The 70,514-nt window shown below is 42.5% G+C and overlaps 4 protein-coding genes across 8 annotated transcripts in view; 3 read left to right on the top strand and 1 right to left on the bottom strand.

Annotated features, from left to right (window-relative positions):
- Positions 1-10,489: 10,489 nt before the first annotated feature.
- Positions 10,490-22,771, top strand: CCNG1 (cyclin G1). Its single transcript, XM_053298225.1, has 7 exons — positions 10,490-10,774; positions 12,695-12,958; positions 14,820-15,073; positions 17,705-17,783; positions 17,871-17,969; positions 18,669-18,863; positions 19,851-22,771. The coding sequence occupies exons 2-6, from the start codon at positions 12,695-12,697 to the stop codon at positions 18,858-18,860; spliced, it is 888 nt and encodes a 295-aa protein (XP_053154200.1). The 5' UTR covers positions 10,490-10,774; the 3' UTR covers positions 18,861-18,863; positions 19,851-22,771.
- Positions 22,772-24,191: 1,420 nt separating this feature from the next.
- On the bottom strand, positions 24,192-30,689 carry NUDCD2 (NudC domain containing 2). Of its 2 annotated transcripts, none has more exons than XM_053298227.1 (4): positions 30,264-30,689; positions 26,044-26,092; positions 25,101-25,268; positions 24,192-24,578 (listed from the first exon to the last, which is right to left on the bottom strand). In XM_053298227.1, coding segments are annotated over exons 1-4 (408 nt in total). In that variant the 5' UTR covers positions 30,453-30,689; the 3' UTR covers positions 24,192-24,576. The 2 variants fall into 2 exon arrangements, with proteins under 2 accessions (XP_053154202.1, XP_053154201.1); XM_053298226.1 differs by having other exon boundaries at positions 25,117-25,268; positions 30,264-30,635.
- A 1,326-nt stretch (positions 30,690-32,015) lies between these two features.
- Positions 32,016-64,055, top strand: HMMR (hyaluronan mediated motility receptor). 3 transcript variants are annotated; one of them, XM_053297201.1, is made up of 18 exons: positions 32,027-32,139; positions 34,721-35,084; positions 38,208-38,296; positions 39,674-39,751; positions 40,737-40,925; positions 42,906-42,989; positions 43,309-43,406; positions 45,303-45,374; positions 46,471-46,649; positions 46,857-46,975; positions 47,836-48,050; positions 50,376-50,492; positions 55,663-55,821; positions 56,082-56,228; positions 60,293-60,392; positions 60,612-60,788; positions 63,538-63,700; positions 63,822-64,055. In XM_053297201.1, exons 3-18 carry the CDS (start codon positions 38,240-38,242, stop codon positions 63,854-63,856), a joined length of 1,989 nt encoding a protein of 662 aa, XP_053153176.1. In that variant the 5' UTR covers positions 32,027-32,139; positions 34,721-35,084; positions 38,208-38,239; the 3' UTR covers positions 63,857-64,055. The 3 variants fall into 3 exon arrangements, with proteins under 3 accessions (XP_053153175.1, XP_053153176.1, XP_053153174.1); XM_053297199.1 differs by lacking the exon at positions 34,721-35,084 and adding an exon at positions 37,044-37,142 and having other exon boundaries at positions 32,079-32,139; XM_053297200.1 differs by lacking the exon at positions 34,721-35,084 and having other exon boundaries at positions 32,016-32,139.
- A 6,295-nt stretch (positions 64,056-70,350) lies between these two features.
- Positions 70,351-70,514, top strand: part of MAT2B (methionine adenosyltransferase 2B) — a 21,569-nt gene continuing 21,405 nt past the window's right edge. For both annotated transcript variants that reach the window (XM_053297203.1, XM_053297202.1), the window contains exon 1: positions 70,351-70,504. In XM_053297203.1, the coding sequence (XP_053153178.1) occupies positions 70,442-70,504 (63 nt within the window). In that variant the 5' untranslated portion in view covers positions 70,351-70,441. The remainder of the gene's footprint in view (positions 70,505-70,514) is intronic.

The raw sequence follows: 70,514 nt of genomic DNA, 5'->3' as shown, positions 1-70,514 counted from the left end.
GAGAGATTCATGCCTGCAACCTTGGAGAATCCGCTGCCAGTCTGTGAAGACAATACTGAGCTAGATAGACCAATGGTGTGACTCAGTATATGGCAGTTTCTTATGTTCCTATGTTCCTAATAGGGGTGATGTGGTGAGGCCCACACTAGAGGCCCACACTAGAAGGCACTGGCTGCTTTCAGATATAGCGTGAAACCACGAGTTGACAAACCTGAGGTTAATTCTTGAACTGGGGAATCATCCCACATACTATTGCCCAACTGTGATCCGGCACCCTCCAGTTTCTGGGCAGAGGAGCCCCTTCTTCTTTGTGGTCTGCCAAGGCTGAATCCTAGCAAGGCATGGGCTGCTGGCATTACCAGACTGCGGGCAAAGCATCAGCATGCCATTAGGGCTACAACCATTGCCTGCGATCTTCAAGGGTGTGTTCTGAGCACGATTGTGCCTTTTCGGCATCGGTTGGCTGCCCTTGGGAGGTATAGGGCATGGAAACTCCTTCATTAAACCAATTGAGCCACACCCCTTGCAAGGGCCCAGCAGCCAAGCAGTCTCGCACAGTGCTTTGACTCCTGCTGTCCACCAGTCGCTGGGCCTGGGAAAGGAGTTGCAGGGGTGCCGATCCCTGGGGCTTGCAGGGATCTAGCAATCAGGCTGGGTAGCAACAGTCCTCTGTCCCACATGCGTGTCTCCACTCTCACAAAAGAGCAGTCCTTGGTAGAAGGGGACTCAATCCTGTCCCAACTTCATCCCAGTTTAACCCAGGACGGTCCCACTTATGAGGAATGGCCAAGACTACATGCTTGGACCCAAGGGGAAGGGGCTGGGCCTCCCTTCCCCAACAAACATGTACAAAAAAGAGGGCAGCAGCACTCCATAACTCCATGGGCCATCTTTTCACCCAAATTTCAGCTACTGCTCCCCTGGCATGTGTAATCTTTGTTGGGGGACAACATTGCTGCCCGGCTCCTGTGTCACCAGGACTCCATGTGCTTATGCAAATACTTTTCCAGCCCTTGCTTTGTGGAGACCTCTCCCACTGTGCCCATCTTGTCATCCCATCCCTTTTTTAATGCAGATTGGGAAAGGGGGAACACAGGATGCAGTGGAAAGCACCCCACCCCCCATGTGGGGTCTCTCCCTTTACATGCAATGAAGCTTGGGAAAGGGCAATGCAGCATCACTGTTGCAATGGCGGGAGAAATGTGGAGACTCCAGAAGGTGGGGCAACTGATCTGAGAGGTGGCCAGTGAGAAGTGTTGCAGGCATAGAGCTGACATGTTTCTGGGCTGGTCTGAGCTGTCCTCTCTATGGTTTTGGGAGCAGCCACAGCTTGGAACACAGGTTATGATGGTGGCAGAATTTTGATGACACAATGCCACCTTCAAACCTGAGGTTCAAGCAGTGAAACTCACTACAAACAGAAGGTTCAAATTACTGTTTGGGGTCTCATAACAAAATCACGGTTTCATGCATTTGGACAACCATGAAACACAACCTCAGGCTTGTTCACCTCTGGTTTGGTGTTATGTGTGAAGGGGGCCACTGAAATTCTGGCCACTGAAGCACTGTTCAACTGTAGCCAGTCCAAAAGCCCCTCCCATTTTCTCCACCAAATATTCCAAGAAAATGGGCCAAGTTCTGCAATTTGCAGGGGACTTGAGAAATTATGAATACTTTCCCAGCCCATTTGCTTTCCTTAGAAGTCCCCTTGGAATGACAATATGGGCTGGTTCAGACAAACTGTCCTAGCAGTGATACATCACATTTCAAGAAGTTAGAATGTGCCTTTCTGGCCCAACCCACACCCCCACCCCCATGTGCTATCCCCAGTCCTACATAATCACACAGAACCACAATGTTCAAACCAGCTCCTAATTGCATGGTTTGGACTGCAGTTTAAATATTCGAAATTCACCCTCTGTGATGGCTGGTGCTGATCTGATGGGCCCCATTCTGAGCCAGCAAAAATGGAAGTGCCATTTGACATTTTAAGGGAAGTGTGCATGCAAAATTCTTAAAGTTTTATGAGAGAGAGTAAACAACCAGTATGTGGAGGTTCCAGGTGCCCTTTCCCCTTCTTTAATAACCCAATTGTATGCTATACCTGTCTGTACCCCATACACCCACCCAAGGTATGGGATGCTTCTAAAGCAGATGGTAGAAAAAGCACTGGAAATGCAAGACAGATGCCAGGAAGAGGCATACTACTTCCAGCACTATTTCTGCTGGTACCTGCAAAGACATAGCATGAACTCAACATTAACAAGAAAAGTAACACCCTCTGTTGCTACCATCAAAGAGCATCTCCCTCATAGTGTTTGAAGAATTTATCCAATTTCTCACCCAGTCCCAGAAATTAACTTATGAACAAAACAAAACAAACCCAGCTCTGCTGGATCAGGCGTAAGGCCCATCCAGTCCAGTATCCTGTTTTCCACAGTGGCCCACCAGATGTCTCTTGGAAGCCCATGAGCAGAGATGAAGGCATGCCCTCACTCCTGCCATGGCTCTCCTGCAACTGGTATTTGGAGGCATCTTGCCTCTGAGGCTGAAGTTGGTCTATAGCCATCAGACTAGCAGCCATTGATAGACCTGTCCTACATGAATTTGTCTAAGCCCTTTTTAAAGCCACACAAGCTAGTGGCTTTCACCACATCCTGTGGCAGGGAATTCCATAGATTACTTATGTGTGTGTGAAAAAGTACTTACCTTTGTCAGATCTAAATTTCCTGGTCATCTGTTTCATGGGATGACCTCTGGTTCTAAAGTTGTGAGAAAGGGATAATAATTTCTTTCTGTCCACTCTCTCTAATCCATGCACAATCTTATAAACCTCGATCAGGTTTCCCTGTAGTTGCCTCTTTTCCAAGCTAAAAGCCCCAGACCCGGTAGCCTTTGTTAGGATTGCCTACAAACATTGGGGCTATTCTCACAATCGGGGGAAATCGGGCTAGGAAAGCCTAGCCTGATTTTTCCTGATCGTGGGAACCACTGGGCTCAGCTGCGAGCCCGGTGGTTCTTAGGTGGGTAACCCACCTAAGTACCCCTGACTTTAGCCCGGGTTTGCGGAGCGAGCGCTCTGCAAAACCGGGCTCCCTGATCGTGAGTAGCCACGACTACTTGCAAGAAGTCCCCCGGAAAGGAGGCGAAAAGCTGCCTCCTGGCTCCGGGGGGTCTCCCCAGTAGTCTCCCCAGTATACTGGGGGTCTCCCGGGGCTGCGCAGTCCCTGAGCTCCCCAGCCCCTGCCGGCTCCGTCATGGAGCTGGCAATCAAGTGGGTGGCCGATCCAGCTGCCCAGGGCTCCCTGCCCGATCGTTGGCTTAGCCCCCTCTCCCTGCTCAGCTCACTAAACCGGGTCTCACGGATTGTGAGACCCGGCTCATTGTCTTAGTTCTTTGTACAGGGCATGCTTCTCTGTTTGAATGCTGTATGCTGGTGGGTGGAGTCACAGTTTGTTTTTCTGCTCCTCACTTGTCTTGAATTCAAACTGAGAGTGTCTCCCTCTCTCTTTGCATAAGAACTATTTATTGTTATCTTAGCCTATGTTTAGTTAGTAATAAATAGCAAACTCTTGTTTCTCATTTAAAGTTGCTTCCTGTTCAATTACTTATAGAGGATAATAATTACTCCACAACACTGGGTTATGGGCCCTGTTGTAAAGCATTAAGTTGTGAGATAACAAATAGTTTGAAGACAAGAAAGCTGGATAAGATGACTACTTTTGCATCTGTGGGGGAGGCATATCACTGTTGAACTGCTCAATGAAACAAACTATATAAGATGGTTCTTCAGAGTGAAGATATTGCTGAATACTCTTGGACTGCCTTATGTTCTAGAGGAACAAAGACCAACAGAGAATGAAGAGAAACAAACAAGCAAACAAGCAAGCCTTGGGACACACATCTCTGACTAAGTGATCAGTTAAAAACAAAAACAAAAGAGATATGGGAAAGATTGAAGGTTTTTCAACAAAGAGCCATGAATAGTCAATTTTCTCTTATGCTGCAGTTGTGTAATAAAAGATTCAAAGAGGGAGAGAGTTTGCAATAGCGCATATGCTCATTTCTGAAAATACTGAAAGAGTTGGAACTGCAGGAGGAGACCAGAAAAAAATTTGAATGAGCAAAAATTGGACTTTTGCTTTACACCTTGGGTAAAAAAAATGTGAGATTTCCCAGTGATAACTATGTAGTCAATGATGCTCATTCTGGAACCTGATAGGTAAGTGAATTCTCCTGGGTGATCATCCTCAAGTAAGCCATTTAAAATAAAAAGGTTAAGCCTGGTAGCTGATTGGGCTAGATACAGAGACCCATATAGTTTGATCTCTGATCCTTTGAAAGATGGGTGAGGGGGAGATGGTATGCCTCCAGGTTGGGAGGGCAGCACAGATATTTGGTGTATAAAGTATAGTCATTGGGTCCCAGCCTGGCATTGAGGTCACCACCCAGCACCACATACGTGTTGGGGTTGGTGAGAAGGAGGTCGGCTATAGAGTGTTCTAGTTTTTGATGCATTGGAGGGAGGTAAGTGTTCATTATCAGTAGGGAGCTGTGTCTGAAGTGGATTAGAACAGCCATAGTGTACTGTTTGAGTGGGGGAAGTGGTGCTGATGATGTGCACAGAGTGGTGGAGACTATCATCCCCAGGGCGCTCTGGATCTCTGCTGGAGATAGACCATCCAGCTACGTTCCAGGACAGTATGTAGACCTCATGCTGGTTTTTTGGATGTCAGAGAGTCACACTGAGAGTGGGAGTCTGGGTGGGGATTCTCCTTGGGGGCTCCAGAGGATCTCCAGGAGGTGAGCTAGGCAGCTGGGTCTCTTGCTGGAGTGGTGGTGGAGGAGGTGGGGGGCACTTGTATGATCCAGTGCTTCTATCTCAGGGGTCACTAGGCCTGTCTCTGGTCATGGGAGCTCTGCGGGATGGGCCGGAGGGTCCCATGGCTCAGGCAAGTTGGCTGGGGAGATCAGTGTGATGATGTCATTCAAGTGTGGGTCACTGGCATACAGTTTTCCAGGGTCTGTGGATCGTGGGGCAGTGTCCCTGAAAGTTGCGTATGCCAATTGTTGTTTCTGTGGCAAAAGGTGTGATGTGCAGGCTCCATCGAGCAGTGTGTTGGCTCTTTAGATCTGCCAGGTTGTCATGAATGGATTTGTGCAGTTGGGGTCCTTCAGCTAGTAAGGGGTTAATCTGCTGAGGCTTGGCAAGGCTAGAAGATTTATTGCAGTTAGTGTTCAGTGCTTTGGCGGTCTTATCTAGAGGGCTATTGATCATTTGCCTGGTGGTCAGAGATTGAACTAATTGGTCTGCAAAAACCCTCATGGGTCTAATGCCATAAATCTGAAGACTTTCAGCCAATTTCATAAGCCTAGTTGGCATCGTTGTTTATTGGAACGATAGGGAAAGACACCTGGAAACTAATCGGCTGGAGTAAAAGTGATAATATTTTAGATTAACATTCTTTGGATGACAGTTTAATAGCTGGCACAAGGAAAGTGTTATTGCCCTGCAGTTTATCCATTTATGGCCATTTCCAGATATCTCAGGGAGGATCTAGGTTGGCTACAGCACTCAGAGAAAGTTAGTTGGGCTGTTTGTTTCTGGTTGTCCTGTTGGCATCTTACGTGGAGAGATGGTAACAGATACGATGGAGGGGGCTGCCCAAGTGTTGCCAATGATGAGTTCAGCTGGGCTTTTAACCCCTTGGTGACCTTGGAATATAAATTGATCAAAGGCATGCCTGAGATTGTCCACTGTGGCTATTATATCTTTTAGGTATCCTAGAATTGTTATTAGTGCTGAGAGGAGATAGGCTGAGTGAGAGGAGACTTAAATGTTGAGTGATGAGGTGATGGGGTGGGGGTAGTACATGTCTCGAAAATTTAGGTCCCCTATTTCCCTGTTCCGGTGGGTTTCTCAGGCCAGCCCTCTGAGATGGCATGGAAGCAACCTGATTTAATGCCGGCCCATGGCCATAAATCTGTTCTTAGTTGGTAGAGAACTCATGTCTTCATTTGGTATGTGGGTGGAATGTAGGAGTCGATTCTCATCTGTTTCCCTGCCTTAGCTGACTGATGAACTCTGGTATCATTGCTGGGGCTAATCCTATTTGTTTTCTTTTCTTTGGTTGGTATGATTTGACTGAGTAGATAGCATTCACAGGGGATGAGGCCAGTAGTGGGATGGGAGTTCATGAATGAAGCTGCTAGCTGGTTGCCAACTGGGCTCCTCCTCTTGAGGAATACTTAAAGTAACAAGGAATTAAACATGAGAAAACAATACCTTATACTCCAGAGCAAATGGGGTCGTGGAGAGAAAGAACAGAACCTGGATTAAAATGTCTAGAAGTATGCTCCTTGATTCAGGCCTGGAGAATAAATATTGCAGAGAAGCTGTAATGACTGCAACTTATTTTCAGAATAGACTACCTACTAAAACTAAAAGAGTAACACTCTTTGAGCTGTGGAATGGGACAAAACCAAACTTAAAACATATTATTAGGGATGTGCCCAAACAGCGGTTCTAAGTGCAGTTCAAGCACTTTTAAGATAATTGTACCAGGAATTTTAAGAAAAGGAGACCAGCCCTTACCTGCTCTCTGTCACCCCATGCAGCTTCCTGCTGGGGTGGTGTGCATCCCGATAACCGCCCACACAATGCCAGCATGCACATGTGCAGGCACCATTTGTGTGGTCAGCAACACCATGGAGATGGTGGCAGACATTCTCACAAAGCCTCTAGCCAGAGAACAATTTCAGAATCTGCAAGAGGCACTGGACTCATGAATTAAAGAATGAATTAAAGAATGAATTAAAGAATGAGAAGGGGGATGTTGGGATTTTGCCATAACGTTGTCCCAGTTCTTTTAGTGGGGCATGCTTGTCTATGTTTGAATGTGTCTGTACTTTCTTGGAGGTAGAGTCACAGATTATTTGTCTCCTCCTTACATGCTGTCCTGAGTTCAAAGAGGTTCTCTTTCTCTGCATAAGAAACCATTAGTCTGTTATTTGTTTTCTTAACTTATGTTTAGTTAGTAATAAATATCAAACTCTTGTTTCTCAGATAAAGTTGGCTTCCTGGTCAATTATGTATAGAGGAAAAATAATTATTCCACAACAACCTTGCCTCATAAGGAAAGTGCTCTAGGCCCTTGATAATCTTGGTTGCCATTTTTTTGGTTGCCAATTCTACAATGGCAAAAGAAAGGGAGGAATCAGTTAAAAATCAAGCCTACAAAGTTGCCAACTCCAAGATCTCTCTCCTGGTCAGTCACCTACAGTTGATGTATATGTGAAGTTCAGTATGTGTGAAGTTGAGAATTTTTTTGCCCCAATATGCATCACTTTACACTTGCTTACATTGAACTGCATCTGCCATTTTGTTGCCAGTTTGGTTAGATCCTTTTGGAACTCCTCACAGTCTGTTTTGGATTGCACTACCTAAATAGTTCAGTGTCAGCTACAAAGTTGGCCACTTTGCTGCTTACCCCAACTTCTAGATCATTTATAAATAAATTAAAGAGCACTGGTCCCAGTACAGATCCCTGGGAGACCCCACTTCTCACTTCCCTCCACTGTGAAACAATTTCCTGTTTAGTTTCTCAACCCTTGAACCTTTGAATTTTTCAGAAAATGTTTCTGGGTGAATTTATGGTTTAGTTACAGAATACAGCTTCATGTGAAAATGAAGAGCCTTCTGTATCAGTTTCCCCACGGACTTAGCAAGGTTGAAGTGGGCCCTGGGACAAGAAGTGAAGATGGGCCCCTGAGCCTTCTTTTTCTCTCCCCACCCTCATGTCTTTGCTGCAGGAAAAAAAATGACATAATGAAAAATAAAATATTTGGGTTGTGCACTTTCTTTTGCTCATGTTGAAATGATATCACACACTCCCCACACTCTGATTAGGAGCCAGTAGCTTGTCAATGAGTCAGGGAGATGGAGGGGAGAGTGAAGAATAGTTTGTTTCTCAGCCAGCTGGTCCCCATCATCATGGGCTCAGGGCGTTTGCGTGCCCCCCCCCATTTAGTTATAGCTACACCCCTGGATTTCCTTCTCTGGTCTTGCAAACACTGTGGCTCTGGTTATTTTAGCAAAGTTAACGTCAGCGTAACTTCAGAAGTGTAGTGAAGGTGGGGGGCGTGCAGGGATGGCTTGCTGGTACTTCTTGGCCTCTCTGGCTGTTGGGGTGGGCATGGCCATGGGAGCTGTCATGGAGGACGCCTGCACTTCTGAATGTGCAACTACATCACTGTGTAACTTGGGTTTTCAAAGAATGTTGGGCCTTCTTATTCATTGCTGGGGAACAGAAAATATTGTGTTCCTAGAGTTGCTTCCAAGTAAGTACTACTTTAAGGCTAATATAATCCTCTTTTTAAAATAGTCTTTTGAGTCTCGTGCAGCACCAGTCTAAACATACTTATTCAAAAGGAAGTTCTGTGCTCAAGTTACTAGAAGGGCAGAAGAGGCACAGCCTCACCCGCCTTTTGTGATGGTCCTTTTACTAGCTCCTTTTTAAAGAAGGCTATAGGGGAGGCATTTAATTAAAATGTTGCGGCAGGAGGTGATCTGTGGATTTCATTAAGCCACCCCTCTCTTCCCTCATAATTCAAGCATTACGTAAGTCCCACAAATACAATGGGACTTACTACAGGGAGGCTATTCACATGGAGTTGGTGGGGGGAGGTTTTGCCAACATCTTCCCCCCAGATAATCAGCAGACTGCTGCTGCTGGGTGTGTGTCTCATGATCCCAGACAATCTACGCTGCTCCAAGCATTTTCCTGTCCTCCACGTATCCCACAATGCACCATACAACAAGCGCAGTGCATTGGGGATACCCCCATGCAATGGGCATTCTAGGCACCTGTCTCTGTGTCCGCTTGGGCTGCAAAGTTGCACCCTTAACCTTGGTAAGAGGCTGGGGTTAAAAGCTGGGTTTAGCAGGTGCCCCGAGCTGGAATCTGTGCAGATCCTGATGGCTGCTGCACACGAGAAACCTAACCCAGGCTGGGCTGCTCTAGCCTGGGTTAGGCTGCTCATGAGAACAGCCTTAGTAAGTCTGCTGCATGTGTACTTGTTCAAACAAAAGCCTCATTCAGACATTGTTACATGGGCATTCAAGTGTATGTACACATGCACATGTTTGTGTGTGAATTACTGTACATGCATTCATTTTAAAAGTGAATTGGGATGCAGGCCCCATCAAATGCCGGGTACTATTGTACGTATGTTGAACACAACATGTTGAATACAAATATATATCTGTATCCATACACAACTGTGTATGGATACATATATATGCACACACTGTATACAGATTGCACATGTGTTGAGCAGAACTTACTCCCAAGTATGCATGCATAGCCTCATGCAGTGTTAGGTACATCCCTTCCAAGGTCCCTCAGAACAAGGCCTTTGTGCAACCTGCAAATACTCCCCCAAGCCTGAATCCTTCTGCCTTCTTCACTTCTCTCACAGATATAAGAAAGCATTTGGCAAAAAAATGCCTTTGTCTCAGATCAGATTTCCTGGTTGTTTTTGAAATCAGGAAAGAAAACTGAAAAACCTGGAACTCTATCGTTGTGTTGATTGGACAGTAAGGCCTCTGCTAGAAATAGAAGCAACACTGGATGTTCTTGATCTTTCTTATTTATTTATTTATTTATTTGATTTTTATACTGCCCTTCCAAAATTGCTCAGGGCAGTTAATCAGATCTCATTGTAGAAAGAAAATATTTTTTTTTAAAAAAGAGAAAATTAAAACATTTAAATGCACTGCAAATGCAAATATAGCTTTGTAATATTTCTCCCATATTGCAGGTGGGGAGGCTGACTGAGACACAGTGGTTTACAACAATCCTGTAATGAAATACACCGTTGTTATCCCTACATTACAAGTAAAGGTGTGGGGCAAAATTGAACAAAAGTGATTTACAACAACCCTGTAATGTAGTTCAGTGATTATTACTATCAGTACACTGCACTGGTAACTTATAACCACTCTGTCATGATCTCCATAAATTGAATGGATGCTGGATGCTGAAACTGATCAGTGTAGTCGCCTATTTGTACAAGCCATCTGGCTCGCTTGTTAACATTAATGCTTGTACCACGGAATTTGCGTCTCTTTGCTTGCAATGACTGATCATTCTTTTAGCGGTTTGTCCGCAAAAGCTATAAAAACACACTTCAGGTTGGAGCAAAGATTAACCAGAATAATTGCAATTATCTCTGTGACGCCCCAAAATCCATTCACCACGATCTCAATTAAAGGCAGACGCGTTGAGCTCCAACCAGTTTAACAGAAACAGAAGCGAGCCATCAAATCAATCCACTAGGCAGCGATCGAGCTTGGCTCCAGTTTTCTCTCTCTGTGGTTTCCTTCTCCCTGTCAGGGACTGATGCAGAACCGCCCGTTTTGATTGGCTACTAGTCCAGCGTATTAACCAATGGGAGAGAGCAGCACTTCCTCCATTAAAAACTTGGGGCGGAGTCAACAGCCGGAGTAGCCGAGATGGAAAGGAAGTTTGCTTTGTTCAGCGCTTCGCTTAGCATTTGAAGGCAGCTGTGCTGCCTCTTCTCTTAATAAAACACATACACGTTTTGTTTTATGCAAAGCAGGCAGCCTGTAGCACGATTTATTTATTTAATTTAAATTATCTATTTGGAGCATAGCCCTTAATTTATTTTTAACTTAACGTCAGCTCAGAGAATCACCAGCCTTGACCAAGAGCCTGCAATTCTTTTTTTTTTCTTTCGCCGCCTGTTCAAGGTAAGTGTTGGCTGGTCTGAAACGTGGTAAGTGTGTTGGGATGAGTGCTTATGGGTGAATAAGCGGGCCCTGAAGTGGGGCGATGGTCAATCCCCTATGCTCATATCTGACGTGCGGAGCCTCTCGAATCGCGAGAGAAAGGCAAGTCTAGGCATGTGCGTCGGGAACCGACTGACAGTAGAGAGGGTCTTCGATTCAGTTCGTGATGCAGCTAAGCTGGCACGCCCCCTTCTTCATCACTGGGACTGTTTTCTCCTCGGCCCCGTTCTGCACGCAGCCCAAACGAAATGTTGCCTGTGCAATCTTGGTTGGCGCACGGCCCCTGTAGAGTAGACCCTGGCTGGCAGAAAGAGAAGGCCACACCTCCTTCAAAGGGATGAAGTGATCTTAAAGGAGTTTGGCTACAGGGCTCTACAACAAACGAGCCTGTCAACTAGCAACTAAGGCATACAGTGGTGTTAAAAGGCTTCCCACTGGAATCCCACATACTGGAATGATGCAAAATATGCCTTTGCGGCAAGGTATGCCGTTTCTGATCATTAAGAGCCCCTGCCTCCCCCCCCTCCTTTTTCATATTGGCAAACATGACTTATTATGCTAATGTGCAGCTGGGCACATTTTATGCAGTGTCAAAAAATGTGCATTGCGAAATGTTTGTGTAGTTGGGCTTAAGGGGTTTAATAAGTTGAGAAAAATGAAATTGGTAAAAAGAAATAAAAATGAAAAATTACTGTTTCAGTTTTCACAACCTTGTATAAACTGTTTATCACAGGACTAATTGCTTGATTAGTCAAACGCACTTTTTGACTCTTATTGAGTCCAACTTAGAATAAACTTTGGTATCAAACCTTCATGGGATAATGAAGCCCTGGGTCTTCATCCACTAACCTGAGCATGTACCTGGAAGATCCAGGGCTTCATTTTCCCATGAGTGCTCTCTTTTAGATGTAATGGTGTCTGAAACTGTAAGCCATAGACCTAGCAGAATGGTTGTCTTATATGTAGTATTATAAATGCAGACTCAATATGTTTAAAGAGGAGGCAACTTCTGTTTCGGCACAGGCCCCAAAGTTCTTTGAGCCCTGTACCTGTAGAATGCCTAGCCATGGCTGATATCTCTTGCCCTTGCCTATCACTTGTAAAGTCTTGTCACTGCTTATAAATGATGAAGTGCTTGTCAGGTGTTCACAAATGTGAGTTGGCCTTGTTAGCAAGCCAAAACTTGAGGGGGGTGGTGCTTGGCCTCATGCACATTAGACTTCTTACTGTATTGACAGGCCCAGCAGCTGCAGCTTTCTCTTACCCACTCCTTGTGCTGCCCTGCTCAGTTGCTTTTGTTTACTGTGCCACTGCATTCTCTTTAGACAATCTTACTCTAACCTTTCAAGAAGAGTGATTTTTCAAGAAGTATAACTTTCTGATCCCCTTGTTTTCCTCACATGGCAAACTGGGAGCTGAGAAATAGCTGGAAGGGAGATGCTTAATCCTCATCTCCTGATTCTCGCCTGCGGAGGATACCTCACCAGGTTGTGTTTAATATTCTCCTGCGCCACGCTCCCCCAGTTGGGCTCCAAAAGTAGAAATAAGCCTAGCTGAAGGAAAAATTGCCTGTGAGGAGACACACTCACAGAAGAGTATCAATTTTTCTGCCTGCCTGCATATTCTCAGCTACCAACCCCCGCACTTCTTGCATTTGCATTGCATCAGCAAATGTGGATTTAAGAACGGTATTTGGTGGAAATGTATTTTGCTAAGATAACACATTAGATCTTACAGCCTTTGATGTTGTACTAGTGGATGTTGCTAATAGTCTGCAACTAATGAAAGATCAAATGTGATCTTCCCACAACTTGACATTTTAAAAACAAAAACAAAACTTTTGCTGTAAGCAGTTGTTCTGAACCAAGTCTTGTATTTCAGATGATTGAAATGCTTGTGACAAGTGGAACTCTGGAATTGCTGCATCAGCTGAATGTGCTGCTGGAACAGGAGTTAAGATGTCAGCCAAGGTTTTCTGGCCTGAGAATAATTGAATCTGCTCATGATAACGGGCTCCGAATGACTGCAAGGTTGCGAGACTTTGAAGTGAAAGACCTACTTAGTTTAAGTCAGTTCTTTGGCTTTGATACAGAGACATTTTCTCTTGCTGTGAACTACTTGGACAGGTTTTTATCAAAAATGAAGGTAAGCTTTGAAGAGTGTCAAGCTATGCCACCTTAAGTTGTAGGGCTGTGCAATATATGGATTTCTAAGTATTCAGCTGCACTTGAACTTGAACGCGACATTAGTCTGTAGTCTTGCATGTAGTTATGGTTTGAAAACCCATTTGACTGAAATCAGACTTAGCATGACTAACTATATATAGAATGGGTCTTTGTTTCTTCTGTTCAAACACTAGAAAAGCACAGTGTTGAAGAGGTGTTGCTTGCTCCTAAGCCCCTTGGAAGATAGGTGCAGAGGCTGAACTTGGTTTTGAATATGAAATATGTAATTGTAACTGGACTGTCATCTCGATGACTATCATTGCACTTGCATTGTGTTATACATCTTTTCTGACCCCCTTGAAAAAGCAGTGTGGGGGCTGAGCCAAAGTTTGTACTTGAAACACAGAACATTTTTGTAAATATGCATACTAATTTTCATTCTGATGTGTGCAGTATTTGAAGCAGACAGTGTGTAACTGACTGACAAACAATTGGTTTAAAACAAAGGCAATAAATCAGCTGCTTGTCCAAATGCCAAGACTTCTGAATGGTTTAGCAACAAGTAGATGAAGTAACATGAAGAGCGCTTATGTGTGAATAACTTTGTCTGAAATGAGAACAGATGTCACTGCTAGCATCCGTGCAAATACTAGACCTGGGCTCTTCATGCAAGTGTTGTGCTAAAACCAATATAGGAACCCTAATGCCCCATGCTGATCCATCCTGTTCACTGGTTGCTCTGGCACAGAGATTAATGGGATCAGGTAGCTACAGTATAATGCTTTATCCACAAACTGCATAGAGACAGATGGCTGCTTAAAACACAATGGGGCCTAGATGCTGCTGCATTATAAAAGCCCATTACCTACCTAACCAGGCACAGGCTGGAGTCAGTGTTCCCTCTAGCAGGGATTCTCAGAAATTGTTGACTACAACTCCCAGAATCCCCAAGCAAAAGCCATTGCACTGGATTCTGGGAGCTGTAGTCAGCAATATCTGGGAATCCCTGTTAGAGGGAACACTGGCTGGTGCGGTAGGCTCCTGCTGGATATCCTGCAGGAAACCTAACTGTCCATGGACAATTTATCTGATAGTTAATTTTCTACTGTAGTGGGTATGAACTAGTAGCATCTTAAGATGGGCTGTGCAAGGAACAATCTGAGCTTCTGCCAGGAGTTCTTAAGCAAAGGCCTGTTACGTTCAAAGTCGCCTCTTCTAGTCTCGCTATAGGGATCTGATCTGTGTTGGATTGCTGAGAGTATATGGAAAGCTGCTGGTAGTAGCTCTGTATAGCAGAGAGTAGTGGGTTCTAAACAAATGTTGTGTCCCTGTAAGACTGCTCTAGCAACAAACTATTGCTAGATATGCACAGAGATCGTCTCTGTTGCCATTTCTGCAAAGGAATTGGTCTACACTGAACTGAAACACGGAACGCATAAGGGAAATCTTTGGTGTCGGGTGCGTGATCAGAACTGGGCACTAAAACTCTGCATTGGGACTGCATTGGTGTTCAGTTCAAAGGGTTGGTAGTTCAGTCTGGCATTGTTTTTAACAAACTATCTGGATTGTTTTTAAAAGGTACTTCAAATAAACTAGCACTGCTCAAATCCAGCAGTTGCCGTGAAAAACAGAAAAGCCTTGTTTGGCTGCCTTCTAGTCTGTGCGAAGTCAAACCCAAGAAACCTTTGTTGAATCAAAAGCAAATATGAATGAGCTGAAAGGTACATACTTCTGTGCAAGTGTGCATAGAGTTGCCGCCTAAATATAAAACACATTTTTGATGTTGTAGATAATCTTCAGTGGAAACCACCTTGTCTTAAAGCTTAAACCTTCTCTTCTAGGTACAGCCAAAACACTTGGGCTGTGTTGGGCTAAGCTGCTTCTACCTGGCTGTGAAAGCAACGGAAGAAGAGAGAAATATTCCATTAGCCACTGACTTAATCCGACTAAGTCAGTACCGGTTCACGGTTTCTGACCTGATGAGAATGGAGGAGATTCTTCTAGACAAACTTTGTGGGAAAGTGAGAGCAACAACTGCTTTTCAGTTCCTGCAGCTCTTTCACTCAGTCCTGCATGACAACCTAAGCTGCGACAGGTAAAGCCTCCCTTTCACACTGAAGCTGGAATATTAAGACAAGGTGATGAGTGGTGGTTGCATGTCTACATTTAGAGAGAAATGGAGACTGAAGATACAGTGAGGGAAATAAGTATTTGATACCCTGCTGATTTTGTCCATTTGCCCTCTGACACAGAAATGACTAGGCTATAATTGGAATGGTAGGTTTATTGTAGCTGTGAGAGACAGAATAACAACAAACAAACCCTCAAAAGCCCAGTGCCCAAAAGTCAGCGATGGATTTACATTGTAGTGAGGGAAATAAGTATTCGATCCCTTCACAAAAGATGTCTTAGTACTTGGTGGCAAAACCCTTGTTGGCAATCACAGAGGTCAGACGTTTCTTGTAGTTGGCCACCAGGTTTGCACACAACCCAGGAGGGATGTTGTCCCACTCCTCTTTGCAGATCCTCTCCAAGTCAGAAAGGTTTCGAGGCTGATGTTTGGCAACCCAAACCTTCAGCTCCCTCCACAGATTTTCTATGGGATTAAGGTCTGGAGACTGGCTGGGCCACTCCAGGACCTTCATGTGCTTCTTCTTGAGCCACTCCTTTGTTGCCTTGGCTGTGTGTTTTGGGTCATTGTCATGCTGGAATACCCATCCACGACCCATTCTCAATGCCCTGGCTGAGGGAAGGAGGTGCTCACCCAAGATCTGACGGTACATGGTCCCGTCCATCGTCCCTTCGATGCGGTGAAGGTGTCCTGTCCCCTTATCAGAAAAACACCCCCAAAGTATAATGTGTCCACCTCCATGTTTGACGGTGGGGATGGTGTTCTTGGGCTCATAGGCAGCATTCCTCCTCCTCCACACACGGCGAGTTGAGTTGATGCCAAAGAGCTCGATTTTGGTCTCATCTGACCACAACACTTTCGCCCAGTTCTCCTCTGGATCATTCAGATGTGCATTGGCAAACTGCAGACGGGCCTGTACATGTGCTGCCTTGAGCAGGGGGACCTTGCGGGCACTACAAGATTTCAGTCCTTCACGGCGTAGTGTGTTACCAATTGTTTTCTTGGTGACTATGGTTCCAGCTGCCCTGAGATCATTGACAAGTTCCCCCCGTGTAGTTCTGGGCTGCTTTGTCACCGTTCTCATGTTCATTGCAACTCCACGAGGTGAGATCTTGCATGGAGCCCCAGACCGAGGGAGATTGACAGTTATTTTGTGTTTCTTCCATTTGCGAGTTATCGTGCCAACTGTAGTCACCTTCTCACCAAGCTGCTTGGCGATAGTCTTGTAGCCCAGTCCAGCCTTGTGCAGGTCTACAACCTTGCCCCTGACATCCTTCGACAGCTCTTTGGTCTTGGGCATGGTGGTGAGTTTGGAAGCTGAGTGATTGCTTGCTTCTATGGACAGGTGTCTTTTATACAGGTACTGTAACAAGCTGGAATTAGGAGCACTCCCTTACAGAGGGTGTTCCTCATCTCAGCTCGTTACCTGCATATAGTGAAAAGACACCTGGGAGCCTGAAATCTTGCTGGTTGATAGGGGATCGAATACTTATTTCCCTCACTACAATGCAAATCCATCGCTGACTTTTGGGCACTGGGCTTTTGAGGGTTTGTTTGTTGTTGTTCTGTCTCTCACAGCTACAATAAACCTACCATTCCAATTATAGCCTGGACATTTCTGTGTCAGAGGGCAAACGGACAAAATCAGCAGGGGATCAAATACTTATTTCCCTCACTGTACCTTTGCCTATTGATTGTCAACAGGCATGCATTGCAACAGGATTGCAAGTTTGTTATGCGTTAGATAGCCAACCGCTAGTTGTCTGGTTTATATAAAATAACTGCATTGTATAGGGGGGGTTGTGTTCCCTATCTTCCCCCCCCCCCGCTAAAATGGTGTCTAAGGGGGCAGGAGAGGGAACATGAGGAAGTATCATTAGTTTTGGAGGTGAAATGCTTCTGATTGCTGGGTTTCCATGCAAGCTGCATCTAAATCAAAACTTGATATTCCAAACTAAGTTCACTTCTACTTATGAATAAGGATGAACAAGTGTTTCTGTAGTCCTGCAGTTGACAGAGTGGATTGATTCACATGATCAGTAAATGGTTTGGATCAAGAGCCCAACCCAAAGCTGCTGAGTCACATGCTCTCCCCCAACCACCACCACCACCAACCTGACTATGTAATCTCTGGTGTGCAACTGTATTTACATCCTAGGTCTCTGAACCAGAGTTAAATCACATTCTGCTCAGAGATGAGCCATGGGAGCTTTTTCAAAATAGGATGTAAAAATAGAATTTAATCTCTATTTTGCATTCTGAGTTGTGACACTTCCTAGCATCACATCATTTAAACACAAAGGGATCTCAACGACAGAGGAAGGAAAAGAGCATGTGGTCTTGGTAGATTTCAGGCGGCATTCCCAATCCAAACTAACCATAACTTGTTGCTTGTGTGAACTGGTCCAATATCATGTTGATTGTGTGAACTGGTCCAGAGTTGCAATGTGTTGCAACTCTGGGTAACCACTCATAAGAGTTAACATTGGCAATTATTCCGGATCATTTTAATCTAATTGCTACTCAAGGCTAGAAAAAGGTTGTTCTTGCCATTGACTGTTTATAATTGACAAAACTTGACTTCTTTCTTTGCAGGAAAAAACAGCTTAATTTTGAGAGACTTGAAGTTCAGCTTAAGGCATGTCACTGCAGAATTGTCTTTTCTAAAGCAAAGGTAAGGATCTCCAGTACATACCTGCCAGTATTTTGCAGAAGCGTAATGTAATTAGTTGCCAGTCTGATTGATTTCTGTTTGCTTCAGCCATCTGTGTTGGCTCTTTCAATAATGGCTCTGGAATCTGAAGAAGAGAAGCTGCTGGAGCTGATGGAGATGATAGAATGTCTCAGAATACATTCCAAGGTAAGCTGTAGCTAATACTAAATACTAAACTAAAAAGTGAAACTGAGATATTGGGGGGAAATCTGTAGTGCCTGAACCTTATAGAACAGGGCTCTATTCGTTTTGGAAGAAAATATGGATGAGATGATTGTCTGAAAGGACATTCTCTACTGAATATCTGTGCTGATCTGGTTGTCTGCATTTCCAAACTCAAAATGTCTTGTAGCATTGATATAATGGAGTACCAAGCTAATGGCACAGTAGGTTCTGTAGTTCAGCCACAGGAGCAATCTTGATTTATGATACTGTTAGCTTGAAACAGTTTACAATGGAATTGGCTAGCTGCTCTCTACTGGAGTGCTGGTTCCCTTCTCCTATGAGCATTGTGCTTTGGAATACAGGGTATAGTAGTACCTATGCAGTAGGGAATTAGTTGCTTTGGACAAATTGTGCTTGTAATAAACTGGACATCAAGGGCAAGTAATAGTTATTATCAGAGGGTAAACTTACATGAATAAACTTTAGAGTTGTGGTAAATGCAGGCTGGCCACCAAGAGTAAAGTTTTACAGTTTATACTAGAGTCAGTTTAATTGGCCTTAACATCACATGCCAAGAACCAAGTGTGTATCTGGCTGCCTGTCTTTCTCCCTGGATGTCACCTGCTCACCTTAATTTTGCTTAATACTGGGTGATATAGTTTCCAAACTTGCCTTCTGCAGATAAATGGCAGAGAGCTGTTCTTTTGGAAAGAACTTGTGTCAAAGTGCCTCACAGAATATTCCTCAAGCAAGTGCTCCAAACCAAATGTTCAGAAGCTAAAATGGATTGTGTCTGGTCGCACAGCACAGCAACTAAAGCACAGCTACTACAGGATAGCCCATCTTCCCACTATCCCAGAAACTGGTTCCTAGAAGGTGAGTACTTCTGGATGGCTTGACTTGTAATGTCTAAGTCCAGCGTGATGCCTAAATTAGGCTCTGAAAGCCTGCTGTTAATGATTTTGTAGAACTTTGTGAGCCTGTGGGGTGAAGTGAGCTAGAAAAGTATAAGTATGCAAAAGCCCTAGCAGTTCTTATGAGAAGATGAAGAATCCCTTATTTCTTTACCTATTTGGACAGTTCTGGAAATACAGGCTCAACTCACTTCAAGCTCTGCTAGTACTATGAATATTTATATACTGCTTTTCAGCAAAACACCCTGCTGCATTCTGGATCCTGCATGCTTGTTTGTCAGGATAAGAGGTGTTGGCAAATATCAAAGCTGCTAACTTCACTTTTCTGATCCTTGAAAGGCTGAAGAGAAGTACATATGAAGAGAAATGCACCCCTGCAAACTAAGCAAAGAGGCACCTTTTGAAAAGAGATTCTCTTTATTTAGCAGGGGGCAAGCAACTGGCCCTATCCATCCCTAGCACAGCATCCCTCCAGTGGCTGTGGCTGGTGTCTCTTGTGGTTCTTTTTTAGACTGAGCCCTTTGGGGACAGGGAGCCTATTTATTATTTATAGATAGATATGTAAACCACTTTGGGAACTTGTGTTGCTAAGCGGTATATAAATATTTGTCATATGCGTATATGTTTAGATGCTGACAGCAGTCATGACTGATACAAAAGAGCTCCCATTATGGGAGAGCAGCTGGTGGTCAAGCAGCAAATGTCTGTCTTGAAGCAATATAGAGTGTCTATTGTCCTGGCTTCTCCTAGTTGTGAATATGCTTGTCAACTTTACATGAGAAATGCCTTTATTGTATAGGCTAGAGACAAAAGCCAATTCTGATGTTTGAACAACGAAAAATAGTGATACAAATCTTGCACCATATAATTTGATGGTCTAGAAATAACTGCTGTTGTTAAAAGCGTTGCTTACACCTTGCAGTAAAAAAAGGATATTTCTTTTGGCTAGAGACAATCCTGAAGAGAGAAGATGGAGCATGACCTGGCAAACTTAAGGGCAAGGATCTATTTTATGCTGAAGCAGAGAACCTTTTGGAACTCTGACCCTGCTGAAAGCCTAATTCCAGGATTGAGAACACGGTGGCCTTTTGGTGCCTGCCTCTGTGCTAGGGGGCCATACAGCATGTTGCAAGAGGACTGCTTTTTTTACTCCTTTCAGGATTCCTAATAAGAAAACTGTGAAGACATATTTTTAAAACGCCTGAGCCTAAAACACCAAAACATGGCAGCTATTCTAGTGTTTAATCCAGACTCCCTGGGACACTGAAGTATACAACACCAGTAGCATGTGATCTCAAACATTTCTGTTAATATAGTACTTCCTGGACCAGATACTAGCTTGTAAAAAAGCACACTGAACAGGACAAACGGCTAATACATAGTTGAAACATTAAATTTTGTGCAATGCATCACTGCAGACTAGAGCACTATGAAGTACTATCTACTTAAAGCAGATGCTAACTTGGCTGTGGCTCATTGTGATAGTCTTTAAGACAAGGCAGCATAGCTTTCTTTTTTAAAGCCTCTCAATTTAATCCAGCATTCTAAAGTGCATCATGGTTTCAAGCAATCAGAGGAATATGAAATGGAAGCAAATGTTTACAGCAGAACTAGATAATATGGGGATTTTAAGTGCCTCAGCTACATGGCTGGGCTTGCCCTCTTCCCAAGTTTTTGCCTAAATAACAAAACATGTTAAAACAATAGAGTATTCTATGTTATGGGAGAAGCACCAGTCAATACAAGGTCCATCAAGTGTAAATGCTGCTTTATCGAGCACTCCCCACTGCCCTCGAAGAATAACTACTTGTCTAGTTTCAAACCTTAAAAATGTTCACTAAAAACATAGTTTAGGTTAAAGGACAACTGAGGATGCTGACAATCAGGCCTGTGGAATACTTAGCTCTGAATATCCAGTTGAACAATTTGCATAGCCTCTGGTGCTGTGTGAAAGCAATCATTCCTCCACGCAACCCTCAAGGTGACCACTCCCCTCTCTGCACTGTTGTGCTTTTTCTTTGCACCTGTGGAGCCCATTAAAGAAAAATGCAACCTAGCAACATCTGGGAAGGTGCATGGAGAGTACTCGGAAGTGGAGTTCTTTCCAGCACTTTCCCTATAGAGCTCAATGGGGAATCCACATCATTCCCTGTGCTCCTTCCCAGATGTTGCTGGGTCTTGGTTTCTCTTTTAAGAGGCTCCACCAGGACTGAGAAAAGCACAGCAGTGCACAGTGGAAACAGTGGCCTTCACATAGTGCCAGGTAGGCTGTGTGTATTATCCAGAGTCAAATATTTACAGAGCCTTACTGATTGTCTAAAACCTAGAACTACAAACTGAGAGGAGACACTTCATGCATGGTATGAGGGTAAACATTTCCCCAGTTTGGCAAGTAGAAAATGGGTGCATCTTGGTGTGCCTTTCGTGTCTGATGCAGCAAAATGCTGGATTAAGTTGACTTCCTAAAATAGAGCTTGGTGCTGTACTTGGTTAAAATAGCCGTCTTAACTAGCTTGTAGACTCACAGTAATCAGCTTCTACTATTTTCTACTGGAAATGTGACTTACTAGCTGAAGTAATTGTATTTTGCACTCGTGAATATGGGCTGACATGATAAAGATAAGTAGTCTCATTAAAGCTAGGTACTACTAACATGTCCTTTTTAATTTCAAGGGATTCATTCTAGGTAATTTTTTCCTTATGTCAGCCATGGAATGGGCTCAGTGTGGTCGTCTTAATGTCAATATAAGCCAGGCTGTAATTGCTGCCTTGGCAGAAGCCCACATATGACTATAGGTAGGCTTGGCTGTTCAGATGTGGTGGAGAGCTAACTCAGGGTAACATTTGGCATCATAACCACATAAGAGCTGTAGGATGAAGATGAGAGCACAGCTCTTGACTCCTGGAAAGTCCTTGTAAGGTAAGCTAAAGATGCCAAACTGCCATGTTTCCATATGGCTGTGATGTGTTGAAACTTTTAAATCAGGGATTCTCAGACTTGGGTCTCCAGATGTTATTGGACTTCAACTCCCATAATCCCCAGCCCCAGTGGCCTTTGGCTGGGGATTATGGGAGCTGAAGTCCAATATCATCTGGGGACCCAAGTTTGAGAAACACTGATTTAAATTAACTTGTCAAAGTGATACTTGGTATTATAGCATCTTGCCCATCTTGACTGACTAGCTGAGTAGGACTAGTGGCAAAGCTATTTTGGGTGGAATCTGCTCAGTCCTGACTTGCTACTATGTTGACTGGAATGGTGTCGTGGACTAGCAGGCTTGCCAGGAACCATTAACTTGAGTCTGCAGACACTCGTACCTGCTAAACTGTCATCTAAAAGGTGTATAGAAAAATGTGTGATCAGTGTTAAAATCCCAGAGGCAATCAGTTCCTCATTTGTACTCTTGTATAATAATATTCTATCTTTGAGGGATTACTTAAGTGTTTGGCTACTGCTTAATGGCTCTTAGGGTTTTGATGTATCAGGGCTACATTGTTTCCTGATCTGGCTTGGTATGATGCCAATTACAAAAATCTAAGGATTCCTATTGTTCCTGGGTCTAATCCAGCCTTGACTTCTACCTCATTACAAGCTACTTTTCAATAGAATGAATGGTAACTCTGGTAAGATTGAATTACTTAAACCATTTGGTTTGCAAATGATCATCATAGTATTAAACTTTTTAATGTGTGGATTTTCCCTAACTTCTGCCTTTGCCATCTTGATGAAGAATGGTGGGGAACAGACGATAAAAATGAAAAATTGTATTTTAGTGTGAGGGAGGAAATACTGTAACTAGTTATCAAAAGTGCCATTATGTCTTAAGCAGCAAGCATACTTTTCAATAAAACACACTGAGACTGTCTAAAGGGCACTGTTGTGATTTTTCATGAGTCTTGAATTCTCTAGAACCGGTTTCCTTGGGCTTCATGCAGCTAGCGGAGACACAGATGCAGGTGTCTGGAATCCCCCAAGGCACCATGTTCATTGCACGGTGCCTTGTGGGGTATCCAGAGGTTAGGAAAATGAGTTGTGTGAACAGGGAACCAAAGATAGTGATAATCTGAAGGTAGGTTGAACCCTGCCTGCCCATGTGGTTGTATGAATAGCCCCTATCAGTTTCTTCCTTCACTAATATGACTTAAAAATTGCAAGTTGAACATGTTTGGATATTTATGCATATCACACCATCAAAACTGAAGTTTCTAGAATCAGATTCAACTAACACTTGCATAAAATGGAGGTCTGTCTTGGGGCAACCTAGAGCATGAATCAACTCTCTTCTGAGAGCCAGTATGGTGTAGTGGCTGGAGTGCTGGACTAGGACAGGGGAGACCCAAGCTCAAATCCCCATTCAGCCATGAGACTAGCTGGGTGACTCTGGGCCAGTCACTTCTCTCTCAGCCTAACCTACTTCACAGGGTTGTTGTGAGGAGAAACCTAAGTGTGCAGTACACCACTCTGGGCTCCTTGAAGTAAGAGCAGGATATAAAATGAATAAATATAGCTAACTTGAAGTTAGCTATATAGCTAACACTTCAGTTATAGATACTAAGTATACACTGTTGGAGGTAAATCAGCTCAACTCAAACTAAAATTTATTCAGTTCATTACACAAACACCCCCACCCCCACCACTAAAATATGAGCCACAAACAGGCCATAAACCAAGCTTGTGCTTACCCTTCTTTAGAAGGTGGTGCAACTAAGTTGTGACTATTCACTAATTAAGAATGTTTTATTGTGAACTTGGGGGAAAACTCATTTAGTGACAAAACCCAAGATGTATAGTTCTGATACTGGAACAAAATGATGTCATATGCTAGAGGGAGACTTTGGACCTGTGTCTTGAAAACCAGCTTCCTTATGCTGCATTCTGTTAAAAGTTCAGAAGCAGTTTGATCTAGTGCAGAGGTTTTCTGGTCATAGGTCAAAAATCCCACTGAGCACATAGAAACCTCTCTGTGTGCCCAACACAGCCCTCCGAATCCTACCCAGAACACCTCATTAGGAGGAAAGTACTGCATGAGCATTAGAATTCCTGTACCTGCAAAGGACTACTGGCATTGGCTGCAGGCACAAAGTGTTAATATACTGAGTCTTAAGCTACTTTACCTACAACTGCAGCTTGACTTTTTCACTTCTGTGGTTCAAAGTTTGTACCAGAGAAGAATTTGGCACAGAAGTATGGAAGATCTTCATTAGCATTACTGAATCTATTGTGCTTGGGTCCACTGAGCTGGTTTTATATTGAACCTTAAGAGCATATCAGATCTGCTTTTAAGTGACCTAGATCAAAATAATATGCCTTTATTATATAGGAACTCTTTGAAAACTGTTCAAACATTATAGCACAGGGGAAAGGCTGTTCATTGTCAAACACCCAACTGGTATGTACAAGTAAGGTGTTTAGCTTTCATTACTATGTAAGTACAACTTAAATAAGAACGTTTTATCATTTTGTGATCAAAGGATAAGCAGCTGTACAGAAAAAGCAGTAAACCATTCTGGAAATGTCAAGAGATTCCTTGAACACATAGTCCTTCATAACTGGGGTTTCCTAGTCCAAGGAAACACAGCTGAAAGCATATGGCTATCTTTCAAGACTAGAGAAGTCTGGCCCTCCTTTGCTGTAATTTCCAGAGATTTCTGCTCCACTGAAGTCAAATCCAGGATTCTGCAAAGAGATCATAAAATGTTTAAATGATTGATGAGCATGTTCTTCAGGTTTACTTGCAGTATTGGTAAAGCTTTACAACTTAATTGCATAGCACTCTGTTCTATGCCCTTTCCAACAAGACATACTGGGCAATAAAGAAGTCTTGTTGCTTATTTATTTATAAAAATAAATTTTCTTCCCTATCCAATGCTGCCTTATACCAAAGTCAGACTATGGTCCATCCAGCTCACTATGTTCTACACTGACTTGTATTTGAGACAGCCCCTTCCCAGCCCTATCTGAAGGTGCCAGGGACCTTCTGAATGCAGAGCATATCTGCTGCTACTGAGCAATTAAAACTATTGAGAAGTGCTCATGTCTTGAACTTTGAGATACTTAACAAATCCTAGAGAACTATTACAAAGCTTAAGTTTGAAGTCAGAATAAGATCAGAAAAACATGAGCTGTGGTTGTATTTTGATGACATTCTGCTTCCTTAACATATCAATGCTCAAGGATGAAGAAGCCACAAATACTAACATGCCAGTAAACTTGCCTCTCTCTGAAACCTTTCCAGTGTAAGCTTCCTCTGCATTTGGTCCTGGACCCAAGGATCAGCAACATACTCATTCTCTAACAGAGAACTCCAACAGTTTCCAGCATCTCGATTGGTTTTTGTCAAGATGATTCGTATCAGTTTTTGATCCTCTTTAGAAAAAAGGGGGGAAACACATAAAAATGACTTGTCAAACAGGACACTTGTTTTGACCAGCAAACAAAATCACTATTTCTCTGTAAATAGTGTGACAGGCACTATTTGAGTGTACAGCACTGAATGTTAAATTGTCTATTTGTGACTAGGGTTTTCTTCTTCCTGCATTCAGGCTTAGAGAGAATTTTCCTAGAGCAGGCACTGTTGATTAATACAGGGCAATAAATCAGGTTAGATAACCAATTCTAACGCTGAAGAATATGGTTAGGAGTAATGCGACAGCTTATTTATGAGATGGCTGTCACCTCCACCTCATGGAAATTCAGATATATATTATACAAACAATTCCCATTGGCAGAAATATGTAAAGTGATATGCTTGTGTGATAATTACAAGCTCCAGGTGTTGTTTTTTTAAGCGTGCCTGTGGATTCAGGTGGGTATGGAGAACAGGAAATCTGTGAACACCTCCCATATCTCTATCCAACTCTCCATTTTTGCTTGACCATGTTTGGTGAAATCAGAAAGAGTAGAGTTGGATGGGAAAGCATGCTTTCATTTCCTTGGGGTGCCCAGATGGCAGGGACAAGCCAGAGAAACAGTGCTCTATAAAGCACCATGGCAATCAATCTATCTGCATATGAGTGATGAACCCATGTGGGAAAGAATAAACAAGAGAGTGATTTTCATTAATAGAACAAAAAAACTTGCTGAGGAAACAATGAAACTAAACTGACTATCAAAAGTTCAGGGTAAAAAGTAGTCACATTACCTAATGTCCATGTTGCTTCATCAGCTATTGTAGAATCAAAGAGTTTACCCTGAAATAAATATTTGCAGTTAGAAGAAGAAGAGAGAGGGCACATTCTGTATTTTAAATAAGCAAAGCTTTTTTGTTAATCTCCAACATTCCCAAACTAGTCACAAGAACTATTGGGTTGTATCCTAAGTGGCATGAGTTCGACAGCAAAAATACAAGCAGTCTTCCCTAGGATAGCTCCTGATGCCCATTAAAAACTGCTTTTGGGGGTCAGGAGACCCTTGGGAATGTGATTCTGTGTGGTTTCTGGGGGATTCTCCCCTCACACTGCAGGATAGGGAAGATCGCTTGTATGAATAACACTGCAGTGCGATGAACTAGTGCTACTAGTTGCACTGCTACTTAGTAAGCACTAAGCAGTACGGCTACTTAGGATACACCCATTTTTTAATTTGCATCTGAAGACACACATGACAATCTAGCAGAATACATTAGAAAAGATTCAGCTGGTTCAATGAAAACAGCTTGCTTTTTTTTGATAATTACCATTTTAATTCTAAAGACTCCAAGAGCTTCATTAAGTTTTGTAATTCTGCAATAGCTAAATTACAATTATTTTTGCCTATTTATTTTTCATGGGTTTGCACTCCATTAAGTTTAAATGGCAGGATTTAATTCCAAACCATCTGACCTTTTTGAGCAACATTGGATGAAGTAGGAAATTGCCTACAAATCCAACTCATACAATATGACTACTGACAGCTAAATGATGGAACTGGGCTTTGCAGGACTAAAGCTGAAAAGGTTAGAGGTGAGCCAGAGGAAACGTCACACCAGCATTAGACACAAACAGCACATACAGTTGGCAGCGGAGGAATGGATCCTGCCATGTGAAGTCAAGACAAAAATAGAACCTCCAAGATCTGTTCTGATTACAGAACTAACATGTAATGCAACCATGCAACCCTTGAATCAGCTTGACAAGCTAAGCATCCCAGAACAACCAACGTTTAAGGACCACTGCAGACAGTTCTGCAGCTAAAAATATGTGGAAGCTATTACTTCCTTAGGCTGTTCTTGCCAGCTGTACTATGGATGATGGTTTCTAAAAGATTATACCTTCATGATTTCCTGCTACTCAAGTCTGCTACATCTTAGGAAATTAATATATGTGTTTGGAAAAGTATGTAAAACATTATATATGAATGGTGGCGTGTCCTTTTTGTTCCCGTTATTCACCTCCAACACAGGTAATAATTTTAACTAAAAATTTGTCAGAAAAAACATATTTGAAATAGCCATATTATCAACAATGAGAATATTTCTGCTTCTCAAGTAGAGAATCTATCTCAACAATCATTATAGTAATTTTGTTTACTGAGCTTTCTTTCATGTAAGTTAGACAGTAGTTAAGTATGCACAAATGAAAAGTAGTAAAAAGAAAAAGGGGAAAAAGCAATTTAGTACACTGATAAATGCCTTTTTGTGGCAATCACAATCCAGTTTGGATGTCTGCTGGACCATCCTAACCACTTGGGGAGGAGCACCCATCCAACTCCCCAACTGGCATGGACCTCTTGGTTGATCAGATCAAGGGGCCATACATTCAAGTAAGTATTTAATTCATACATTTTGGAGTGATTTGGATTAATTATCCAACACATGATTAGGAGCCCATGTCAGAGAGACAAAACTGGCCACCATCTTGCTCCACATGTTTGTGTGTGACTGGAAGTATCATCTGAACCAGCCCAGTGGCTATCTCCAATTGCCATTTTCACCTAAAAGATTCTCTTGCAAGCTAAGTAGGAAGACAGTATCAAAAGAGTAAAAAAGTAAAATGAAACAAAATATATTTATAGACTCAAAACTGAAAGCAGCTTTTGGTATAGGCTATTTTCCCACAATTTGCTTCCAAAGAATCCTGCTGGATATAAAATCTAAAGAAAATGAGGGAGAAAGAGAGACAACTTAGGGGCATAACTATAATAGGGCAAGGGGAGACAGTTGTCTGGGGGCCCATTGCCTTGCCCCCCACCGAGGCAAGTCACATGACTGACTCCCCCAGCCACACACCTGCCCAGGCTTCCTTCGGTTGTATTCATCCTCCAAAACGGATGTGAGTGTTAAGACCTGGAGCTACCAGAACAGCATGGCCTTCTCTAGTACCATTAAATGACTTGCATCATCCACAATTTACAAAACCTTTACTCTGGGAGAATACCATTCACAAGAAGTATCATATTTTTGGAAATGTTATTCTTGATTTTAAAGTAGTAAATTTTTTCTGTTTACTATGAACCAACCATTTCTGAACCAGTCTGTGATTCAAGGAGTCACATCTGTTAACACAGGAAGCTTACCAAAAATTAGATTCTTCTGTCCCACTAATTGACCCGCCCTCAACCATTCAGTTCCTTGATTCTGAGGCTAGATCATAGCATGTACACGATGCCCACCCCCAACCAGTGTTCTCTCTAATTTTTTTCATCTGTGTGCGGAATGAGTTTTGATGACAGCAGTATAAAGGCAGTGTGTGTGCACGTACATTCAGAGTGGGGCCTTCTGGATTCAAACTGAGCGGGACCTAAAATTAACTGAGCAGAATTAAAAAGTGTGTGTGCGTGCGCGCACACACACATGCCTTAGAAGGAACACTAACCTCAACAGTTTCCCCAAAATCCAAAACTCACTTTCAAACAGATGATCAGGAATTCATCCAGGAGGTTGTAAACCTAAGGCAAACTCTGTCAGTAGCATGTTTGGGTTTTCCCTTGTACTGGCATTTTAGTTTTGTTATAGCTTTTTGGCTAAACAAATACAACTTGCTTAAAAGTACAACAAATTGAACTCATTCTCTATTAGGCTGGGTAATAATTAATTAATTAAATTAATTATTATCCATTCCATAACAAATTGTTCTCCAGGCAGCTCACAAAACAGCATTAAAGCTTTGGGTAAAACACACATAAAACACATGAATTCATAACACATTAAAAAAAATAGAGTACAAAACAATTTTGTATAAGTCAGTTTTAAAAATAAAATTTAAAAATAAAATTGATTTATGCTATGTGTAGAGCACAATATGTTATAATTCCAGTGCCTATCTACTATCTTGGACTCTACTCCATTTGACTTAATCCTGCCCAACAGTAATAGATAATCCACACTCCTTATATTAATCCTCAGAACAATTTTTGAAGCAGAGCCTGCAAATATGTGGAAATAAGAAGTGACCAATAAAACAATTTTGGGAGAGGCTAGCTGCAACTTGGAACTGAATCTGACCATTTTTTCCCATCCTTTAGAAGAGGAACCAGGTCAATAACGTTGACGTTTAGGACACATAAGCAGAGCCTGTTGAAGAACCAAAAGGGAATTGGCAACCACAAGATTAGGATAGCTAATGGCCAAGAGAATGTAGTGATCAGCCAGATGTGGGGTGGGTTGAAATATACCAACTTTCCACACTTACCTCCTCTTGGACAGTCAGAAACTCTTCTCTAATGGACTGTTCACACATGCAGCTTCCACACTAATATCTTGATGGCTATTTCATCAAGGGATGGCTTGCACATATGAATAGGCCTGATCAGACACAACGCCACTAATCAACCATAGGGTCACATTACTGTGACAAGGACAACAAATATTTATCTATCGCTCTTCAACCAAAGTTCTCAAAGTGGTTTACAGAGAAAAATAAAAACATAAATAAGATGGTCCACTGTCCCCAAAGGGCTCACAATCTGAAAAGAAACATAAGGTGGATACCAGCCACAGCCACTGGAGGGATGCTGTGCTGGGGTTGGATAAGGCCAGTTGCTCTCCACCTGATAAATATACGAGAATAACTACTTTAAAAAGGGGTCTCTTTGCTCAGTTAGTAAAGGGTACCTCAAATGCAGTGGAGATGTTTTTTTTTAACCGAGTCAGTTCACGAGGCCGTCATGGAACGTACCATAACCAAGCGTACCGCACTCACATACTGTACACTTCAGCAGGTAATATATTTACTCTCTGCTTCTTGACATGCTCAGGAGCACTTCTGGTGGCCAATCTAATCGCAAATACTACATATGAGCCAGGGGGCGTACTAAATTAATCTGGACTATTTATTCCACAGCAAGAGTGGCAGGGGGAGCCCACTTTTCCCTCGATGGCGGGCTTCCCTGCAGTCATAGGAAACTAAGCAAGGAGCCTGCCTTGCCTCTGCTTCCTTTCCATACCTTGAGCACCTCCGTCCCTCGCACGGCCAGCGCCAGGTGCCGGCTTTTCAGGCTGCACTCCACCTCCCGCGCACGGGTCCCCTGCGGCACGTTCACCTCGATGAAGACCTCTTCCATGGTCTGGTACCAGCGGCCCCAGGGGGTGGCGCACGGCACCAGCCCGCTCCGCTCTTCGAACGGCGCCGACATCCCCCGCGGCTCACACGCCACCGAGAAGGCGCACTTAGTCTTTCACAAAGAGACTAGAGCAGTCCTTGGGAGAGAAGATCGCATTCCGGGCCTACATGTGACACTTCCGGGCAAACATTTGGAACTTCCCCCCTCGCTTCCGGGCAAAGGAAAAAGCCGCCCGTAGAAATCAATGGTGAAATTCCGGAATAAACCAATTACTGTGACTGGGCAACAGCATGTCCACCCAGAAACAGAGGGAGGCAGTAAATACAGGTGCTTATGTTTTTTTCTAACCCAGGTTTTATTTAAGATGAAAAATGTCATTTTTATTGTCTATGTGCTCATAGGGAATCATGGCCAATAACAGTTGAATTTTTTTTACCAAAGGTAAAGATTATGTGACTCTAGTCTTATTTCTATCTCTATGATGACTTACAACATCATTATTTTCCTCCTGCAGAACTACTGCTGGCGGTAGTCGCGCAAAGAAACTGCATCAGCAGCCCCACCTCCACCAGCTCGTCACTAAGCAACCCATAGGGCTAGGGAAAAGAGTTGCCCTAAGTCTAAGCGGTTAGAGTTGCAAGTCGATTTAAAATGAACCTAAGGAACGCCAGCCCATCTTGAGGAGATTCTAAAAGCTGTCCACTTCAGTTGCTCAGTGTTATAAGCTGTTTGTTGTTACGGTGAAATATTCTTTATCGTTGCAGTTTGCCACCGGACAAAGTGTAGCTGCCCACTGCAACGCAACATAGTGAACGCTTTACACCAAGATGTGGGATGCACATGGAAAAATCACGTGGAACATGACCGGATTTGCTAGGAAGCCCCCGTACATTAAAAAGAGAAAAGAAAGAACAGAAAAGAGAAGCCCATGGTGGGGCACTTCTTTTGGCCGCTATCATTATTTATATAGAGAAGAGGGTTATTTCTTTCCAGGGAGACAGTGATTCATGCACCATATGTAGTTAATTGTCGTTTGTGCGTCCGGAGAAAAAAATGTATGGGGGGCGGGGTGGGAACCAAAACAAAACTGCAGATCGTGTTAAACTATAGCCAGTTTATAGACTGTGCAAGTACTTCTGTTTTTCTGCTCTCGCTCTTAAAGGAGTAGACAATTTAAGCTTCGAAACTGAGAACGGTTCAGAACTACTTGAATTTAGCCTCGGGATTTCTTAGTTATACTAACCTTAACCTGTAGAGTGTTGGACTAGGACCGGGAAGACTCGAATTCGAATCCCCATTCAACCATGACACTCACCTGGATGACTCTGGACCAGTCATGTATCTCTCAGACTAACCTACCTCACAGGGTTGTTGGGAGAATAAACATAACCATGTATACCACTCTGAGCTCCTTGTAGAAAAAAACAGGATATAAATGTAATAAAATAAATAAATAATAATAAGTATACTTGTCACTTTGAAACAAGGGCAGGTTTGATTGTCTCTGAGTCTACTCCTCCCTCTTTTCCCCATACCGCTCTGCCCTACGTTATTCTAGTACGCAGGCTCAAGGCGAAGGCTCTGATTTGTGGAGCTTCTAGCCGGTCAAGTATTCTGATTGGCTGACTTGGGCTTTTTTTTAAGAAGGCGGCTTCAGCTGGCTTTTTTGAATTTGTGTTGCTGCTATTTCAGGGGGTGGCGCGGTGGGTTATCATGTCGTTTCCGAAGGCCCCGCTGAAGCGTTTCAATGAAACCGCAAGTAAGTGAGCGGGGGATGGGGTCCTTGTTCCCTCCTGCTGTATAGTCTGTGCCTCTTAATGAAAAAAGTGCGAGAAAAGGAGGATACTGCCTCTTGCAAGGCTAATTGCCCACGAGACAAAAAGGCATTTTCTAACGTGGCTATTTGAGCAACTGCTTCAGCCCAGTTTGATGCCTTTCTCCCGACGGCTGTTGTGGGTCCTTCCTTGTGTTTCTCTTTAGATTGTGAGCTCCTTTGGGACAGGGAACCGCCTTCTAATTCCCTTTCCTATGTAAACCTATTTGAGGCACTATCTAAAATGCCTCTATAATAGTGGAGGCCTAGCATGACACCTCACCTGGGAGGTGTTTGGGGCCTGACCTTGTTCCCTTGAGAACTTCTCTGTCGTTGTTTCTCTCTTTCTTTCTCCTATTTTCTCTGTTACATAAATAGGCTTCTTCAGTTAAACCACTGCTGTACTGGACCAAAAATCCACCTAATCTGATATTTAGTTTTCAGCAGTGGATATAGTAGCCTGATTCCACTGGATAGCTCACAAGCAGGGTATGAAGGCAGTGGTCCGCTTCAATTGATTGTATGTAGTTTTTGGTACCCAGAAGTACTGTTTTTGAACATAGAGGTTCCATTTAGTGTGTTGTGACCACAGATATGGGTTTTCTGGAAAACTTCCAATTTTTTCATACTTGTTTGCATAAAATTGCATTGACTTCTCAAAGTTGAAAACTTTCCTGATGCCCTAAATACATATGGGTATCAGAAACACTTGTGTATATATAATTTTTGGGAACTTTTGTGCAAATCTTGTACAAATAAATTATCTTCTGATTAGGCATATTTCACCTATTTATGCAGGGGGGAGAAAGCCCTTCTTCGCCATACTAATTTTCTGTACTATATCTTGAAAGTTGTGATTTAGAAAGTAACCAGGTAGCTGAACTAAAATATGTGATTGGTGAAGAGGATTCAATAGACACTTTACATGCTTTTTTAATACTGAAGCAAATTCAAAGCTTCATGTGGAAAGAATGTTTATTGCAGTACTCAATAATTTCAACACATGAACCTACTTATTAGGTGTAATCACCTGAAAAACATTGGCAACTTTGAAATGGCTGAATTTGCCTAATATTGCATTGGCATCCATTAATGGTTACAATGAATTTATGAAATAATTTTGGACACCCAGACTGTCATTGTGTATGTGCAGCAGTGAGAGTTCCATACTACCATGGCTTTGTCACTTGAGTGGGGGAAGAGTGGTTTTTGTCAGGCTTCCGTTCCGCTCCCTAGTCATCTGTGTGTCGCCAAAGTCTATCCCTGAGGATATCCTATAACTCTCGGGGAAATATTTTGGTGATAAGATGACTTAGGAGGGAAGGGAAGACTGGCAAAAACCACCCCTTTCCCCAATCAAGTGACCAAGCAGTGGTAGTTTGGAACTCCCACGACTGCCCATACACAATGCTAGTCTTAAGTGTTGGCCAATAAAATTTTAGAAATTGAAATTTTCCCATCCCACATCTGCCAGTAATAGATTCTGCTGGATTCATGATCCATGCAAAGAGTTACAGCTATTGCATTGTATCCATTGTGATCTGTGACTTAGAAAGCAACAACCTGGGATCTGTTCCTGATAAAGCACTTCTCTACTATGCCTTTTTGCTTAAAGCCTAGCCTGTTCCAGTTCCCAAGCAAGGAGTTGCCTCCTTGCAGGTTGAGCACTGGTGTTAGGCTAACAACATAGTGTAGGTGCATATGAAGCTGTTTTGGGTAGAGTTGAATGTTGGCCCATCCAGGTCAGTATGGTCTACTCTGGCTGGTTGCAGCTCTTTGGGATTCCAACCCTGCCTGGAGAGATCTAGAATCTGGGACCTTCTCCAAGCAAAGCATGTGCTTTGCTACTGAGTGATGACCCATCCCTACATACTTGTGTATCTTTTTAACTCTGGCGTTGTGGATCCTATTAGTAGATAGCATGGCAGTTGCATAACTATGTTCCAAATAGATGCGCCATGGCTAGCTTGAGTACCAACTCTGGAAATAACTGTATTTCCATGGGAATAATATTGCTTCTGAATGAGGAAGTGTTTAGCTCCAGAGCCTGAAAAAAGGCTCTGCTTTGAAACAAAATATCTGGATCCTCTACAACTTGGGGTGCTATAAAATAACTGTCCGGGAAGGCCATAGCTCAGGGGCAGAGGAGGTCTCTAGTTTCCTGGCATCTCCAGTGACAAGGCTTCCTACTAGCAGGGCTGGGAAACTTTACCGGAGTCATTGAAGGGCCACTGCTAGCCAGATTACAGTACCTGGACAGAAGGACCAGCTATCTGATGTGACATAAGGCAGCTTTATACATTATACTGGAGGAATCTGCTTTCCTTTGGGCCTTCTCAGAGTACTTCTATAAACATTTATTGAAACATCTTGTTTAAACAACTGCCACTTCTGAACCAAAACCTGCTTGAATGCACGCCCCCACTCATTCATATATGTGCGCACATGCACACACTCAACTATATTAATAAAATGGAAAGAAGCAATGCTAGCTTATCTTCACTTTTCTTTGTATCCCCCACTTCAGTGCAGAACAAGAAGCATAGCCTCAGGTGTTGCCTTGAGTATATGGGAGCACGCAGTCCAGGCTGGAAAACCAACACTGAATTGCACCAGGAAAACAGAGCCAGTGCAGATATTTCTGCACATTTGAATATGTAAAACAGGTGCCAGTTAAATCAGCCTAGCTACCACATTGTGGACCAGCTGTGGCTTCTGAATTTTCTTTCAGTTTCTTTCCTCTTTCTTTGAAGTCATACTTAGAGCAAGACAACTGGGGTGGTGAAAGGTCTACCTTCTGCAGTGCATTAGCACTTGAGTCTTTTCAAAAATGATGATCAAGCTGCTACACTTCTGAACCTAACTAGAGTTAAAGTACTGTTAAGAGTTAAGTAAGTACTGTCACTGCACTTGACTAGTTAATCACACTTTTTATTAACTTTAAGTTACCTTTTAAAGAGATCCAAGTGGTAGCCCTATTGGTCTGTAACAGCAAAAATAACAAAAAAATCTTGTGACAATCAAATTTATTGTAGCATAGGCTTTCACGACTAGAACTCGCTTCATCAGATGCCTGAAAGGTTATTTATCCTCACTTGGCAGGAGTTGAATATACACAAGCACGACCCTCCCAGATGTATACAGAGAAGGTTAAATGACAAATTCAAGAGGCCTAATGACGATCTTAGAAGTGCAGTATACCCAGTGAACTCTGTGAAGCTTGAATTTGAGATTATTGAGAATGTCTATCATAATTTGAGCTTCCTAGGGTACTCGTTGCATGCTTTTATCACAAAATGCAGTCATCTTGTTTTTCTGTCGTCTTGCTAATCCACAGTAGTAATAGTAATGTAACACATCTATGTTCCTTGTTTGGTCTGAGTTCATTTTGGGTGGGGTGTGTGTGCTGTGTATGTACAAAAAGTGTGTGCACACATCCAATCACTTGGGTGATTCCTTTATACATCTGACAAAGTAAAATCTGACCTATGCAAGTTCATGCCTCAGTGTGTTAGATTTTTAGGTGCTGCAGTAGTGGTCTTTCTACCTATCAGTTAAGTTCCAGAAGTATTGTTGAACCCAAGCCAAGTCTGAATGTGCCAGACCAGTTACTAGTATAATCTAGCATACTCTTGCTTTCTCCGCTTGGTGCAAAGATTTGTGAAAAGTAGCAGGAAGCAACTAGAATATCTTCAAAATGTGCCTAGTAAAGTGAGTGTGTGTGTGTGCGTGCGCGCTTTTGAACAACTTGAATTGGTTTTTTTACATAACTGCTGAATAACTCAAAACTTGAATCAATCTTTTAAAATTAAATCAGTGCTGATAAGTGGAATGCATCTCTTTGTGTGGGAGGAAGCCTCTATATGCCTTGCAGAAATACTCAAATTCAAAGGATATATTGTGTGTGTGTGTGTGTGCGCATGTGCATGCACACGTGCCTTCTCATGGAACTGAGCTCCTACTCAGTGGGCGCACAGTCAGAAATAAAAGAATCAACAGGTCATCCGGTGTGCCATAGAGAACATGGTACAGGTGGCCAGTGTGTGTTCTCTCTCTTCATCTGTGCGTGGAATGAATTTTGTTTTGGGCAGCAGTATCAAGGCAGTGTGTGCGCACATGCATTCAGAGTGGTGCCTTCTGGATTCAACCTGAGCAGGATCTGAAATTAACTGAGCGGAATTAAAAAGTGTGTGAGTGCACACATGCCATAGAAGTAACACTGCAGGTAGTCTTCATTATTTGTAGGGGTTCTGTTCTCACTTATAGGCATGAATACGGAAACCATGTATAATGAAACCTTGAGTCAATAGAAATGGGGCAGGGTGGGGTTTAGGTTCCTTTAGCTTAACACACATCCAGAAAAAGCAAAAATAAGGGAAATAAAGCATAGTACCTTGATCTTCAGGCCTACAGCTCTGCAGAAAGGCTCCACAAACTCTCCAAATTGGAGAACCCTTTTCAAAAAGTCTTGTGGGTGTTTTTTTAAGAGCTACAAAATGGCTCCATGCTGCAAAATGGTGGCTGGAAAACCACCCAAGAACTGCAGATAGGCAAAAAAAATTACCTATTTTTAAAACTGTGGATAAAGAAACTGGATCCAGATTGTTGTACCCCAACAAAGGAAGGTTCTTTTCTGGGTCAGTAGCCAAACACGTCACTAGTCGAGAAGGATTTAAAAGGCTTTATTCGCTTCGGTCTGGTTCAGGCCTACACCACTATGACACTATGGGAGCCAGGACTCTGATTAGGGCCACCTGTATAATACTGTTGAAACATTTGCAATCATACTTGCTTATCAGATTCTTGGAGGTAGCGTTCTGACTGGTGAATGCTCCCTCCCTCGCTTTTAGCTTGTGCTCCACCACCAGGTTCTTATGATGTCAAATCTTCAGACCCCTCTAAAGGACCTGTGTCTTTTGACAAGTCCCAACGGTTCAGCAAGCAGATGGGTAAGTAACAGCAAAGACTCAGCAGAGCTGAATCAGCAGTTGCTTGCTTTCATGATTGATATTAATCTGCCTCCAGATCCGTGCTTTTGCTTTGTGCACCCAGAGCCTCTGTTTTTGTCCTTCATTGTATTCTTGAGCATTTGCAATGCATGTTGAATGTTGATCATTTCTGAGATTGCTTTCTGACCCGGCTGCAATCTAAGCATACTTGTGGGAGGAAGAGCTATTGAAAACAGTGAGCTTTACTTCCAAGTAAGCATGTACCAAACATTTATTGAATTGAGACTTTTCATTGATGCTTACTGCTGTGTCCAATTCTGTTAATTACTAACACATGCATTCTTTGGAATCTGCTCAAATATCCCTTTTCAGAGTGTCTCATTGTCAAGAATGAACTATTGCTAAGTTATATTCAATGTTCTATAAATTCCAGCGTTTATCCTCTTAAGTTATATCTGCGCCAGAACCTCTGTTTGCATCTTGTTTCTTTGTTGCAATTTGTTACTTACTTCTGCAAAGCTCAGCAGAAGTATAATGACACCATGAGGGCTGACTGGGTTTGCTTGCAAGTTGCCTTGCAGGTGGATATCTGAGTGTGCTCTTCTTAAGGACAGACTCTTACACTTACCCAGTTCCAGAAATACCAGTAGTTGTACTTCTGTTAAAGTATTTATACCCCACTGTTTCAGTACGCTATTGCTCAGGGAGCAGTAAATCAATAAAACCAATACACTATAAAACTAATTAAATAGAAACAAACTAAAAACATTTCAGTTAAAACCAAAATCTAGAATTACAGATTGAAATACTAAAAATTAACAAGCTAAGCTCTGTGCTATATATAGGCCTCTGTCCATGAGAAGCAAGATAGTTTTCTGTACTTCTGTATAAAGTGTGATAACTTGGTTGTGAAGATAAATCTAGTGCACCAGTTCCTCTACTTGTATACAAACCAGAACTTCTATATATTTTCACCAAGAAGAATGTAGTGGGTGTAACTTGGGAAAATAATCTTATATAAACACTTTCTCAAGGATAGGTAACTAAAGCTTATGTTCTTTACAGAAGAAGCAGGAACTCAGCAGAACCCCTGCAGTATGAAACCTGTACCTTCCCCAGCAACTGCAAGAAAACTAAAATCCCTTGGTTCAAAAGTAAGGTTTGCACATGGGCCTTGTCTCTTTAGCAATTAGAAAAAATGATCCCATTAATTTTGTTTTGACAGAAGCACAATTTAAGCAATCCTACAAACCATAGTTTGTATGAACAAGCTGTGTTCCTGCATGCTCATCCATCCTACCTCCTCCCCTTAATATGTATCACTGAATTCAAAGCTTCCTGGTTTAAGCCACAGTTTCCCTGTGATATCTGAACAAGGCTTAAACAAGTGCTGTATACAAACTACCAGCCAAGGTTAAACCATAACCTGTAATCCTGGTAGAAGGGGATTGCTTGAACCACAGTCTTGTGCTTTGGACCTTATGAGCAAACTGAAGCTTAACAAGCCAGGAAGCTTTGAATTCAGTCCGGTGTGTGCAATGGTGAGAATGGGAGAGGAGAGAATAAAAGCACCCAAGCTGGTTCATGGTCCATTAAGCCAGTGGTTTCCGACAGAGGGTACCTGAAGGTCTCCCAGGGGTACTTGGAGCCCTCCTGTTTCCCATCTGAGGATCACTGGCCTGAAGCCGACATGTACATTACAGAAGAGGAGGGAGGAGGTTGAAGACTCTGCTCCTGATTGTCTGGCTACTTGCAGAAGCTTCCTGACAGGCTTCAGAAAGTCATAGCTGAGTACTCCCACTGAAATTAATCTGACAAATTGTCTGATTAATTTCAATAAGACTGCTTGTGAGTAACTTAGTATAGATGTGAGCCAGTGACTGGAGTAGCCTCTTTGATTACAAACTTCTCTTTATCTCATGTGACTGGAGTAGCTTCTCTCATAACATTTGTGTATGTTCTCTCTCTCTCTCTCAAAATCTCTTGAGTATCTGAGCTGAAGGCTTGCAACACTTGTTTAATGCAGAGTTTTCTAATCTTTTTAACAATGGTTTGTTGGATTGTCTAGATGGTGTGTAAAACTGGTAAAGAAGCTAGACACAGGTCTTCTGCTCTTAAAGAGCAGTTTCTGACCCATGGTAGAAGATACATAATGCCTAAACACAAGCAGTCTTTCAGGACCAGCTGGGAAGACATTATTAGTTTACCTTTAGTTGTGGGGGTTGGGAGGAATCCCAAATCCAGGGTTCGATCAGAGTAAACAACTTGCATAAGCTTGGTAATGTCTTTCTTCAGAGGGATTTTCTACAAAAACGTTATTGGGGTGAGTGTCAGATCCATGAATATATCTGGAAGATGATTTTCTGACAAGTGGTGTGTGTCTGTTTCCAGAACTTGCTCTCAGATTACCTGCATTTATACTTGTAAAAGCTGCTGCCATAAAATATATTTAGAGAGAAGCCTTCAGTTTATTAATTTCAGCAAACTTCAAATGCCTTAATCTTGGTTCTGCACCTCTTTAAATTTTAAAGCCAAACAGTGGAGTGAAGTCTGAAAAGGATTCAAAACTCATGAAAGATCTGAAACGACAAAAAGAGCTGGAAAAAGAGGTATGAACATCTGTTTTAAATTGTTTGTTTATAATTATCTTCACATTTAATCTAATTAGTAACATTGTGAGGCATCTAAGATTGGGCTCTATTAAAACATTTGTGGAAAATGACCTGCTATTTTTTTTAAAAAATATTTTTTTGCTTTGAACTATTCTGTCCTGTTGGAGCTTAATCTATGTAGGCATCAAACCTGATTTTTCATTAGATATTTGATGCAAGGCAATGTAATTATTGGAGTGGAGTATGCTTTACTAATCTCTCTTTGCTAGCCTTGGTTAAGGTGAAGGGAGTAGCCAAACTAATCTTTGTGACTTTTACTTTCAAGTAAGTAGAGCATGGGAGCTTTAAAAAGAAAAGCAAGGTGATCTAACAGCTATCATTAAACTTCCCGCTTCATAAATCATGCCAATTTGGTGCCACCGTTGTTTGGGAGACTCAGTGGTTACTCCATTCAGCAAGTGGCTGAGAAATGGGCTGACATGATGGGGCAACCATGCATTAATCTTAGGGACCTGTTGGAGCTGGTGTACGACTTGAAAGGCAGCCCTGATGGTGTATAGTATCTGCTATGGAATGACTTAAAACCACTTCTGGGCAGTAGCTCCTTCTAATGGAAGGAGTGTTATGCAGCTGCTAGAAGCAGTATTAAGACACTTTGCAGCAGCCCCATTGCGCTATACCAAGGGCTGCACAAAGACTCTCCAGCTGTTGGGCTATTATTTATATCTCTTTCTAGTGGCTTTCAAGTTGTGCTGCAGCTCCAACAGGTCCCTAAGGTCAACACAGGGCTGCCTGTCTCATCGACAATCACATATAATTCTGTTTGTGTAGGAACAAGTAGTTGCACATGCATTCCTCATAATGGAATTATGTGGGACGCTTGCCGCCTTCTCAGTGAACCATTTATTTATTTAACATATTTGTATACTGCCTGCTACTGAAGTCTCTAAGGCGGCTTACAGCGTTTCATGCTAACTTATAGATTCGTGTGCTAGTTGGAGAACGTGGCCAGCAAGATAAAAGGCTGCAAGCTCTAGAAGATGATCTAACAAAATCTGAATCAAAGCTGTCTGCTGCAATAAGGGAGAAAACCTCCCTTTTGGCAAATGTTGCATCTCTGGAAAAGCAGCTACTGGAGCTAACCAGAACCAATGAATTGCTCAAAACAAAGGTATGTACAGCTAACCTTGGTTACTTTCTGTGGCATTTTGCCTTCCCATACCCCACGCCTGCCCTACTAAAGATTGCATGAGTTTTCCCTCGGCTGGCAATCTCTGGAATCAAAGCTACCTGCCTGAAGAGCTCTAGCCCTTGGAAGCAAGTCAAGACTGCACAGATAAGTAGTGATCAGCCCTCTGCAAGCCTAATGCTGTGATGTTCAGTTAAAAGAATAAAGGTGGGTTTGGCTGATCCCTGCTGCTTTTCCTAGTGGCATGATTATACTCTTTCTCTAGTCAATAGCTACTGTGATATAACCTGTGCACAATAAAGACAGTTCAGAGATTGGGGAGTTATAGTCCAGTGTCGGGCACAATATGGTCTCACTGTCTTGCCTTGATTTCAGGCAATAGGTTTAAGGAAAATCATGTTTCTTTTTGATGCTGTTGAATTTTAAAGGTGAGGGTTTTGTATCTTCCATGAAGCAACTGCACCAAACAATTATCTGATCATTTGTTGCTGCATACCTTATGAACACTTCTAAGTCTTATTTATTTATCATACTTGTATACTCCCTGATATATATGTGGTATATACGTATAATCCAAGTAACAATATAAAATAAAACTACTTTCACAGAATACAACTTCGCAGAGTAAAACCAAAGAGTTTAAAGGGTTTTTGACACTGATTTTGACTTGATAATTTTACTATATTTATATACTGCCTAATAAAAACCTGTAGGTGGTTTACAACTGATTAAAATACACCAGCTACAAACAATTAAAAGTTAAAATTAAAACATCTGGTTAAAAAGATGTCTTTAAAGCTCGAGAAAGCAAGGCAAACTCTGTATTTTTGGCTGGAGTGCATTCCAAAGCTGGGTGGCAGCTGCAGGGAAAGTCACCACCAGAGGACGTGGTGGCAACTGCAGGCAGACTTCTCCCAAGGTCCTTAACAAGCAGTGAGGATGATGTAGAAGGTGCTGCTATCTTAAATACCCAGGGCCCACTCCACTAAGGACTTTATAGATAACTACCAGCACTTTGTATTTCTCTGAGAAGCAATCTGGCAGCCAGTGCAATGCTCTTGGAACAAGAAACATGTTGCTCCAAGTTGTCCCAGATACCAACCTGGCTGCTGCATTTTTGCACTAACTGAAGCTTCTGAACTATGTACAAAGGCAGCCCTACGTAGTCCACGTTGCAGTAGTCAAGCCTGGACTATGTTACGCATAGGATTAATCTCACTGAAATCAGTGCAATACCAAAGTATGCCCCCTTATATAACCTCCCCTCAAACCACTTGTCATATCCCAGATCCAAGACAGTCATATCAAATCTTAAGTGTTGCTATTCTAAAGTAAACATTTTTGGTCTCCCACCCTTCACTCTAGTGGGGTCCGGCTAACATGCTTACTGAATTTAGATGGCAACATCCCTGCTTATGTCCAGTTTGACAGCCTGTGGTCAATTCTCGAGCTTTATTTATGCCTCCAATTCCAAGAAATGTTATTAGGATATAGCATGCAAAGAATTGTTATTAGCAAATAACATATAAGAAATGTTATCAGGAGATAACCTGTAAAAGCAATTCAGCAGTTACTGTGTGAAAGTATGTACTCCAAATGCATACATGTACTGATATCTAAAATATGGTTTTCTAAGACCTTCTAAATATGATTAACATAGCAAGTTTCAAGCTGGTCCTCATGATTGACGTTAGCATAGCACAATGCAAATACAACTCCAAGGCAGGACAGGGTAAATTTGCCTTCTCCTCAGGCCTTGACTACAGAATAAACAATTCCATTCGGTTACTCTAGTTCAGCAAAATCAAAAGCTCACATCCTAGTTTCCTGCAAACCAGCATTTTTAGACACAGGCCTGAGTTCTGCCTTTTGGGCCTGCAGAGCTGCTGGTGGTCTCAATCCCAGGGTGCTCACCACAATATCAGTTTGAAAGCAACATTTTCTTATCTCCATTAACTTAAGTTTTCTGAAGATGGAACACAGAAGAAAATGAGCAGTCTTTGCCTAGAGTTAATGAAGCTCAGGAATCTGATGAATTCCAAAAAGGTGAGTTGCAGAGCTAATACTGTGACTTGAGCTGGTGTCTCCCACAGAATAACTGGCTTCCATTTTAAATTGCTTAAAATTAATCATGCTTGTTTTGACATGCTAGAACTAGACTTTTCCTTGTAAATTTGTTGGGGAGGTAGATTTATAACTTGCTAAAATAGATACTTATTTGAAAATGGGGATGGGTGGATGTCCAAATAAAGGTCATGTTCATTTATGTCGTTATACTAATTGACTAAGCTAAGTTTGAGTAAGAGAAGAATCTGTGATCTGCATATGCTGATCTTCTGTATCATTCCTGTGTATGGGTTTTTAGATGACCCATGTTAGGCGGGAAGACACAGAACCTAAATTGCAGACAACTCAAAGAACTGTGGAGCATTCAAAGGAAAAAGCAGCACAGTTGGAAGAACTGTAAGTCTATACACAATGTCAAATACTGGTAGCAAATTTACATCACTGTAATGTAATGACTTGTAAATATGAGGGGGTCTAAAAAAGCAACTGAGCATCCATTTTGCTATGTAGCAAAATACCTTTACGTATTTAGTAACCTATGAGGTCATTCACACAACCAAAAACTGGGTAGGACAAGTGTCCTATCCAGGTTTGAGACTTGTATGCACCCCTAATTTTTGATTAAGGGAGCAAACAGCTAGGTAAGAGGAGGAAGAAGTGATTGTGTGGAATCAAGCAAGCAGGAAAAGCTGGGTAGGACAGCTTTCCTCTTAACTTGGTTAAATGTTGGGTAGGGCAGCCCTGTCCATTCCAGATTTCCTTACTACCTTGATTCCACACAATCACTTCTCCCTCCTCCTAACTGTTTGCTCCCATACAACCAAAAACTGGGAGCACACACAGCTACCAAACTTGGGTAGGATACCTGTCCTACCCAGTTTTCGATTGTGTAAATGACCTTAATATGTTACGTGCCTAGCCACATTAACATTACTTGGAATAATGAATGCTATCGTTCTGGATGAGGTGGGGGAGCGTGCAAGGAAGCTGAGTTGGAGGGGACAGTAGTAATGCTGGTTGGTGCTCATGGTTGCAGACATATTACACTGTGTCCTAACGTTTCCCTTCTATCAGTCCCATGTCTAAGCATAGAACTGGAGCAAATGGGCTCCTGATCAGGTAATACAGGCTACCATTACTACTGCTTTGTAGTTGGCAGTTCTAGTAGAATCTCTTGGGTAAGCCATTACTTGAAGAAATGTTTCCTGCTATCTCCATAATGTATGTTAAAACCAGCATGTGTTAGCTGAACATCTTAAAAGGGGAGGGGGGCAGTGTTTCCTCTAACAGGGATTCCCAGATGTTGTTGACTAAAACTCCCAAAATCCCCAAGCAAAAGCCATTGCAGCTGGGGATTCTGGGAGTTGTAGTCAACATCTGGGAATCCCTGTTAGAGGGAACACTTGATGGGATATACTCTCAAGACTTTTGATGTCATTTCTGTCGCCATTTTGAAGCACGAAGCCATCTTGTGGCTTGTTTGTCTCTAAAAAAATTAATTAATTAAACACGATTTGGAGGCATCCCTGGAGAACTTTTCTACCCTTATTTCTGCCCCTCCCTGCTTTTTTAGTGTTTGTTTAAGCTCAAGGAACGTAACCCCCAGTCCCCATAGGGTTAAGGTCTCTATTCACTTTCATTATCCTCATAGATTGGTGGGAAGGGAACCCTGCAAATAATGAGGGCCACCTGTAGCATTTTAAACATGGTACATTTAAAGGACAGTGCCTGGACTGATGGAAATGGCAACTTCCATTGATGGCTTTTTAAATGCATAAACCTGGTGAAAACTATCATATGGGCAACATCCTGTAATGTGTTTGGACATTAGTCTGTTCACTGACAAACACTTAGGGACATGTTTGACTAGATTCTCAAGTATGAGATAGCAAAAGGAAGCTAAACAGATAAGCTTCTTTGCTTTCCAGTACCTTAGTGAAGCACTGAGAAGGCTAAGCAAGTCTGTATTTTCTGTGATGGGTATAAAAATGAAACCCTTAAATGTAAGGGCTGTAGTTGTGTTTTATTTTCAATTAAGTCAAGCTTTCCAATGGTTACCTAATGCAATTGACATGTGCTAATGCTTGTTTTAAAAACCTGGTTTTCCTTTCAAAAAGGAAATCTTAACTTGCTGATCAAAAGTACTCTTAAGAAGTATTCACTTCTTAAACTGTACTTGTTTACATGTGTCTTCTGATTGCACATTCACTGGATATCGCAGGCTGTTAGAAGGCCAAATCTAACTTGGTAAGCCAAATACTAATGCTGTGCTATCTCTTGAAACTGTATTAGAACAGCAACTGAGATACTGTCAGAGGAGAAATGTGACTCTGAGAAACTCTTAGAATATATTGCAGAACTTGGGTAAGTCAAGTGTCTATAAAATGTTAATAACTTAGGAGATCATTGTGCAATACAGATACTTGAGAGTGTTTCCCTATATCTTGTTAGTCGATATAACTGTGTATATCTGCACTTCATAAACTGGAGAGTTAAGTTGGTAGCCAAAAAGGCGCAAACTATTTGGACTGCAATTTGGGTGCCAGCCAGTTCAAAGGGTGGGTGCATAGACTTACTAAGGGTTGGATTACTGCCTAGGGTGTCTGTCTACTGGCATTGCCTAACGTTTCCTTTTAATTTCAGTGGGACTATTCTGGGTAACTTTTCCTCATGTTTGCCACTGTCAGTGGGGCAAGGTGCAGGGAGAATGTGCATGGGGACTCTGCTCCATTCTTGAACTAATGGGGAAGAGGTGTGAGAAGTCTCCCTAACTGCTCAATCTTAAACTTGTATTGGTAGTACAGTGTTGAAAGACCAAAGCAGAAACCAGCAGGTGGCAGTTATAGTTTCCAGGTTGGGGGCACACTGGGATGAGCCAGAAGGTGCTCATGTCACTCCCTTTCCAAGCTGCTAGTATGCCTGCTTGTCCTTTTGAAAAGCTCATACTTTGCACAAACTGTAGTAAAATGGCAAGGTGTGGAATCCTGTATCTGGATACTTGTGGAACAAATCTAAACTGTATGTGAGATTGGAAAGACATTTAGAAGATATTGGCGCTTTTATGCTGTAGATATTCATTAGCCCTCTTCTACAGCAGTCTTGGGTAACGGTATGGTAAGTAGACTAGAATAGTTTGAGGGTCAGAGACGGTATAATCTGCTGTGTGATTATTATTTTTCCCCAGAAGATTGCTTGGAAAAAGAGTTATTTGTCTCAAAGATGAAGAAATGCATCTTAGATTGCAAGACTAATACTACTAAATGTAGGGTCTTGTGTAGAACTGAGGGGTGCTGAAGAGGAGTTCTCTTCAACTGAAAGAAGCAGTGCTGTCTGCACAAATCAATGAGTTCCATGAAAAGTCTTGTGTGCATATCTTTGTTTGGGGAAAGGAAAGGTACTGCTATCCTAAACTACAATGACACCACTGGTATTTTCAATGACACCATTTCCCCCTCAACAGCAATGCTGCAGAACAAGTAGATAAATACAAGCTGGAAATATCCCAACTGGAGGGAATAATAGCAGCGAAGGATAAGGAAATTGAAACACTGAGGAGTTCTCTTCAGCTGAAAGAAGCAATGCTGTCTGCACAAATCAATGAGTTCCGTGAAAAGTGCAAGGTGATTGAACAGCAAAGAGGTAACTGAGAAGTATATAACAACTTGTGGGTGGAAATACAAGCAGATAAAACTTATTTCAGCACGTTGTGTATTGGATGCAGAAATAATCCAAGTATCAGGAAAAAAAATCTGAACATGTATTGGAGCAGAATGATCAGCACTTGGAATGTACTTTGGCAAGTAGAATGTCTGTATATCAGCAATGTTTGTGGTATTACTTTCTTAGAGGCACTTCTAATTGAACATGGAGAAAGGGAGCAAAGCATGAAAGCTGAGATAGGATCCTTGAAAGAAAAATTTCATCTAGAAGAACAAGAACACCAAAAGCAGAAGCAAGTCTGTCAGGTAAAGACAACTGAGTGAGAGTAGAACAAGCTAGATAATGGCAAGGACTAGAGTTGCTCTGCACATCAAGAAGCTTTTGGTCCTTTCTCCAGCTATTCATGTAGAGCTATGCTTGAGTTTAAAAAACACCCTCCTTAAAGAATTGTCCCAGCTTCCTACCTTAGATCACTTTTGGCCATCTTTGGAGCCTGATGAATATGGTTAGATCAGTGCAATGCTTCTGTTTGTTGAACCAACCACCACAACTTTAGTTACATCATCATCAGCCTAACCTACTTCACAGGGTTGTTGAGAAGAGAATCCTAAGTATGTAGTACACCACTCTGGGCTCCTTGGAGGAAGAGCAGGATATAAAATGTAAATAAATCATCATCATTATTAGATTTCTATACCACCCTTCCAAAAATGGTTCAGGGCAGTTTACACAGAGAAATAATAAATAAGATGGATCCCTGTCCCCAAAGGGCTCACAATCTAAAAGAAGCATAAAGGTAGACACCAGCAACAGTCACTGGAGGTAATGTGCTGGGGGTGAATAGGGCCAGTTACTCTCCCCTTGTTAAATAAAGAGAATCGCCACGTTAAGGTGCCTCTTTGCCAAGTTAGCCGGGGTACATATCATCATGTGGTAAAATGTGAAAGGACAGAGGGTAAATATTTTTAGGAGCTTTTCAAAAATGGATCTGTGCGTCTACTATAAGTTTGAATGTGACTGACCTTTCTGTCCATTTTTCTTCTGAGAAATATTTGGCTTAGGGCCTTGTTATGTTTTCTGTTGAACAGAAAGCAGGTTCTTCAGGGGCAGAGGATAACTCTATTATTGCTAATGGGTATGCTCTACATTGCTGACTCCACTCCAGGAACTCTCTGCTACTATGCATCAGAAGCTGCTCAAATTCCAAGAGGAGGTAGCTAAGGAGAAAGAGCTTCTGGAGAGAGAACTAAGAGCAACCATGGCAGAGTTGGAGGAACTGCACACCAATGAAGAGAAAGTGGAGAAGCTGTTGAAGCATCTGGAACAAGAGAACAAGCTGCAAGCTGAGGAGCTGGTACAGCTGGAAGCAAAACTGAAAGGGTTTGTGGAAAAACACCTTGTACAGAGCTTGAGTTTAGTTCTTGGACCAAGTGGCAAACCCATATTCAGCTGTGTCACTTCAAATTAAAAGTGAAGACTTGTGAGGTGAAAGACTTCCCCACCCAAAAAGATAGTGGAGACTAAGCAAGAACGTACCCTGATGTCTAGTTATATGCATTCAGAGAATGTTGTTGAAGGGAAGAACATTCAGTTACATGAATTGCTACCTATTGGTGGTGCAGCCCAGAATAGGTTTGCCACTTCATCTGTTTGTGAGAACCATAAATCAGGAAGAGAATGCAAAAAAATAAAATAAAAATGAAGTACTGTGCAGAAACGGTCTTGCTGATGCTTATGCAATAAATAGTGAAGGAGAACAGCATACAAATACATTCAAAGTATTATGAAGCCTGGGTGTAAAGTTCACTATGTACACCAAATTAGATCTCTAAAAGTTGTAGCTTTGTTCCAGAGTTGTATAAACTGTGGACACTTATGGATCCTACAGGGCTCCTGCAAGGCTCTTCGTATGTCTCAGTGAAGCAGGATGGCGGGAGATATTGCAAGAGCAGGGAGGTTTTGAAGTGTTCCGAATCCTTGTCTCTGACTTTGTAGGCACTTGTACCAAGAGTGAATCTACCATCCGCTGGCTTGCCTGCCTTCCACATCCTACTCCCTCACACCCCGGGCTGTTTGTTATGTCTGATCCCTAAACACCTTCTAGTAACTGTCACAAACCTCAAAAGAGGAGAGGCTCCCATTGTACACAAGTTTGCCCAATGACAAACTCCTAGACTGCCTCCTTCTGTATCCTATCCTGGATTTGCTTTCCAGTCCTGCCATGGATCCTGCTGCCCTGACCAGTTCCTTCCTGGTTTTGTGGGTGAAGTCACAGGATGCTGACTTCCCTACAGCTTATCTGTATACAGTGCCCTTAGCAATATGCTTGGAAAATCTATTCCCTGCTCCCCATGGCTTTATCTGCAGAAACAAAATATTGTAATCATGGAAATTGGGGTTTGGGGCCAGAGATGGGACTGAACAGTGTTTGTCTCTTATTGATATTGCATACATGGCATGGCAGTGCTGTATAAGTAACTAGCCAGGAAAACTTGGTCCTTTTAAAATTGCATTTCATATGGCCATGAAGGCAGTGACTTCTGTTAGTGAATCCTAAGTAGTTATATTTATCCTATGGTGATGGATCAACACTGCTGTTTCAGCTATTGTGTACAGAGCAAGACATCTTATTCATACTATCCATATATACTACATTTTCTGCAAGAGGCATCAGCATTATTTTTAATGGATTGACAGTCATCTGTTTTGTGTGTTCACTTGTTTTTGCTACCTCCCAGGATGTACCTTTCTCCTTGTACTGAAGGATATATTTGCTGATATGCAAAAGTCCTATTTGGTATTTCTAACCATAAGTGTCTCGTTGGGTACAGGGTCTTGTCTCTTCAGGCAAATACTAAACTTGGGGGGGAAATGGGTTATGTAGTACAGTGGGACTTGTTGGATAATGCTGTAACATCCAGACTTAAAGTAAGGTCTGAATAGGACTAAAGACTAAAATGAGGATGAACTGGCTCACCAGTTTGCAGAGGAGTAGCTTGTTGGTGCTTTTTGCTGGAGCCCACTTGGTAATCCATTTCATAGCTACAGCCCCCAAAAGGTTACACTGAAATGTTTTAATAATGGTTTTATGTTTTTACATTTTTCGATTTTAACAGTTAATTGATTTTAGTATTAATGTAAACTGCCCTGAGCCATTTTTGGAAGGGTGGTATAGAAATCAAATAAAAAGAATAAAGGGTAGCATCTGCTTCTAATGCACATTATGCTCAAGTAGGCACTTTGCCCATTACCTTCTCCCTACTGAGCACTCTGAAAAACTATAGATGGCTTCTAGGATCTCCCACCCCACAAAAGTGTCCCATGCATTGCTGAAAGTTTTCAGTCTTCAGCCACAGTTGTACAGGGGGGTGAAGGTTGTCTTCCTTCCTCATAGGCAGGAAGAGGTAGAGAATGTGCCTTCCACTAGCATGTCATATCTGCATTCTTGTGGCTGATATGCAAGATGCCACAAGTCTTGTGCTTGGCTTACCCATGAGATACATCTTAAATATGAGATGCATATATAATACTTTTTTGCTTTTACAATTAAAAAAGACCATTGTACTTAAATATCTGAGAGATGCATTGAACCTACAGGGCAACTCTTTAAAGCACTGGTTTACAAAAATAATATTGGTTTCTATTGGTTACTTTGGAAGACTCTTTAAGTGAATTAATGAGTCATAATACCTTTTTCTCCTTCAGGAAAACCAAAGAGTTAGATGAAATGGCTGAATCTCACAGCAATGCCATTGTTCAGATGCAGGAAGAGTACAGCCATACCCTACGTAAACTTGGGGAGACTGTTGCTGAATTTGAAACGTACGTAAGACTTTGAATAGTAAATAATAGATTCCAGTTCTGTGTGTAAGTAGTGTCCATAGCAATAATTCCTCTCCATCTTCCCTGCCCTCATTTATAATTGACTATTTCAGAAACCTTGCATATAGATAACCTTGATACCTATAGCATTTCCTGAGGACAGACAGCAAGCATACTCATCTTGTGCAGAAGTTTGCTTGCTTTAAGTAAACAAGGATTCTATTTGCTTCAAGTGTGTATTTTTAGCATACCTTCTATAAAATAGACTCTAAGTCAGCCTGTAACAATTAAAACACATAGCTGGCAAATAAGTGAAGAACAATGTAAAAACAGAACACAGCAGTAGTGTAGAACCAGTACCTCTTCAGTATCTAGAAAATGTCTGAAGCACTAGCTGCTGCTGTTCTGCAGAGCCTGCATGTGTGCATACCTTCTCTTCAGTCCCCTTGGATTGAGAGGTGTGAGGACGCATGAATGGAAGTAGGAGCAGCTGTCTCTTTCATTATCGTTGAGGTGTTAGGAAGGGGGCAGGATGTACGGTAGCTCTTCTGCTCCCAGCATTGATTTGGGAAGGAAAGGCAAAGTGCATAGGTCACTTAGCTCACATCCATGCTTCTCCTCCTACCCAAGTCACAGGTGGGCTTGAAGGCCAGCTTCTATCCACCTATGAACACAATGCAAGTAGACCATTCAGTGGCATCTGGTAAGTTTTAGGCTTCAGTGGCATTTAGAGGACATGGAAACATTTAACTTTCCATTAGAAAACTCTTATCAGATTCTCATCCTGCAGCAAAAGTTAATAGCACCTCATTGCTTCAAAAGTGTTGTGTTGCAGAAATGAGTGAGAACCAAATGGATAGCAACACCAACATTCCTACATAGCCTTTAGTATTGGGGCTAGGATCTGGGGGGTGGAGGACATCACTGAAGAGTGCCTGGATTGGGTTCTACCTGAATAGAGGTGGCACAGTAAGGAGATTGTGCCACCTGAAGTCAATCTTCTAACTTGATTTTAGCAAAGTCCAAATGGTGTTCCTGAATCCGCACACATGCATACGATGACTAACTCTAATGCATAGCAGTATATAAATATTGTAAAGTCAGCTCTGCACAGCAGGAGCTGACATGGCCCTTGTCAATGGAATTTTCCAATTTTAAGATGAGACGCAGGTGAAAAGATATAATATGGTTGAGAGAGCTAGCTTGTACCTTTTCCTGTCGGAGCAAGGAGGGAGAAATGGATTAATTGCATAGAAAGGGAAAGGCTGCTCAGGAAGAGGGGATAGCATAGTGTAAGGCATATTGAAGGAAGGAAGTGAGAAGCAGCTGGAAATGGATGAAACTCTGTATTGGTTAGGGATGTACACGAACTGAGGTTTCGTGGAAGGTCTTCAGGGGAAGTCGGTCCATTTGCAGGTAGCTTGCATGCAGTTCATCAGTGCCCTTGATACAACTTCTGATGATTTGGATTTCAGACTTCACATTAGAAATGAATGAACTGAGGTTTATGCACTAGTTTGCTGCCACAGGAAGGTGAGCGGCAAGTGGGATCTTTAAAGAAGAGATGTTAAGGACCTGCTTTCCACCACAGTATGCACTGCCTCCAGAACCAATGCACAGCACGGACATGGCATCAGCACAAGTGCCATTTGCATGGTCAGCATGGTGTTGCTGACCTTGCAAATGGTGCCTGTGCATGCTCTGACACCATGGTGGCCGAAAGATGCTGCTCACCACCTCCAACTCTGTGGCACCGAACTGGTGCATGAACCACTGTTTGTGTACATCCCTAGTGTTGATATAAAAAAGCAAAACACACAGGATCCAACAGTTGCCAGAAGCCTTACAGGGAGGAGGAACATCTGCTTCCCAGAGACAGCTGCTGCCCATTGGTTAGAGCCTGTGTGGCTGCTGTCTGCTGTTGTCAGCTTGCCAGCCTATGTGTCCCTTAACGTGTGGGGCTGTGGCTGCTGCCCTGTGGGTGAGTGGGATCGAGGCCAGAGGCAGTGATTCAGCAGTTCTTGAGGATCAGCTGCCCAGATTAACCATTTTTCTGGGCTTATAAAAGGGCTGCTGCCCTTTGGCAGCAGGCCCGCCACCGAAGTCAGGCAGGTCAGCATGTCGTTACAGGGGAAGGGAAGTCAGAAACCTATTGGCTGTTTCCCCTTCTGGCTGCCCTGCCAGCTCTTTGACCTTGGGGAGCAGTGCCAACCTCCCACAGACTCTCACCTTGCTCCTCTGTAATGCCAGGTCTGTCCAGAATAGGTTGGAAAACATCCATGATTTGATTCTGGATGAAGGGGCAGACCTGGTATGTATTACAGAGACTTGGTTTAGGGAGGCTGGTGGCCCAGTCTGGTCCCAGCTTCTCCCTCTAGGGAGGAGCAGGTGTGGGTAGGTGGACTGGCTATGGTCTATAAGAATAACATCTCACTGAGCAGGATCCCTGTGGAAGTGTCTGACCTGAAGTGTGTACCTTCATTTGGGGACCAGGTATAGACTGGGACTTCTCTTGGTTTACCGATTACCCCGCTGCCTGATGGAGTCCCTAACCGAGCTGATGGACTTGGTCTCGGGTTTAGTGTTGGAGTCTCCCAGGCTTGTGGTGCTGGGGAAATTCAATGTCCACTTTGGGACCGATTTGTCTGGGACAGCTCAGGAGTTCATAGCGGCCATGACAACTATGGGTCTATCCCAAAGGGTCTCGAGACCAAAGCACACTGCAGGTCACACGCTTGATCTGGTCTTTCACTCTGATCAGGGTGGTGTTCTGTGGGTGGGGACTCCTATGATTTTCTGTTTGTCATGGACGGACCACCATCTGGTTAAGGTTTGGCCCACAGTTGCACCCCACCTTTGCAGGGGCAAGGGACCCATTAGAATGGTCCACCTGAGAAGGGTATAGGATCCAGTAGGGTTCCAAGAAGCCTTGGAGGGATTTAGTGTTGGCTCTGCCACTGATCCTGTTGATGCCCTAGTGGAGAACTGGAATAGCAAGCTCACCAGGGCAGTAGACATGATTGCACCTAAGTGTCCTCTCTGACCCGCTTCAAAATTGGCGCCTTGGTATATGGAAGTACTACGGTGGCTGAAGCGGTGAGGTAGATGACTGGAACGCAAGTGGAGGGAGATTCAACTCAAAACCGACAGATTAAAACATAGAGCACATTTGAAGATCTATGCTCTGGCAATACGGTTGGCAAAGAAGCGATTCTTTTCAGCCTGTATTGTGTCTGCAAGTTCATGTCCAGCAGAGCTGTTCAGGATTGTGAGAGGGCTAGTGAATGCCTCTCCTCCCTTGAATCAGAATTTGGAACCATCTATTACCCGCTGTGACGTGTTGAATGATTTTTTTGTGGATAAAATCTCTCGTATTCGGGCCAACTTGGATTTAGACCCCACAATTACTGCAGTGTCTGAATCTGAGGTGTTTAGCGACTCCTCTGATGTGGTTAGGCTGGATCAGTTTCAGTTTGCGACTCGTGGGGATGTGGACAAGATGCTTGGAGCGATGTGGCCTACCACCTGTTCTCTTGATCCTTGCCCAACATGGCTAATACTATATGGCAGGTCGGTTGTAGAAGGCCTAGTAGAGATGATAAATGCTTCTCTGAGGGAGGGCAGGATGCCTTAAGGAGGCAATTATTAGAACACTTCTGAAGAATCCTGCCTTGGATTCCTCAGACTTGAGCAACTATAGGCTAGTCTCTAACTTTCCGTGGCTAGGCAAGGTAATTGAGAGGGTGGTGGCCTCCCAACTACACGCAGTCTTGGATGAAACTAATTAGCAAGTCCCATTTCAGACCAGCTTTCGGGTGGGCTATGGGGTGGAGACTGCCTTGATCGGCCTGATGGATGTTCTCCAATTGGGAATTGACAGAGGAAGTGTGACTCTGTCGGTCCTTTTGGACTGCTCAGCGGCTTTCGATACGATCAGCCATAGTATCCTCCTGGAGTGTCTGAGGGGGTGGGAGGCACTGCTTTGCAGTGCTCCCACTCTTATCTTTCAGGCAGATTCCAGATGGTGTCCCTCGGGGACTGTTGTTCTTCAAAATCTGAACTTCGGTATGGTGTCCCTCAGGGCCCCATATTGTCCCAGATGTTGTTTAACATCTAAGTGAAGCTGCTGGGAGAGATCAGGAAACTTGGTACAGGGTGTTATCAGTATGCTGATGACACCCAGATCTATTTCTCCATGTAACCAACATCAGGAGAAGGCATAACCTCCCTAAATGCCTGCCTGGAGGCAGTGATGGGCGGGATGAGAGGTAACTGGCTGAGTTTGAATCCAGATAAGATGGAGGTACTCATTGTGTGGGGTCAAAACTTGGGAGATGATTTTGATCTGCCAGTTCTGGATGGGGGTCACACTTTGCCAGAAGGAACAGTTATGCAGTCTGGGGTTGCTTCTGGACACAAAACTCTCCCTGGTGTCCCAGGTTGAGGCAGTGGCCAGAGGTGCCTTTTATCAGCTTCTGCTGATACTCCAGCTGCGTCCATTTCTTGAGATAAATGACCTCAGAACAGTAGTACATTTGCTGGGCACCTCCAGACTTGACTACTGCAATGTGCTCTATGTGGGGCTGCCTTTGGACGTAGTCCGGAAACTGCAGTTAGTCCAGAATGCGGCGGCTAGGTTGGTCTCCAGTCATCTTGGAAAGACGATATCACTCCCATCTCAAAAGATCTACACTGGCTGTCAATAGGTTTCCAGGCAAACTACAAGGTTTTGGTTATAACCTATAAAGCCCTAAACAGCTTGGGCCCTGGATATTTAAGAGAACATCTTCTTTGAGATTATCTGGAGAGGCAAGTATGCAGTTGCCAACGGCTTATCTGGTGGCTACTTTGATACGGGCCTTTTCCATTGCTGCCTCAAGGCTTTGGAACACACCTCCTGCTGAAATAAGAGCCTCCCCATCTCTTAAAACTTTTAAAAAGGCAGTCAAGACACACTTGTTCACTCAGGCTTTTAATTAGATATTTAAAATTTTAATCGTGTGTTTAATAGTTTTAATGTTTTAAACTTTAATTGTGATGTCTTTTATCTTTCTATCGGTTGTTTTTATTTTATTGTTGTAAACCGCCCAGAGACTTGCCTTTTGGGCGGCATACAAATGTGTTAAATAAATAAATAAAACTCAAACAACATAAATGTTCTCATCCTCAGTTACAAAGCTTGTGTGGCTGAAGACATTGCATGCCACAGAGAGGAAAATACTACCCTGAAGGACAAACTTCTTGAGATGAATAAGGCAGTCCAGCACACAACTCAATTGATGCAAGAAGTACAGCATGCTAAAGATAAGGCAAAGGAAGAATATGCAAGGTATGCCTAAATGTACATACTGATGGAATTGAGCAAAGGCTGATACCTCCCTTAGAGCTACTTTGAATTGAGAGTTGTCAACTGGAGATGATCCCATTAGACTGAGAAGTTCCTTTAAATGATTTAATATTTGATTATTGCAATACAAGTGCACACAGCTACCTTCCTCTGTTTTGGACAACAGTGTGCAAATTTTGCACACCGCACTGGCAATTTTATACTAGAAAAATCTTTTACCAGGAGTATCTCTTCACACTTAGGATGCTCTTGGATGCTCAGACAAAGCTAGCATTAAAAGATGCAGAAATAAAAAGGACCAAGGAATCAAGCTTTGCACAAATTGCTAATCTACAAGCAAGACTAGAAGAGCAAAGTGAAGACTTAAAGAAACGACTTGAAATTGAAAGGTGATTTCTAATTTTACACTGAGTTATGAGATCAATCACATCCCTGAAGATGTGTGGGTGACCCACTTTCGAGCTTTGAATGGGATATCTGCCTTTGATGAAATGTCCTTATTCCCCCAGCTAGAATCTCTACTGATTTGGCCCTCAGTTTCCATCAATGAGTTCACTAGTTTAGTGACCCAACTAAAACTGGGTTAGGTTCCAGGGTTCAATCAGATACCTTCTGAATGTTGAATGATGGGCCCCTGTACTTGCAAGATGTTTTACTTATATTGATCGTACCACCTGTATCGTACCAAATTTGGTACGTACATAGTGTGTCGTGCCAAATTTGCAGATGACACCAAACTACTTAGGGTAGTGAAATCCAAAACAAATTGTGAGGAGCTCCAAAAAGATCTCTCCAAACTGGGTGAGTGGGCAACAAAATGGCAAATGCGGTTCAATGCTGGCAAGTGTAAAGTGATGCACATTGGGACGAAAACCCCCAACTTCACATATATGCTGATGGGATCTTAGCTGTCAGTGACTGACCAGGAGAGGGATCTTGGGGTCGTGGTGGATAGCTCATTGAAAGTGTCAGCTCAATGTGCGGCAGCTGTGAAAAAGGCCAATTCCATGCTAGGGATCATTAGGAAGGGGATTGAAAATAAAGCTGCTAATATCATAATGCCCTTGTACAAAACGAAGGTGCGGCCACACCTGGAGTACTGCGTACAATTCTGGTCAGCACATCTAAAAAAGGACATTGTAGAACTGGAAAAGGTGCAGAAGTGGGCAACCAAGATGATCAGGGGCCTAGAGCATGTTATGAGGCAAGGCTACAACAGCTGAGGCTTTTTCGTTTAGAAAAAAGATGATTGAGGGGAGATATGATAGTGATCTACAAAAATCATGCATGGTGTGGAGAAAGAGGATAGAGAGATTCTTCTCCCTCTCACAGAACATTAGAGCCAGGCGTCATCCCATGAAATTGATTGCCAGGAAATTTAGGACCAAGAAATGGAAGTACTTTTTCACACAATGCATAATGTTTTGATGAAAGGCCGTATATAAACTTAACAATAAATAAATAATCAATCGATCAATTTGTGGAATTCTCTACCACAAGATGTAGCAACAGCCAACAACCTGAATGGCTTTAAGAAGGTTTTAGATAACTTCATGAAGTTGAGGGAGAATGCAGGGGAGTAACATCAGGAAAAAAGGCACGCCCTCAACTCCTGCCTGTAGGCTTCGTGGCATCTGGTGGGCCACTGTTTGAAACGGGATGCTGTACTAGATGGGCCTTGGGCCTGATCCAGCAGGGCTGTTCTTGTGTTCTTATCCCAGAGAAGTGGGGTACAGTGGTGGTGGTTCCCATCTATAAGAAAGGCCAATACTCTGACCCTTCTAATTATCAACCAATCAGTCTGTTGAACATTATTAGTAAACTAGCTGGGCTGGGTGCAGGGCATCTGTGCCTCTAGTTCTCCCCTATTCCCCTGCCCCCATTCTGCCCCCCGACCGGCGCTCCTACCACCAGTGCTCCTGCCTTGAAGCCAGCACGCAGGCCAGAGAGGGAGGCTGAGCCACCCTCTCCGCCGGCCGCTGCCACCATTGCCATTTTCTCCCCCTTCCCTGTGGCTAATCGGCAGCTGCTTGTGAGCTCTCACAAGAGTTTCCACACATGGGATTAGCCACGGGTACGTCTTAGAGAAATAAATATTAGTAAATTATGTTCTAGACACCTATATGTTAAACTCATGGACTGGTTGCAACAGGAGAACATACTAAGGGAGGAACAGGTGGGGTTTAGGTCCAGTTGGTTGACTCCTGATCAAGTCCTAGTTATATAACATCTGGCTGTAAAGTATTCACCGTTATATGCCGCTCTTATTGATTTTAAGACAGCGCTTTTTAGGGAGCACTTGTGGAGTAAACTTGCCAATTCCTCCATCGATCGTCACCTGTTTCTCCTTATCTGAATGTTGCATGAGACACCTCACTCAGGGTGAGATCTAGTGTCCAAGGACATCTTACTCAGTCTGTACGCACACAGAAGGGAGGGATGCATTTTGTCCCCACTTATTTTCAAGCTTTATATAAACTCTCTTATTGAATGCATGGATAACACGGATTTCCACCCTCCTAAATTAGCCAGTAAATCTATTGCAGTGCCAGTTTTTGCTAACAATGTTCTAGATATCTAGAACATCTGTTGGCATAAGAAGAGCTTTACCTAGGTTAGCTCGACACGTGAAGAGGAGTATTTATCTATTAATGTCCAAAAGTCTAAGATCATGGTTTTTGCTTTAAAAAAAAAAAAAAAACCCCAAGAAACATGTCTGGTGGGTTAATGGAGAAGTAATTGTTCAAGCAAGGATGTGTTAATATCTGGAAGTGGTTTTTGGTGAAAACAGCTCTTGGAGGGTCCACCGTGAGCATGTTTGCAACGAAGGCTTAGAAGAGTACCTCTGCTATCTTAAAGTTCTTCTTCCACAGAGGCCACTGTATACCTGCTGCAATTGAGGTTTATGAGGCTAAAGTACTCTCTCAATTGGCGTATGGTGCTGCTATTTGTGCTCTGAATACCTTTAAACAAATGTAGGTGGCCCAATCAAAATTTTTGCCTGTTATATTCTTGGCCCCTAGATGCATGCTCAATGTCATTCTATGGCTGGAGGCCAGCCTAATGAGTGGAGACCAAGCTTTGGATGCATGTATCTAACCTTTTGGATTAAAATCATTTTCTGTCTTAAAGGACTAGCTCCCCTTGTTTTAGAGGATTGCTTCCGGTCTAGCTGGCATAAATGACTCTATGATATGTTGGGCAAGCATGGATTTCCCCTCAATTTCTAATGCCTCTGGGCATTGATGCGGCTTAAAGGGCTTATAAAACAATATATAGCAGACATTTGAAAAGCAGAGCGATCTGGCATGATTTTTGGCAAGAAACTTTCTTGGTAGTTTCATGAATTACCCTAAACCAGCCCACTTTAATGAATTTTACTACCTTTTCTCAGAGAAGGTCCTTCTCGCTCGCACAATTTAACGCACTTCCAGCTGCTCTACTGGAGGGTAGGTACTGTAAAATCCCCATTACTAGTACTAGAAATTACTAAATTACTAGTAGCTATTAGCTCCTCGGTCTCCATCACAGCTTTTAGAAAGAGTGTAAAATCTTGGCTTTTTGCCCAGGCTTCTATTTGATTGTCTCTGCTGCTGCTCTTTGTACTCTGTATTGCTTTTATGCTTTACTTTTAAATTTTTGATCAGATTTGTTTTATATTTTTAGCTTAATATTTTAATTGTGTCTTTTTTAGTCTTGTTTTTAAATTTTGCTGTAAACCACCTTGGGATTGTTTGAATGAAAGGTGGTGTATAAATTTAAGTATAAATAAATAAATTACCTGTCGAATCTGCCCTTGTAGGCAGGGTGTTAAAACTGTTTTTCTATATTGCTCATTATATAGAGAGATTTGTATTTCTCTTATCTCCCCATTCTTATCAAACATCCATGTTAGAATGGATGGTGGATATACAACTTTTTTTTTAGCTGATTACTGCATTTACAACACTGTGTGGCCAAATTTTGTGCGGCCACATGTAAGATCAGGTCTGAGCTGTTCTGAGTATTGTTTCTGTGATGTTGGGTCAATGACCATAATAAATCAATCACTAGCCAACCCCGCACCATGCTTGGGGGCCGGCTGTTTCCCTGTTTTTTCTCTCCCCGTGGCCCGCCGGCGCCTTTCTCTCCCCGCGGCCCGCCGGCCACCACCAGCACTTTCTTCCCCCTCTTCTCCTCAGTCCTCACTTCGGAACTCTCACAGCGTGTCGCGAGCGTTCCACTGCCAAATCCTGGGCACACATGTCCCAAGAGAATTAAATATATAGATGTCCCAAGAGAATTAAATATATAGATGTCCCAAGAGAATTAAAAATATAGATGTCCCAAGAGAATTAAAAATATAGATTCATGAGATCAAAATGCATCTGAAACCAGAATGTGTCTGCTGGAAATGTTGCACAATCTATTAAGACAAATGTAGACTTTAGAAACTGCTTGCTTTCTTTTAAAGGAAAGCCATATCTGAAAAAGTGAAAGCTAATTATGAAGAGAATATGAAATCTTGGCGTGTCCTGTATGAAGAGCTGTATAATAAAGTTAAACCATTTCAGGTAAATATGCATTGAGCCCTGACTTTAGTAACATCTAGAACCTTAAGGAATTTTTAAAAGATCATGCTGAAATGATGACTGCTGTTTCCAGTTCTGGTTTGTTCATAGATTCCTCCTGTATTGGACTGTTTATCTCTAACTAAAAGCCAAGAAATTTGAAAGCTGCTGAAGTCCTGCGTATTGCCATTGTACAGTATATATTAAATGTCCTGTTTGCAGGAACAACTTGATGCATACGAGGCTGAGAAAAATGCTCTTCTGAACCAGCATGGTGCAGCCCAAGAAGAGCTCAACCAACTTAGTGATGCATATGCTAAGCTACTAGGTCATCAGAATCAGAAGCAGAAAATCAAACATGTAGTGAAACTGAAAGAGGAGAATGCCCAACTGAAACAGGTTTGTGAAGACATGAAATATCTGCTAGATATAGCCTTTAATAAAGAAGTCTTTATTATTTTAAGCTGGTTGTATGTTGAAGGTCTCCCCTGCTAATCTAGAAAAGAGACATCTTTTTAAAGTGGTGATTCTCTTTATTTAGCAGGGAGAGAGTAACTGGCCCTATCCACCCCCAGCACAGTAACTCCAGTGACTGTTGCTGGTGTCTATCTTATGTTACTTTTAGATTGTGAGCCCTTTGTGGACAGGGATCCATCTTATTTATTTCTCGGTGTAAACCGCTTTTGAAACTTTTGTTGAAAAGCGGTATATAAATAGTTGTTTTCTTCAGGTTCTATACCTCAAATAAGATTCTCCATTCTCTTCTCCCTGACTTATTTTTCATAAATCACCTGCTGGGTTGATGTATACAGATCTTTATACACATAGTTATTGTAAGCTATCTTCAATGTACATACAACAGTACGCTTCCTATCTGTCGCCTGCATTTGAGGGGCCTCTACCCAGGGTCACTTATAAAATGAACACATGTATAGTCCTTCACATGAGCCCTGTTCAGGCATTATAGCAAGTGGGGATGCTGTACTCATACACAGCATCCCTAAAAACGCAAGCCCTAAATCCACCTTGGCACTCTCTGGAAACCACCTACCAGCCCAACTTTCCAGTTTTACAACTTTTATCTAGAGACACATGTTATATGGAGGAAAATCCCTCCCTGTGACTAGGAATGTTGGGTGCCCCAGGGGCCTAATCAAGAAAAGAATTTATCCATGGGTGCAGAGTTTGGAGAGAGAAAATACTACAAGCATCCCAAGCAGGATGTATGTGGTACAGGGTCCCAGAGTGCATCATGGGACTAGAGCTTTCTGGCATGTTCTCAGGGATGCTATGAGTGTACCCACTTTCACTCCTGAATTAGGCTACCTGTAAGTAAAGTTGCACTGTCAAGTTGGTGTCGACTCCTCGCGCCCACAGAGCCCTGTGGTTTTCTTTGGTAGAATACAGGAGGGGTTAACCATTGCCTCCTCCCGTGCAGTATGAGATGATGCCTTTCAGCATCTTCCTATATTGCTGCTGCCCGGTATAGGTGTTTCCCATAGTCTGGGAGACATACCAGGAGGGATTCAAACAGGCAACCTCTTTCTCACTAGGCAAGTTATTTCCCTGCTGTGCTCATTGTATTGGACGTATTTGCTACCTCCTATTCTTGCTGGCCAATGGCTGAAATAAAATTTGATGATGATGATGATCCCTGCTGTGCCTACATCTAACATAACAGATACATAGGACTAGAGGTACATGAAAAACAGAGCGTCAAGGGAGTACAGGAATTATCTCTCTATGCCACTTCATTTATTCTTAGTTGACCCTCATGCCTCTTCGTGCTAGAAGTTCCTGACCATTGTAAACCAAATTTTTTTGACTAGAATTAGCCATGAGTTAAGCTCTTCTTGGGTAGCTTGAGACTTGTAGTAACTGCATTAGCATATGAATAGTTTTCCTGCCTAGGCTCATTGCAGAGATGAGGCCCCCTGACTTATTGTCTGCGCTAAACTTGAAGTCTAGTGTTGAGAAAAGTTAGATACTTTTTTGTGTCCTATAGGATGAAGTTCACTTTGCTACACCCTCTGTTTAGCTCTAGAGAATGTTTTAAACAACTTCTGAGGTATTCTCTAGAGTTAGTCAGTCTACATAAAGCTTTCGGATTTATTATGCCATGTTTTTATATAGTTTTATTTTGAGAGTATGAGAGAGAATATGAAGGAGAGGCTAGAAAACAGTTCTTTTGGATATTCTAATGTCTGTCTATATTAACTTACTTGCAAGAGTAAAAAAAAAAAAAAAAAGTGACCCAGTGCCAGAGGAGGGGGGAGTTCATGAGGTGGATCCTTGACTAAAAGGGATTCATAGTAGGCAGCTACCATCCACTTTATTTTGATGTGGGAAAACCCACTCTCCATATAAGGGCTGAGCAGTCTGAGGCCTTCAAAGGAGTGATTAAGACAGACCAAAAATGAAGAATAGTACATCTCACCCACAAGGGTTTATTATCACATTATTATCACATAAACAAAAAGTATGCAATAACTCTTTTCACAGAGTAGACTGCAAGAGAAGCTTTCATTAACCAGGCAACTCAGATTCAAGCAATACAATAAAGGAAAATAATTTCCCTCATTCTTCTAACCAAACTGACTCCTATCTTATTACTCACACAGTCAGGGGTCTTTGTGCTGTCTACAGACTGTGGCCTCTTTTTGCCAACTGCTTCCTCAGGGCACTCTTGGAACAGAACAAAGCTTACTAGGAAAGGCCCATCCTCCCAATAAGGCTTAGTCCTCTCTCACATCCTTCCCATCACTGCACCTGGATTGTCTAGTTTCAGGTTTGGTTGTTGTACACTGCCCAGAGCCTCTGGATGGGGCGGTTTATAAATGTAATAAATAAGAGTAACTTATGTAATTGGAGAAAATGCTATCTAGTGACTTGGTTTGCATAATGCTGTGTAAAATTAGGGTTTTTTTTAGTTCCATTAGATTTACGATAGTGGTTTGAGAGCACTGTTCCCTGTAACAGGGATTCTGAGATATTACTACAATTCCCATCATCCTCAGTTGCATTGACCTTTAGCTGGTAATGATGGGAAATATAGTCAGCATCTGGGAATCCTTGTAACAGGGCCCAGAGACAAATGTTCATTCAGGTACAGTGAAGTTTTACTGGATATCAACCTGTCTTTCCTCAGGAATTAACAAGACTGCGCACTCAACTAGGAAGGGAAAAACAATTTCGAGGAGAGCTCCAGGATCAGCTGAACGTAATTCAGGGTGTCAAACGATTTGATCCTTCTAAAGCTTTTCAGCATTCCATCAAGGAAAATGTCACTCCCCAAACACCCTTTAAAGAAAGTGAGTGTGGCCTGTGATATATTCGATTTTGCTGATGTATTTCTTCAAATGCTTCATGCTCATTTGCAATGGGGGAAAAATGTTCTTTCAAGCAGCTGACTTTAGTTTCTCTGTGTAACAGGTAACAGAAACAAAAGCCAAACTACCCCCTACTGAACAGGAAGAAATTCACATGCTTCGAGCCGGAGGTGCTGCTATGAAGGCTTCAAGGATCACTGCTATGAAGAAAGCAACTACTGTTTTGTATTGTGTTGTGTATGCAAAATGAGGATCTTTCAGTACAGCTGGCAGCAGTAGAAAGGTTATTTTTTTAAAAAAAAACAAAACAAAACCAATAAAGCAACTGATCACCAGAGGGTTTTTTGTTTTGTGTAGGTTGAGTGTGAAAGACTGGCCTTAATGTATGCTTGATATAGCAGTAAAGCATAGCTTGAAGTCTTCTAAGTGTCTAGTGTAGTGAACCTTTTGCAGACTTCAACATATCAAGCATGTTGACTGGACTTGGAATTTCTAAGTCAATAGTGCAAGGCTATACAGAAGTACAGTACATCTTTGTAACTTTTTTCACAGAGGTCTCATTTTCTATGGTGTTTGGAAACTGAAGCAGATAATCCATCTTATATTTTCACATCTCTGAACTATTTAATCCATTACAGCATGCCAAATACCTCTTCTGTAGCTGTACAGTGAATATAGATAAGACTACCTTCTTAAAAGTTAAACTTCTGAAATTGTTTCAAAGACTTGTTTAATTTAAAATGCTTTTCCTAATCCTGCAAGCCATAACAATGTTTCAAGTTTTAACTGAGTAAAGTGTGCTACTTCCCCTTAGCTTACATGTAAGGGAACTTGCCCTTGTATTAAACTACTGGTCCATCTTCTAGCCATATAGATGAAGCATTTGCCTTTGCACTAAGGTATAATCCTTATTTTATGGAGAACAAATCAAGAAAACTACTAGTAACAAAGGATACAGAAATTTTAATCAGAGTGAATTTAACTTGAAATTAATCAAAATAGAGTGGTGGTCTTGTTCAGTAATCCACAGTTCAAACAGAAGGATACATGAAGTCCTTCACTCTTATAATAAAGTTTTTTCCCCCCCAAAAAGTGCTGGTTACCTTCTTTCTTCTTCCCTGAAGTGGGTTTGTAGAAAGTCCTGAGGCAGCATCCTGACTAGTTCTCCTGCTCACACATGGAGAAGTGTATTTCACTGACTCCTGCCCCACTCTGAAGCTCCCTCAAGTCAGGGACACTTGCAGAGGCAGATAGCAGAAACTGGGGCACACATCTCGTTCCCAGGATCCTATTCCATCAGCTAATGCTCTGCACTTGAGAAATGCTAGTTTAATTACTTTAGTTCTGTAAAAATAAAGAACATAAATATCCCACATCACAAGGAGAATCAAAGGACAGTGTCTAACTGTCTCGTCAAACTCCGCTTAGTGACAACATGGGGTTAGGGCTTGTAAACATGTCTTGGGGACATGATGTGCAACGGTACAACCTCCATGCTTTTCTTTGTAACATTTCACAGCCATTACAGAAGCAAACCTACAGGGCTGTGGTGAGAACCATTTTAGCACAGGCTAAAAATGGTACATGGATGACAAGTACTGTTTACAGTATTCCAAATCTAGTGCATTTTACTGAAAGCTTGTAAGCGCCAGCACTATCTTGGAAGGTGCTCATGGTTCTCTGGGAAACATAGTGCTTGCCCTATGTTTCCATAGAGCCAGCATGGTATAGTGGTGAGAGTGCTGGACTAGGACGGGCAAGACCAGAGTTCAAATCCCCATTCAGCCATGATACTAGCTGGGTGACTCTGGGCCAGACACTCCTCTCTCAGCCTAACCTACTTCATAGGGTTGTTGTGAGGAGAAACCTAAGTATGTAGTACACTGCTCTGGGCTCCTTGGAGGAAGAGCAGGATATAAATAAATATAGAGCTCTGTTGGGAAAGTCCTTTCCAATACAGATCTGGGGCTCAATTTCTCTTAAAGACCTCCACCCCTCACAGCTGGGGAAAGCATAGCACTTTATGGAGATTACACATAAGAGTTCTCCATAAAATGCCAGATGATATTTCCTTGAAATCAATCTTCATTATTATGGTCTATGTTCAGCAAATTTGAGAGATTTTGTCCTCCAGAAAGTTATAAAGTACATGATACATAAAACAATGTTATAGTATTACAGAGCATCATTCTCTAAACTATATCAATCAAAACCTAACATTCTGAATACCATCTCTACATCTATCAAATTAGAAGTTGATGTTAGTTCATACTCATGGTGAATTCAGTAAGCAGCTGCACAAAACTACACCATAAGGATTGCTATGACCACAAATGATACAGAAGCTCGGCCCAGACCTTTTAACCTTAATTTTAAAGGTTTTTCTAGAGTTGGAGATCCTGTGCCACCATGGGGGAGCGGGGCGGCGGAAGCAGGAGCAGAAGCCTTTGTTGCTGCCTCTGTCTCAATGGCAGCAGCAGAACTTGTCACCACCGCAATGGCAGCAGTGGAACTGTCTTGCAGTGGAGGTGAGAGACAAAGGAGGTCTGGGGCACACCCACAACATTGGGGGCCTGTGTCACCTAATGACACCACTGATTAAGTAATGAATGGTTGCTGATAAGAAATAAGTAACAGAATACATCTGTACAACCTAGCAAATTTGATAAAATGGAAAATCAGTTTTGTAAATCACGATAAATGCAGTATAATAAAACATGACCTATTGTCACAACAGCACTTAAGCCACAAGGGCAGATACATTCTTGATAAGGATTTTTCCAATATCTGCTTTCAGTCGCTTCAGAAGGAAGCACATTGAATCTTTCCATCCAAAACACTCTTCAATGCTTAGGAATAAGAGATGTAAGATAGTCATGGTGGAGTATTCTAAGAGAGTCTCCATTTTTTAACACGATTGGGGCTATACTTAGGTCATTTTGTTCTTCTATGTCTGAAATACACTGCTTAAGAATAGTCCTGGCCTCAACCATACTAACATTGGTATAGCTAGAAAGGAACAGGAAGAGGTTCCTGCTTTGCATCCCTCAGAGTTATCTAATTACTTGTCTCTAATCTTCCTTGGTTGGGCAAGGTGATTAAGCGAGTGATTGCTTCTCAGCTCCAGGCAGTTTTTGTTTTTTTGTTTTTTACACATACTTTTTATTGAATTATGACAACATCAAAGACAAACACAAATAATACAAACACTCACAAACACACACTATAAGGACTTCCATCTCATCCTTGGAACAAGTGTTGTTATCAATAATCAAGATCTTGCCTAGAGGTTAAACATTCTCTCCCCTGTAGTTCATGTAATGTTAATTATTATCAACACATCTACATTGGCCCGTATGTTCTATTCTCATATACGAATTATGTCTATCTAAAAAATAAAAATAAGAAATAAAGGGTCTACTCCCTCGCATCTGTATGATTTACCAAATATCATATAAACCATAGTGCTCAATCATCTTGGTAATTTCCCCACAGTTTTTCCTCATATCCCTACAGCCTACATTACAAAAAGAAGTTCCAAAAAAGTCCCATTAATATAGTCTGATGCCTATCTATTTCTGTTGTTTGTTTTTCCAGTTTTCAACAAAATTCTACTTTTGCCTCAATAGAGGCATATATGCCCACTGCTATATACTTTGAATCGCCAACCTTAATTACTACCACCAATACTCTTCCATAATCATCTTGAAATGACAATTTTAACTCTAAAAATTCTTTTGTGTAAGAGACTGTGCCCCTTTTTTCCCCTTAATATCATAACGTTTCAAATTATTAAACTGCTCCAGGCAGTTTTGGATGACAGACTAGATCCTTTCCAGACTGGCTTTCGGATGGTGTTGAGACTGCCTTGATTGGCCTGATGGATGATCTCTAATTGGTGATTGACAGAGGGAGTGTGATTCTTGCTAATGCTTTTGGATATCTCAGCAGCTTTCAATACCATTGACCATAGTACCCTGCTGGGTCGCTTGAAGGAGGTGGGATTGGGTTTACACTGTTTTACAGTGGTTCCGTTCCTACCTCTCTGGCAGATTCCAGATAGTGTCACTTAGAGACTATTGCTCTGAAAAGCGAGAGCTGAAGTTTGAGGTTCCACAAAGCTCCATACTGTCTCCCAGGCTTTTTAACATCTACATGAAACCACTGGGAGAGATTGTCAAGAAGTTTGGGCATAACCCCCGCTAAGTGTCTGTCTGGAGCCGATATTGGGCTGGATGAGGGATAACAGCTTGAAGTTGAATCCAAACAAGATGGAGGTACTATTTAGGGGACTGGATTCCAATAGATGGTTTAGATCTGCCCGTTCTGTATTGGGTTACACTCTCCCTAAAAGGTAAGGTTCGTAGTCTGGGAGTGCACCTGGATCCCAAACTCTCCTTGGTCTCTCAGGTTGAGGCTGTGGACAGGAGTGCTTTTTATCAGCTTCGGCTGATACACCAGATATGTCCGTTCTTGGAGACTAGTGACCTTAAAACGGTGGTACATATGCTGGTAATCTCCAGGCTTGACTACTGTAATGCACTCTACGTGGGGCTGCCTTTTTATGTAATTCGGAAACTACAATTGGTACAGAATACGGCAGCCAGCCTGGTCTCTGGGTTTACCCGAAGTGACCATATAACATTGATTCTAAAAGAACTGCACTGGCTGTCGATAAGTTTCCAAACAAAATACAAAGTGCTAGTCATTACCTATAAAGCCCTTAACGGATTAGATCCAGGGTATTTAAGTCATCTTTGTCGTGAACCCTGTCGCCTATTAAGATCATCTAGAGAGGTCCGATTACGGTTGCCGCAAACTCATTTGGTGGCAACTCGGGACGGTCTTTTCTATGGCTGCCCCAGGGCTTTGGAACCTGCTTCCTGGTGAAATAAGAGCATCTCCTTCTCTGTTTGCTTTTAGGAGGACCCTGAAGAAGTACCTGTTTTCCCAGGCCTTCAACTGAGATTCGATTTTTACATTTTAATATGTTTTTATTTATTTTTAATTTTAAAATTAATCTTAAATGTGTTATATTTTATGTTTTAATTCTGTACACTGCCTAGAGATTTTTATACTAAGCGGTATATAAATTCCTGAAATAAATAAATAATAAAGAGGAGCTTTAGTTTTGCCAAATATGGTACTCTAGAGGCTTGGAAAGCTGTGGGTCAAATGTGAAGAAACACTTGTCAAATCTGTTCTACTAAAGGACAGACTTTTGCTTTATCTTCTGCCTGCAGTATTGTTGACACAGAAAACGAAGATTGCTGTATCTATCGGGGGCGGGGGCAGGAATTCAAGCGCCACGTTTTTACTATCTTTATTATATTGACCCATCAAAATGACACATTTAAAACAATTTCGTAATATTTATCACAGCTGGAGGCTTTTCAGATAGCAGAGTTTAACGCGAGATTTTACTGCGAGTTCGGGACATAACGGATACTCTGACGCAAAAATGGGTGGTGTTTTTTTTTAAACCCGGACATAAACCGCCCTACGCGACCTATTGTATGAGCAGAAGTTTAGGTTGACAAGTAACCCGTAAACATTTATTAGCAACTCAGTTGCATTGGATTAAGTGAAAATGAGTAAAGACAATATTCGTGTGCTGCAGTTAAGTTTCTAAAATCCCCTCATCCTACGTGACATTTTTGGCTCAAAAGCCGGCCCCGGACTACCAGAAAGCCAGGGCACAGGACATTCATACCTTTGCTTCTTAGCTAGCATATGCATTTCACGTAGGAGACAGGCAATTCCTCCTCAAGGCCTAGCTCCTGCTGCCCGTTTTTCGAACACTTGTGCAAACTTGTGTGTGTTTACTAAGAAATCCCATCGTGCTTATTAGTAAAGTGTGACTAGGCTGGCAGGCTTCACCTATAAATTGGTAAAACGAGCTGCTAAATTAGCACCTTCTCTCCAAGGTGCCTCTGCCTTCCTTCCGCTCCCTCTCCTGGGGAGAAGGGGAAAGGCTAGCAGCATCCCGACCCGTAGGCTTGCTTATTCGGAAGTCGTGTTGACTTTCCCCAGCTGAGGGTGCTGAGGCTGCAGTCATGCAGATTACTTCCGAGTAGAACGCGCTCATCCGAAGGCTCGGAAGTAGAACGCGCGCAGTAGAAGGCTCGGAACCCTTTTTAAACCATTGCCCACATTCTTGTTAGGGGTTGCTCTTGCTTAGTCAGGTGTTGCTCCTCTCCGTAACTGCTATTGGCTGCCCTTGCAATCGGAATGACTGGAGGCTGTTCTTCGATTCAGATGCAAGGAAAAAAGATAGAGAGGTTGCTCCATCACTTGTTTTGTTTTCCCTTCAAATAACAATGGTCAGGTCAGACGAAGCTAGTCGTGGCTGAGTCTTGTTGATTAGTGGGACTTGAGTGAGTTGTGTCTCAATGGTGCTTACACAAACAACAACCACAAGCCACCGCTTTCCGACCACGCTCCTAATCTGTATAACAGAGTCTGCCGCAGCTCCTTTAAGAAGTCAGGACGTGGGTATGCTGGGAGAACTGCCGGACTACCCTCCCGGCGCAGCCAATAAGCGGCAGTTCGAAAGTATCCCCGCGTGCCCGCCCACGCGCCCAATCCCCACCTCCTAAGGTGGAGCATCCAATGAGCTGTTGGGGTTGCGTGGCTGCCGAGTGGGCGTGTCCCGGAGGTGGCTCAGTCCGCCGCCTTAGGGCGAGAGAGACCGCAGTGTTCTTGCGTACGGACGCCGGAGTGATGGTCGGGTGGGAGAAAGCGCTGCATATCCGCTTCGAACCGGGTAGCTGCTGGCTTGAGGAGGTGAGGGGGG

The sequence above is a fragment of the Hemicordylus capensis genome, chromosome 2 (genome assembly GCF_027244095.1).
Source record: "Hemicordylus capensis ecotype Gifberg chromosome 2, rHemCap1.1.pri, whole genome shotgun sequence".
NCBI lineage: Eukaryota > Metazoa > Chordata > Lepidosauria > Squamata > Cordylidae > Hemicordylus > Hemicordylus capensis.
This window is presented reverse-complemented; position numbering and strand designations above follow the sequence as displayed.

Excerpts from the sequence above, each read along its gene's own strand:
- HMMR (XM_053297199.1), top strand. The coding sequence starts at position 32,094 with ATGTCGTTTCCGAAGGCCCCGCTGAAGCGTTTCAATGAAACCGCAA. Across the intron at positions 55,822-56,081 it reads GCAAAGGAAGAATATGCAAG|GATGCTCTTGGATGCTCAGA; the intron begins GTATGCCTAAAT and ends CTTCACACTTAG. Across the intron at positions 60,393-60,611 it reads ATAAAGTTAAACCATTTCAG|GAACAACTTGATGCATACGA; the intron begins GTAAATATGCAT and ends TCCTGTTTGCAG.
- NUDCD2 (XM_053298226.1), bottom strand. The coding sequence starts at position 30,452 with ATGTCGGCGCCGTTCGAAGAGCGGAGCGGGCTGGTGCCGTGCGCCACC. Across the intron at positions 26,093-30,263 it reads GAGGGACGGAGGTGCTCAAG|GGTAAACTCTTTGATTCTAC; the intron begins GTATGGAAAGGA and ends TATTTATTTCAG. Across the intron at positions 24,579-25,116 it reads TGGAAAGGTTTCAGAGAGAG|AATCCTGGATTTGACTTCAG; the intron begins GCAAGTTTACTG and ends ATCTCTTTGCAG.
- CCNG1 (XM_053298225.1), top strand. The coding sequence starts at position 12,695 with ATGATTGAAATGCTTGTGACAAGTGGAACTCTGGAATTGCTGCATCAG. Across the intron at positions 17,784-17,870 it reads TTGTCTTTTCTAAAGCAAAG|CCATCTGTGTTGGCTCTTTC; the intron begins GTAAGGATCTCC and ends TGTTTGCTTCAG. Across the intron at positions 17,970-18,668 it reads GTCTCAGAATACATTCCAAG|ATAAATGGCAGAGAGCTGTT; the intron begins GTAAGCTGTAGC and ends TGCCTTCTGCAG.